Source organism: Punica granatum, chromosome 7 (assembly GCF_007655135.1).
Source record: "Punica granatum isolate Tunisia-2019 chromosome 7, ASM765513v2, whole genome shotgun sequence".
Taxonomy (NCBI): Eukaryota; Viridiplantae; Streptophyta; class Magnoliopsida; order Myrtales; family Lythraceae; genus Punica; species Punica granatum.
In genome coordinates this window covers 25286381-25357766 of record NC_045133.1, presented here as the reverse complement: position 1 = coordinate 25357766, position 71386 = coordinate 25286381, and the positions used below count along the sequence as shown (strand labels likewise).

The 71386-nt window shown below is 38.7% G+C and overlaps 6 protein-coding genes and 2 long non-coding RNA genes across 10 annotated transcripts in view; all 8 read left to right on the top strand.

The window, feature by feature from the left end:
- LOC116214551 (cinnamoyl-CoA reductase 1-like) overlaps positions 1–15366 on the top strand; it is a 36436-nt gene extending 21070 nt beyond the window's left edge. The window contains exons 2-3 of the mRNA XM_031549942.1: positions 14969–15125; positions 15272–15366. Coding sequence (XP_031405802.1) covers positions 14969–15125; positions 15272–15366 — 252 coding nt within the window. The remainder of the gene's footprint in view (positions 1–14968; positions 15126–15271) is intronic.
- Positions 15367–16882: 1516 nt separating this feature from the next.
- On the top strand, positions 16883–18695 carry LOC116213080 (cinnamoyl-CoA reductase 1-like). Its single transcript, XM_031547889.1, has 5 exons — positions 16883–17039; positions 17142–17313; positions 17739–17877; positions 18000–18165; positions 18309–18695. Exons 1-5 carry the CDS (start codon positions 16913–16915, stop codon positions 18380–18382), a joined length of 678 nt encoding a protein of 225 aa, XP_031403749.1. The 5' UTR covers positions 16883–16912; the 3' UTR covers positions 18383–18695.
- Positions 18696–23912: 5217 nt separating this feature from the next.
- Positions 23913–25271, top strand: LOC116213420. The gene is made up of 2 exons (XR_004158087.1): positions 23913–24261; positions 24659–25271. It is a non-coding gene; the product is annotated as an uncharacterized LOC116213420 (long non-coding RNA).
- A 9279-nt stretch (positions 25272–34550) lies between these two features.
- On the top strand, positions 34551–36391 carry LOC116214171 (cinnamoyl-CoA reductase 1-like). The gene is made up of 6 exons (XM_031549501.1): positions 34551–34707; positions 34816–34985; positions 35181–35366; positions 35460–35646; positions 35762–35951; positions 36070–36391. Exons 1-6 carry the CDS (start codon positions 34584–34586, stop codon positions 36200–36202), a joined length of 990 nt encoding a protein of 329 aa, XP_031405361.1. The 5' UTR covers positions 34551–34583; the 3' UTR covers positions 36203–36391.
- A 3005-nt stretch (positions 36392–39396) lies between these two features.
- On the top strand, positions 39397–42560 carry LOC116214172. Its single transcript, XR_004158247.1, has 4 exons — positions 39397–41248; positions 41522–41708; positions 41955–42138; positions 42238–42560. It is a non-coding gene; the product is annotated as an uncharacterized LOC116214172 (long non-coding RNA).
- An 8442-nt stretch (positions 42561–51002) lies between these two features.
- LOC116214169 (cinnamoyl-CoA reductase 2-like) lies at positions 51003–52890 on the top strand. The gene is made up of 6 exons (XM_031549497.1): positions 51003–51170; positions 51279–51448; positions 51645–51830; positions 51925–52111; positions 52227–52416; positions 52535–52890. Exons 1-6 carry the CDS (start codon positions 51047–51049, stop codon positions 52665–52667), a joined length of 990 nt encoding a protein of 329 aa, XP_031405357.1. The 5' UTR covers positions 51003–51046; the 3' UTR covers positions 52668–52890.
- A 4576-nt stretch (positions 52891–57466) lies between these two features.
- Positions 57467–59687, top strand: LOC116214170 (cinnamoyl-CoA reductase 1-like). 2 transcript variants are annotated; one of them, XM_031549499.1, is made up of 6 exons: positions 57579–57777; positions 58010–58139; positions 58305–58487; positions 58593–58779; positions 58936–59125; positions 59225–59687. In XM_031549499.1, the coding sequence occupies exons 1-6, from the start codon at positions 57704–57706 to the stop codon at positions 59355–59357; spliced, it is 897 nt and encodes a 298-aa protein (XP_031405359.1). In that variant the 5' UTR covers positions 57579–57703; the 3' UTR covers positions 59358–59687. The 2 variants fall into 2 exon arrangements, with proteins under 2 accessions (XP_031405358.1, XP_031405359.1); XM_031549498.1 differs by lacking the exon at positions 58010–58139 and having other exon boundaries at positions 57467–57777.
- Positions 59688–63527: 3840 nt separating this feature from the next.
- Positions 63528–67432, top strand: LOC116214913 (cinnamoyl-CoA reductase 2-like). 2 transcript variants are annotated; one of them, XM_031550413.1, is made up of 7 exons: positions 63528–63855; positions 64106–64507; positions 64641–64810; positions 65252–65437; positions 66026–66188; positions 66789–66978; positions 67142–67432. In XM_031550413.1, the coding sequence occupies exons 2-7, from the start codon at positions 64360–64362 to the stop codon at positions 67272–67274; spliced, it is 990 nt and encodes a 329-aa protein (XP_031406273.1). In that variant the 5' UTR covers positions 63528–63855; positions 64106–64359; the 3' UTR covers positions 67275–67432. The 2 variants fall into 2 exon arrangements, with proteins under 2 accessions (XP_031406273.1, XP_031406271.1); XM_031550411.1 differs by having other exon boundaries at positions 63529–63855; positions 66026–66212.
- Positions 67433–71386: the final 3954 nt, after the last annotated feature.

Sequence of the window (71386 nt, the reverse complement as noted above, 5' to 3'; positions counted from 1 at the left end):
AACTCTTGATTAGTTGAGTGAATAACTCCTTATTCAAATCTATCTTATAGATCGATGCCCAACTACATGCCTCTGAATCCTTAATCCTATTAGGCTTGCTCAGTAAGTCCGACCCACTGGTAAACACAACGTCTTACTAGGATAGATAAGGGCATCCTGCGAAGGCAAGGTCTACCACACTCATCGATCTTCTGGTCTTGACGAGCGTTACACGGTGGAAGATATGGACTTAATATTTTGAGGGATTGATAACATTTAATCGATCTCACTATAAACTATATGTAACTATTTACATAATAGTCCACACGTATAACTATTATACTAACACAACTAGGACATAGTCCATGTCTAACAGTCATGCACCGCAAATATCAAACATAATCATACAGTACCAAGCATAAAATCATATTTTATGCTATTATCTACTCAGATTCTAACTAGCTAGCTCTGATACCAATTGCTAGTTTCACGGGGGCGCAACGGAAACGAAAAGGAACAGAAATTCAAAATTTCATACCCGTGAAACTAATTCCAAGACCTACTAGAAGAATAAGAGTAAATAAAAGCGTACCTGGAATATTTAAAGTTGTCGACCGAGCGTTCCACGCGTGACGCCTCTACCGGTGTCCCACACCGATTTTGTCGACGAGTATTCGAGATCGGCGGTGCTAGTGACCAACACTCGAAAGAAACACTGGTGCGACTCTCGAAATTTATTAGACTTAATTGGACTAATGAGTTGAACAATTCAACTCAATTATGCCCATTTATATACATACATGTATATCTTATATAGTTGTGTATGTAAACGTACACAAACACATGCATACATATATATCTCATCTATTTTATATTTGTATGCTCTGTACCCTTTATATAACAAACAGGAAGGAAGAAAAGAAATTCAAATACCACCGATGTGGGATTAGAATTACAATGGGCTCCCTACATGACATGTGTCTAGGTAAATGGCATCATTTAATTAGCCCATGTGTATATATAAATGTAGACATATGTATGGCCCATGTGTCAGTATTAATAGTGCATCAATTTGGTCATTTAATCTAATAAATCGAGTCTAATTAATCGACAAATTTAATCTCATTAAATATCCGATTTAATTAGTCGCACCATAAATCATCTAATCTCTATTAGACGATTTTATTGTTTCAAAATATCTCGTCAATTTAGTCGTAGTGTGTGACCCTGTAGGTTCCCAATTACGTTGATAGTAATATCGAAATCTCTATTTTAATATTAAACAGTGAGCGGCATCTAGCATGCATCACTGTTACTCAAGTAATCGAAAAGTCAATTTCTCGACGAACCTTGTGACCTATATTACCGTGTAATATAATCCATTGTCCTCTATATCTCTATTGAGCCCAAGGCATGGTCGATGACATCCTTGTATGGCTCAATATCTCTCTTTCTGGTTTACTGGGTAAGTCTATCAGAACAAATGAGCTCGATATCGCTATATCGACTCATTTGGGTATGCATACACTTTTAGACTTAACCACCAAGTGGCCGTGAGATATCGCTCCCCGTTTCGTAGGAGGAACAAATTATTTTGATCACTCACATTCCTCTCCATGCTCTGTGGTATACCCAATAACTGTCTTTATAACCATCCTGTTACAGTGGCGTTTGACAGTATCAAAGTATATGACATTACATGTAGGAATCTATGGTGACCTCAAGTCAAAGGACCATTACACTATAGTCACTTTGAGATATGCTAATGACAATCACGTAACAAACCATGTAGCAATCTCATGGTGGGTCAGTCCAATACACATTACTCTTAATTATAATGTGGTGTGATTTGATATCTCCATATCCATGACCTATGAGACTTGGTCATCAATCAACACTCACACTAGTCTAACCGTATTATCGTTGTCCATTAACGATAATACTTTGACTATGGACATTTAGGAATAATGTTCATCAGTAATTATAGGATCTCACAATCAAGTCACAACTTGATGCCTATTGACCTACTATTCCAAGGACATTATTGTGTAAAATCATATTTAGCGCAATCTACACAATAACAATAGCCTCGTATATATAATGAAATATATATCATATTACAGAACTGATTATAGATTGCCTCTAGGGCATACACCAATTCCCAACAATCTCCCACTTGCACTAGAGCCAATCTGGCATCTGTCTAATGCCAATAGATCTAGTGTGAGCCTCGTGCTTGCGCTGCACAAGAGGCTTCGTAAGTGGATCTGCGAGATTCTCATCTGTTGGTATTCTGCATATCTTCACATCTCCTCTGTCGATGATCTCGCGAATGAGATGGAAGAGTCTGAGTATATGTTTGGATCGCTGGTGAGACTTGGGTTCCTTAGCTTGCGCAATGGCTCCATTGTTGTCACAATAGAGATCCACTGGGTCTGCGATGCTAGGAACCACAACAAGTTCTGTCACGAACTTCTTGATCCAAACGGCCTCTTTTGCAGCGTAGAGGCATAAGCAAGCAATATACTCGGCCCTGTGGTAGAATCGGCTACTGTCTCCTGTTGGAACTCTTCCAACTCACAGCACCTCCATTCAGGCAAAACACATACCCTGACTGCGATCTACTGTCGTCCTTATCGGTCTGGAAGCTAGCATCGGTGTAACCTCTTACAACGAGCTCTTCTTCGCTTCCATATACCAAAACATCTCCTTAGTCCTTCGAAGTACTTAAGGATGTTTTTACTGCAATCCAGTGTCTTTCACCTGGATCTGATGGTATCGACTCGTCATACTCAAAGCATACGAGACATCTGATCGAGTGCATAACATAGCATACATGATGGATCCAATAGCTGACGCATATGGAATCCTATTCATGCGGTCCCTCTCCTCTCGAGTAGAAGGACACTGAGCCTTCGAAAGGCTTATGCCATGTAACATAGGCAGCGACCCTTTCTTAGAATCCTGCATGCTAAATCGCCGAAGCACTTTATCTATGTATGCACTCTGACTTAAGCCAAGCAGTCTCCTGGATCTATTTCTATAGATCCTGATACCTAGCACGTAGGTAGCTTCGCCAAGTCCTTCATAGAGAAACACCTTCCCAACCAAGTCTTCACAGACTGTAGGGAAGGAATGTCATTCCAATCAAAAGTATGTCGTCTACATACAACCAGGAAGATTACTACGCTCCCACTAACTTCTTGTAAACACAGGTTCATCTTCATTCTTGATGAAGCCAAAACTCTTTGATTGCATCATCAAAACGAACGAAGATTCCAGCTCCTAGAAGCTTGCTTCAGCCCATAAATAGACCGTTGTAGCTTACAAACTTTTAGGCACAATGTGGATCGACAAAACCCTCAGGTTGTGTCATAAACACATCCTCGAGGAGATTCCCGTTCAGGAAAGCAGTTTTGACATCCATTTGCAGATCTCATAATCATAATAAGCTGCAATTGCAAGCAAGATCCTGATGGATTTAAGCATAGCTACCGGGGAAAAGGTTTCGTCATAGTCAACACCATGAACTTGTCTGAAACCTTTTGCCACAAGTCGGCCCTTAAAGGTAATCACATTACCGTCCATGTCAATCTTCTTCTTGAAGACCCACTTACACCCAATGGGTTTTGCCCCTTCAGGTGGATCAACCAAAGTCCATACTTGGGTTAGTGTACATGGACTCCATCTCAGATCTCATGGCCACCAGCCATTTCTCAGAGTCAGAGCCTATTACGGCTTCCGCATAGGTTGTAGGCTCATCATTATCTATGAGCAATACGTCATTATCTTGAGTCACGAGAAATCCATATCTCTCGGCTCATGACGTATCCTACCAGACCTACGAGGCTCCTGTGTCACTTGTGCAGAAGATTGTGCCACAACAACTTGTGGTACTTGTTCTGCAACATCGCCCGTCGATTGGTCAATGTCATTTTGTGGTAGAACTTCCCCAAGTTCTAATTTCCTCCCACTAGTTCCTTTGGAGAGAAACTCTTTCTCAAGGAATACCGCAGTTCGAGCGACAAACACTTTGCCCTCGATGGGATTATAGAAATAGTATCCTCGAGTTTCTTAGGATACCCCACAAAGTAACATTTGTCCGATTTAGGGCAAACTTATCCGAAGACAATCTCTTCACATAAGCTCGCACCCCATATTTTTAGAAAAAATCTTGGAACGTTTTCCATACCACATCTCATATGGTGTCCTTTCAACTGATTTCGACGGAGCATTGTTTAATATGAGAGCAGCTGTCTGTAGAGCATATCCCCAGAAGGAGAGTCAGATAAGTTTGCATGACTCATCAAAGATCGAACCATATCTAATAAAGTTCGATTCCTCCTCTCAGTTACACCATTCCACTGTGGTGTTCCAGGTGGAGTTAGTTGAGATAAAATCCCACACTGTTTAAGATAGTCAGCAAACTCATAGCTCAAATATTCACCTCCTCGATCTGATCGAAGAACTTTAATGCTCTTACCCAACTGATTCTCCACTTCATTCTTAAATTCTTTGAACTTTTCAAAGGATTCAGATTTGTGTTTCATCAAATACACATATCCAAATCTACTGAAATCATCAGTAAATGTAATGAAGTAGAGATACCCACCTCTAGCAAGCGTTTCACTGGTCCACATACATCAGTATGTATGAGAGCCAGATGATCACTAGCTCGCTCACCTTTTCCAGTAAAAGGGCCTTAGTCATTTTCCCCATTAAGCAAGGTTCGCATGTCTCGATCGATTCTAAATCAAACGAGTCCAGTAATCCATCTTTATGGAGTCTAGAGATGCGATTCTCGCTAATATGGCCTAAACGACAAGCCAGAGGTAAGTCGGGTTCGAATCATTAGATTTGAGCCGTTTGGTTTCCACATTATAAATAGGCGTATCTAGATCAAGAACATACAGACCATTACTTAAATGTGCACTGCCATAATATAACATCATTCATGTACATAGAACAAACATGTTCTTTATGGGAAACAAAATCCCTTCTTGTCCAAACAAGAAACAGATATTATGTTTCTTACTAAAGCAGGTACATAATAACAGTCGTTTAAGATCTAATACAAGCCCAGTAGGTAAAACTAGGTGATAAGTCCCTACAGTTAATGTAGCAACTCTTGCTCCATTTCCAACTCGTAGGTCCACCTCGCCTTTGTCAACGATCTACTGTCCTTTAGGTCCTGCATATTCCACAAATATGAGCACACACATCGGTATCTAATACCCAAGATGTAGAAGTAGTAGATACATTAATCTCTATAACATGGATACCTGAAGTGGAAGTCTCACTTCCCTTCTTCTTCTTCAACTCTTCCAGGTATATCTTACAATTCCGCTTCCAATGTCCAGTGTTGCCACAATGGAAGCAGTAATCATTCTTCGCCACCTTGGCTTTAGGCTTCAACGCACCCAAGTCAAAATTGGATGCACCTTTAGCCTTCTTGCCTTTACTCTTGCTCTTGCCCTTTCTTTGGTCCCTTGGACCATTAGAACGGATGTCCCCTTGCTGATATCATGCTCAGCTGTTCTCAACATGCTAAGCAGTTCAGGCAATGGTTTATTGTAGTCATTCATATTATAGCTCATAATGAACTGACTATAACTGCTGGGCAGCGACTGTAGGACTAAATCTGTGGCCAACTCTTGACCAAGAGGAAATCCCAGTCTTCCAGAGTCTCAACGTACCCAATCATCTTGAGTACATGAAGACCCCCGGGCTACCCTCAGTCAACCTTGCTTGAAAAAGTGCTTTAGAGATCTCGAATCTCTCATGTCGGGCCTGCTCTTGATAGAGCTGCCTGAGATGCACGATCATATCGTACGCCTTCATGTTCTCGTGTTGCTTCTGAAGCTCCGAGTCCATGGTGACTAACATGAGACATCCGACGTTTACGGCATCATCATGATGCTTACTATAAGCATCTTTCTCAGCTTGGGGGGCATCGTCAGGCGGTGGTGCAAGAAGAGGTTGCTCTAAGACATATAGCTTCTTTTCTTGGGTGAGAACATTCTCAAGTTTCGATACCAACCAAGGAAATTATTCCCTGACAGTTTGTCCTTATCAAGGACGGATCGCAAACAGAAAGTACTAGAAGTGCTCCCTGCCATGGTAACTACCATAGAAATATACAAAAAAGTATTATGACACAACAATATTTAATGAGGACTTTATAAATATTGCTCCCACTATTTATATCAAATCAATGACCCTCAACATTGATTCAGAGAATATCATTCTCATAGTAGCTCAAGATCCATATCTCACCAAGCTCTGAGTCAGCGAGGGCTGATTCACCCAGACTGGCTATTTAGGTAGGGAACTCACTTTCCCAATTGCATCACATGCAACTCTTGATTAGTTGAGTGAATAACTCCTTATTCAAATCTATCTTATAGATCGATGCCCAACTACATGCCTCTGAACTCCTAATCCTATTAGGCTTGCTCAGTTAAGTCCGACCCACTGGTAAACACAACGTCTTACTAGGATAGATAAGGGCATCCTGCGAAGGCAAGGTCTACACACTCATCGATCTTGGTCTTGACGAGCGTTACACGGTGGAAGGATATGGACTTAATATTTTGAGGGATTTGATTAACATTTAATCGATCTCACTATACACTATTATGTAACTATTACATAATAGTCCACACGTATAACTATTATACTAACACAACTAGGACATAGTCCATGTCTAACAGTCATGCACCGCAAATATCAAACATAATCATACCAGTACCAAGCATAAAATCATATTTTATGCTATTATCTACTCAGATTCTAACTAGCTAGGCTCTGATACCAATTGCTAGTTTCACGGGGCGCAACGGAAACGAAAAAGGAACAGAAATTCAAAATTTCATACCCGTGAAACTAATTCCAAGACCTACTAGAAGAATAAGAGTAAATAAAAGCGTACCTGGAATATTTAAAGTTGTCGACCGAGCGTCCCACGCGTGACGCCTCTACCGGTATCCACACCGATTTTGTCGACGAGTCTTCGAGATCGGCGGTGCTAGTGACCAACACTCGAAAGAAACACTGTGCGACTCTCGAAATTTATTAGACTTAATGGACCTAATGAGTTGAACAATTCAACTCAATTATGCCCATTTATATACATACATGAATCTTATATATTTGTGTATGTAAACGTACACACAACACATGCATACATATATATCTCATCTATTTTATATTTGTATGCTCTGTACCCTTTATATAACAACAGGAAGGGAAGAAAATTCAAAATCCCACCGATGTGGGATTAGAATTACATGGGCTCCCTACATGACATGTGTCTAGGTAAATGGCATCATTTAATTAGCCATGTGTATATATATGTAGACATATGTATGGCCCATGTGTCACCGTATTAATCGTGCATCAATTTGTCCATTTAATCTAATAAATCGAGTCTAATTAATCGACAAATTAATCTCATTAAATATCCGATTAATTGGTCGCACCATAAATCATCTAATCTCTATTAGACGATTTTTTGTTTCAAAATATCTCGTCAATTTAGTCGTAGTGTGTGACCCTGTAGGTTCCCAATTACGTTGATAGTAATATCGAAATCTCTATTTCAATATTACAAACAGTGAGCGGCATCTAGCAATGCATCAATGTTACTCAAGTAATCGGAAAGTCAATTTCTCGACGAACCTCGTGACCTACGTTACCGTGTAATATAATCCCTTTGTCCTCTATATCTCTATTGAGCCCAAGGCATGGTCGATGACATCCTTGTATGGCTCAATATCTCTCTTTCTTGGTTTACTGGGTAAGTCTATCAGAACAAATGAGCTCGATATCGCTATATCGACTCATTTGGGTATGCATACACTTTTAGACTTAACCACCAAGTGGCCGTGAGATATCGCTCCCGTTTCGTAGGAGGAACAAATTCTATTTTGATCACTCACATTCCTCTCCATGCTCTGTGGTATACCCAATAACTGTCTTTATAACCATCCTGTTACAGTGGCGTTTGACAGTATCAAAGTATATGACATTACATGTAGGAATCTATGGTGACCTCAAGTCAAAGGACCATTACACTATAGTCACTTTGAGATATGCTAATGACAATCACGTAACAAACCATGTAGCAATCTCATGGTGGGTCAGTCCAATACACATTACTCTTAATGTATACATGTGGTGTGTGTGATTGATATCTCCATATCCATGACCTATGAGACTTGGTCATCAATCAACACTCACACTAGTCTAACCGTATTATCGTTGTCCTAATTAACGATAATACTTTGACTATGGACATTTAGGAATAATGTTCATTAATTATAGGATCTCACAATCAAGTCACACTTGATGCCTATTGAACCTACTATTCCAAGGACATTATTGTGTAAAATCATATTTAGCGCAATCTACACAATAACAGATATGCCTCGTAATATAATGAAATAGATATCATATTACAGAACTGATTATAGATTGCCTCTAGGGCATACACCAATTCCCAACAATCTCCCACTTGCACTAGAGCCAATCTGGCATCTGTCTAATGCCAATAGATCTAGTGTGAGCCTCGTGCTTGCGCTGCACAAGAGGCTTCGTAAGTGGATCTGCGAGATTCTCATCTGTTGGTATTCTGCATATCTTCACATCTCCTCTGTCGATGATCTCGCGAATGAGATGGAAGAGTCTGAGTATATGTTTGGATCGCTGGTGAGACCTGGGTTCCTTAGCTTGCGCAATGGCTCCATTGTTGTCACAATAGAGATCCACTGGGTCTGCGATGCTAGGAACCACAACAAGTTCTGTCACGAACTTCTTGATCCAAACGGCCTCTTTTGCAGCGTTAGAGGCAGCAATATACTCGGCCTCTGTGTGGTAGAATCGGCTACTGTCTCCTGTTTGGAACTCTTCCAACTCACAGCACTCCATTCAGGCAAACACATACCCTGACTGCGATCTACTGTCGTCCTTATCGGTCTGGAAGCTAGCATCGGTGTAACCTCTTACAACGAGCTCTTCTTCGCTCCATATACCAAAAACATCTCCTTAGTCCTTCGTAAGTACTTAAGGATGTTCTTTACTGCAATCCAGTGTCTTTCACCTGGATCTGATTGGTATCGACTCGTCATACTCAAAGCATACGAGACATCTGATCGAGTGCATAACATAGCATACATGATGGATCCAATAGCTGACGCATATGGAATCCTATTCATGCGGTCCCTCTCCTCTCGAGTAGAAGGACACTGAGCCTTCGAAAGGCTTATGCCATGTAACATAGGCAGCGACCCTTTCTTAGAATCCTGCATGCTAAATCGCCGAAGCACTTTATCTATGTATGCACTCTGACTTAAGCCAAGTAGTCTCCTGGATCTATCTCTATAGATCCTGATACCTAGCACGTAGGTAGCTTCGCCTAAGTCCTTCATAGAGAAACACCTTCCCAACCAAGTCTTCACAGACTGTAGGGAAGGAATGTCATTCCCAATCAAAAGTATGTCGTCTACATACAACACCAGGAAGATTACTACGCTCCCACTAACCTTCTTGTAAACACAGGGTTCATCTTCATTCTTGATGAAGCCAAACTCTTTGATTGCATCATCAAAACGAAGATTCCAGCTCCTAGAAGCTTGCTTCAGCCCATAAATAGACCGTTGTAGCTTACAAACTTTTCCGGCACAATGTGGATCGACAAAACCCTCAGGTTGTGTCATAAACACATCCTCGAGGAGATTCCCGTTCAGGAAAGCAGTTTTGACATCCATTTGCCAGATCTCATAATCATAATAAGCTGCAATTGCAAGCAAGATCCTGATGGATTTAAGCATAGCTACCGGGGAAAAGGTTTCGTCATAGTCAACACCATGAACTTGTCTGAAACCTTTTGCCACAAGTCGGCCCTTAAAGGTAATCACATTACCGTCCATGTCAATCTTCTTCTTGAAGACCCACTTACACCCAATGGGTTTTGCCCCTTCAGGTGGATCAACCAAAGTCCATACTTGGTTAGTGTACATGGACTCCATCTCAGATCTCATGGCCACCAGCCATTTCTCAGAGTCAGAGCCTATTACGGCTTCCGCATAGGTTGTAGGCTCATCATTATCTATGAGCAATACGTCATTATCTTGAGTCACGAGAAATCCATATCTCTCGGGCTCATGACGTATCCTACCAGACCTACGAGGCTCCTGTGTCACTTGTGCAGAAGATTGTGCCACAACAACTTGTGGTACTTGTTCTGCAACATCGCCCGTCGATTGGTCAATGTCATTTTGTGGTAGAACTTCCCCAAGTTCTAATTTCCTCCCACTAGTTCCTTTGGAGAGAAACTCTTTCTCAAGGAATACCGCAGTTCGAGCGACAAACACTTTGCCCTCGATGGGATTATAGAAATAGTATCCTCGAGTTTCCTTAGGATACCCCACAAAGTAACATTTGTCCGATTTAGGGCCAAACTTATCCGAAGACAATCTCTTCACATAAGCTTCGCAACCCCATATTTTTAGAAAAAACATCTTGGGACGTTTTCCATACCACATCTCATATGGTGTCCTTTCAACTGATTTCGACGGAGCATTGTTTAATATGAGAGCAGCTGTCTGTAGAGCATATCCCCAGAAGGAGTCAGATAAGTTTGCATGACTCATCAAAGATCGAACCATATCTAATAAAGTTCGATTCCTCCTCTCAGTTACACCATTCCATTGTGGTGTTCCAGGTGGAGTTAGTTGAGATAAAATCCCACACTGTTTAAGATAGTCAGCAAACTCATAGCTCAAATATTCACCTCCTCGATCTGATCGAAGAACTTTAATGCTCTTACCCAACTGATTCTCCACTTCATTCTTAAATTCTTTGAACTTTTCAAAGGATTCAGATTTGTGTTTCATCAAATACACATATCCAAATCTACTGAAATCATCAGTAAATGTAATGAAGTAGAGATACCCACCTCTAGCAAGCTTGTTCACTGGTCCACATACATCAGTATGTATGAGAGCCAGATGATCACTAGCTCGCTCACCTTTTCCAGTAAAAGGGGCCTTAGTCATTTTCCCCATTAAGCAAGGTTCGCATGTCTCGATCGATTCTAAATCAAACGAGTCCAGTAATCCATCTTTATGGAGTCTAGAGATGCGATTCTCGCTAATATGGCCTAAACGACAATGCCAGAGGTAAGTCGGGTTCGAATCATTAGATTTGAGCCGTTTGGTTTCCACATTATAAATAGGCGTATCTAGATCAAGAACATACAGACCATTACTTAAATGTGCACTGCCATAATATACATCATTCATGTACATAGAACAACACTTGTTCTTTATGGTGAAACAAAATCCCTTCTTGTCCAAACAAGAAACAGATATTATGTTTCTACTAATAGCAGGTACATAATAACAGTCGTTAAGATCTAATACAAGCCCAGTAGGTAAAACTAGGTGATAAGTCCCTACAGTTAATGTAGCAACTCTTGCTCCATTTCCAACTCGTAGGTCCACCTCGCCCTTTGTCAACGATCTACTGTCCTTTAGGTCCTGCATATTTCCACAAATATGAGCACCACATCCGGTATCTAATACCCAAGATGTAGAAGTAGTAGATACATTAATCTCTATAACATGGATACCTGAAGTGGAAGTCTCACTTCCCTTCTTCTTCTTCAACTCTTCCAGGTATATCTTACAATTCCGCTTCCAATGTCCAGTGTTGCCACAATGGAAGCAGTAATCATTCTTCGCCACCTTGGCTTTAGGCTTCAACGCACCCAAGTCAAAATTGGATGCACCTTTAGCCTTCTTGCCTTTACTCTTGCTCTTGCCCTTTCTTTTGGTCCCTTGGACCATTAGAACGGATGTCCCCTTGCTGATATCATGCTCAGCTGTTCTCAACATGCTAAGCAGTTCAGGCAATGGTTTATTGTAGTCATTCATATTATAGCTCATAATGAACTGACTATAACTGCTGGGCAGCGACTGTAGGACTAAATCTGTGGCCAACTCTTGACCAAGAGGAAATCCCAGTCTTCCCAGAGTCTCAACGTACCCAATCATCTTGAGTACATGAAGACCCACCGGGCTACCCTCAGTCAACCTTGCTTGAAAAAGTGCTTTAGAGATCTCGAATCTCTCATGTCGGGCCTGCTCTTGATAGAGCTGCCTGAGATGCACGATCATATCGTACGCCTTCATGTTCTCGTGTTGCTTCTGAAGCTCCGAGTCCATGGTGACTAACATGAGACATCCGACGTTTACGGCATCATCATGATGCTTACTATAAGCATCTTTCTCAGCTTGGGGGGCATCGTCAGGCGGTGGTGCAAGAAGAGGTTGCTCTAAGACATATAGCTTCTTTTCTTGGGTGAGAACAATTCTCAAGTTTCGATACCAACCAAGGAAATTATTCCCTGATAGTTTGTCCTTATCAAGGACGGATCGCAAACAGAAAGTACTAGAAGTGCTCCCTGCCATGGTAACTACCATAGAAATATACAAAATAAGTATTATGACACAACAATATTTAATGAGGACTTTATAAATATTGCTCCCACTATTTATATCAAATCAATGACCCTCAACATTGATTCAGAGAATATCATTCTCATAGTAGCTCAAGATCCATATCTCACCAAGCTCTGAGTCAGCGAGGGCTGATTCACCCAGAACTGGCTATTTAGGTAGGGAACTCACTTTCCCAATTGCATCACATGCAACTCTTGATTAGTTGAGTGAATAACTCCTTATTCAAATCTATCTTATAGATCGATGCCCAACTACATGCCTCTGAACTCCTAATCCTATTAGGCTTGCTCAGTTAAGTCCGACCCACTGGTAACACAACGTCTTACTAGGATAGATAAGGGCATCCTGCGAAGGCAAGGTCTACACACTCATCGATCTTGGTCTTGACGAGCGTTACACGGTGGAAGGATATGGACTTAATATTTTGAGGGATTTGATTAACATTTAATCGATCTCACTATACACTATTATGTAACTATTACATAATAGTCCACACGTATAACTATTATACTAACACAACTAGGACATAGTCCATGTCTAACAGTCATGCACCGCAAATATCAAACATAATCATACCAGTACCAAGCATAAAATCATATTTTATGCTATTATCTACTCAGATTCTAACTAGCTAGGCTCTGATACCAATTGCTAGTTTCACGGGGCGCAACGGAAACGAAAAAGGAACAGAAATTCAAAATTTCATACCCGTGAAACTAATTCCAAGACCTACTAGAAGAATAAGAGTAAATAAAAGCGTACCTGGAATATTTAAAGTTGTCGACCGAGCGTTCCACGCGTGACGCCTCTACCGGTGTCCACACCGATTTTGTCGACGAGTCTTCGAGATCGGCGGTGCTAGTGACCAACACTCGAAAGAAACACTGGTGCGACTCTCGAAATTTATTAGACTTAATTGGACCTAATGAGTTGAACAATTCAACTCAATTATGCCCATTTATATACATACATGTATATCTTATATATTTGTGTATGTAAACGTACACAAACACATGCATACATATATATCTCATCTATTTTATATTTGTATGCTCTGTACCCTTTATATAACAAACAGGAAGGGAAGAAAATTCAAATCCCACCGATGTGGGATTAGAATTACATGGGCTCCCTACATGACATGTGTCTAGGTAAATGGCATCATTTAATTAGCCCATGTGTATATATAAATGTAGACATATGTATGGCCCATGTGTCACCGTATTAATCGTGCATCAATTTGGTCCATTTAATCTAATAAATCGAGTCTAATTAATCGACAAATTTAATCTCATTAAATATCCGATTAATTGATCGCACCATAAATCATCTAATCTCTATTAGACGATTTTGTTTGTTTCAAAATATCTCATCAATTTAGTCGTCGTGTGTGACCCTGTAGGTTCCCAATTACGTTGATAGTAATATCGAAATCTCTATTTCAATATTACAAACAGTGAGCGGCATCTAGCAATGCATCAATGTTACTCAAGTAATCGGAAAGTCAATTTCTCGACGAACCTCGTGACCTACGTTACCGTGTAATATAATCCCTTTGTCCTCTATATCTCTATTGAGCCCAAGGCATGGTCGATGACATCCTTGTATGGCTCAATATCTCTTTTTCTTGGTTTACCGGTTAAGTCTATCAGAACAAATGAGCTCGATATCGTTATATCGACTCATTTGGGTATGCATACACTTTTAGACTTAACCACCAAGTGGCCGTGAGATATCGCTCCCGTTTCGTAGGAGGGACAAATCCTATCTTGATCACTCACATTCCTCTCCATGCTCTGTGGTATACCCAATAACTGTCTTTATAACCATCCTGTTACAGTGGCGTTTGACAGTATCAAAGTATATGACATTACATGTAGGAATCTATGGTGACCTCAAGTCAAAGGACCATTACACTATAGTCACTTTGAGATATGCTAATGACAGTCACGTAACAACCCATGTAGCAATCTCATGGTGGATCAGTCCAATACACATTACTCTTAATGTATACATGTGGTGTGATTTGATATCTCCATATCCATGACCTATGAGACTTGGTCATCAATCAACACTCACACTAGTCTAACCGTATTATCGTTGTCCTAATTAACGATAATACTTTGACTATGGACATTTTGGAATAATGTTCATTAATTATAGGATCTCACAATCAAGTCACACTTGATGCCTATTGAACCTACTATTCCAAGGACATTATTGTGTAAAATCATATTTAGCGCAATCTACACAATAACAGATATGCCTCGTAATATAATGAAATAGATATCATATTACAGAACTGATTATAGATTGCCTCTAGGGCATACACCAATTCCCAACAGTAAGAACCTGATTAGAGAGTTAAATTTCCATATCTACTTGCGGACTCCTGCAATTGCAAAAACTTCTCATTTGTTTTACTTTTCCATAGAACTAGTACTTACTTGCCAAGACTGAAGCAGGAAAGCACAGCGTTCGAATATGGGAAACAGAATGGGCTGGATGTCATTGCAGTTAATCCTGGGTTTGTATTTGGGCCGGTTATGCAGCCTATATTGAACTTCAGCCCCGTGCTCCTCGTAAAATTTGTGAAGGGCATATATATTCAGATTGAGCAAGGTAGTCTATACAAGAACCAAGCCAATCATGGACATTGATTCATTTTCTTGAACAATTTGTAAAATTCCAGTTTTATAGCCCGGATGGAGGATCTATAGTTTGGTATGGTACTTAAATGGTAAGTCTCGGTATGATATGTAACACAGGTGCTAGGGATTCTGTTCCCAACAAGTTCTGGAATGTAGTGGACGTACGAGACGTCGCCAAGGCCGATACATTTGTGCTGCAGAGAACATCATGACCGAAGATTTGGTGAAAAAACCGAGGAGTATGTATCCAGACTTTAGTTACTTGGAGAAGTAAGTTTCTCTACTCAATAAAAGCGAACTAATCTATCTGTCAAAGAGCCTCGGTCACGTATTTTCTGCAGGTTTTAGCTAGAGATTTCTTGTTTGATAACTCGTCTCTTTTCTTGCAGTTTTGTTGAGAGTCAACACAGCTACATGACAACCTCAGAGAAGCTGCAGAAGCTGGGCTGGACTTATCGGCCACTTGAAAAAACTGTTGTGGACTCTATTGAGAGCTATAAGGAGACGGGGCTACTCGATTACTTAAGGAACTTCTCTAGTCTGCTCCAAAGTTCCAGAATTTCACCTTCCTGTCCTTTGTTGCATGGATAATTTAGACAGTTGTTCTTATGTAAGAAGTCCAACTATAGTCTCTTTTGGTGATTCTTCATCGCTAATGATTCGAGAAATCAACCAAAGACAGTTCAGAATAATGATAAGAGTCCTGGTTTCAAAAGCAAAGTTCTAAGCAAAATGAGGAGATCTGTACCAATTACCAACATAAAGCAAAATCGTCACTTCCAGAATCCACGGTAACAGTAGTCAGTAATTTTAAGAAATGAAAATCGATTTTACAAATATTTGTGCTCTGTCTGGACCATTGATTTGAGAGCATCCGACATGACAACCTTGAACTCTTCACGGTCAATTAGTTGAAACATTGAATATAAACTAATTTGCAGAGCAGTGGCTAGAAACTCGAAAACTGCAGCAACCTAACATTATGGAAAATTCTTTGGCTACTTAAAGTGATCATTTTGTGACCACTTACGTCAATGCAAACGACCACTTTATTGATCATGTAAACTCCTGTGGCCTATAACTTAGCCAGTCAAGTTGAATATATTAGCAGGCTCTTATTTCTTTTTGCAGTTTCTGCTTATTTTCGACATTAAGCAAGGGCCAAAATCGTATGATAGAAATCACATTGAGATGTCTTTATAGTGATGATCTATAGCCCGTTGAAGGCTCAAACATGGAAGGACTCATCTTTTGGTAAAATATGGACTAAAAAAATGGACTGGGGACATGATTGTTCGAGTAACCGTTCATCATAGATTGGAACGAATACACCATAAAGTAGTTCAGGTTTAAAGAGCATGAAGTCCCCTGCAGCCAATCTTTCCCCAGGTCAGCTACAGAGGCTATTTAAACCGGACCTTGCCCGAGAGAGAAATTACTAGTTGGTTGTCAATGTCACTTGCCAAATCATCCCAGTGACTATTGTCAGATGGCGGGGCTCTGTGGACTCCATCGTAATAAATAACACCACATGGTAACTAACAACCTTTTTTCCAATTTCGTGCAAGTATGAATTACTTCTGAGGATGACATGATCAGAATTCAGAATCCATGCGGGAAACAATTTCTGCAATGTGATGGTGAAATGTCATGGGAAGAGAGTGCACCCCGTAGACTTGACAGTCTATATATATATATATATATATATATTTATATGGGATGGCACCATTGATATGTCATACACAGTGATAGGTAGAAATGGAGATGGAGTTGGAGAATAAGAGAGTGTGCGTGACGGGGGCGGGAGGCTTTGTTGCGCCGTGGTGGATTGTCAAGCTTCTTCTGTCTAAGGGCTACATTGTCCGTGGAACCATGCGAGACCCAAGTGAGTCCGAGTAACACTAAACTTCTTCTTTTTCCTCTGTTTCTTTACCATTTGTATGGAAACTGATTCTTCGAAACATTAACTTATCTGCTGTGAGAGCAGAGGATGAGAAGTATGCCGCCTTGAACAAACTTGAGAGAGCATCCGACAACCTTAAACACTTCCAGGCTGATTTGCGGGACTATGATTCTCTGGTCGCTATCATGGGATGCGCTGGAGTCTTCCACGCTGCCTGCCCGGTCCCTACTTCAACTCTCGCCAATCCAGAGGCAAGGTCACACAAAAACAACCAGTATTCTTTTATATATATATATATATATATGGTTTCAGCGAGACAATAGCATCTCATGCTCGTTTAGACGGACGAGATTGAGAAATGGTATCTCATTACATCTAAAAACTTGAACTTGAAAAGAGGCGCATACTTATTTGGTAACCGTGCAGTAAAGACAAGTTTATGGTAATTGATTCTTTCTATGCACTTCTTTTGTTTCTGTGCTTCAATCCATTAGTTGGGGCTACTTTGGTGGACAGGTCATTTGTGAGTCGTTATAAGCATTTTCGATTAAAGTATCCGCACTATAGTGTATATATAGAAAATCTTCTAGTGGAAGCTTCTCTCTGGTTTCTGACATGAGTAACTTGTCACGGATGGCAATGCTTGACCCAGCCGTAAAAGGGGACACTCAATGTTCTCAGAGCAGGCTCCGAAGCGAAAGTTAGGCGGGTTGTCTACATCTCCTTTGTTGCTGCTGTTGGAATGAACCCGAATTGGCCTAAGGACCGTGCAAAGGATGAGACTTGCTGGTCTGACAAGGAATACTGCAATGCCACTCAGGTAAGAACTCGATTAGAGAGAAAAATTTCCATATTTACTTGCCGACTTCTTCGATTGCGAAAAATTTTCATTTGTTAACCCCCCCCCCCCCCCTCAAATGGCACTGGTATTTCCTTGCCAAGACTGAAGCAGAGAGCGTGGCATTCGAATATGGGAAACAGAGCGAGCCGGATGTTGTTGCAGTTAATCCTGGTTATGTATTTGGGGCGGTTATGCAGCCTGTATTAAACTTCAGCACGATGCTCCTCCTCAAGTTTTTGAAGGGCATATATATTCAGATCGAGCAAGGTAGTTAAGCAAGAACAAGCCAATCATGCACATTGACTCATTTTGCTTGAATAATTTATAAAAATTGCAGTTTTATGCACGGACAAAGGAGGATCCATAGTTTGGTATGGTAATGGTAAATCTCGGCATGTTATGTAACACAGGTGCTGAGGATTCTGTTCCCAACAAGTTCTGGAATATAGTGGACGTACAAGATGTTGCTGCAGGTGTTTGCTAAGGATTTCATGTCGTGTGACCCTTAGTCTTGTTCTCGGCAGTTTTGTCGAGAGTCAATACCGCCACTGGCTGAGGTCTGACAAGCTGCAAAAACTGGGGCTGGACTCATATGGAGAGTTCTACGAGGAGGCAGCGCTACTCGATTAGTTAGGGAACTTCTCTAGTCTGCTGCAAAGTTCCGGATCTTCCTTCACTATGTTCTGTCCTAGCTACACGTTTCTTTTATGTTAGAAGTCCGATTCTAGTATCTTTCAGTGCTTCTTTGTATCTTAAGATATGTGAAATAAATGGAAGACAGTCCATAAGAACGCAAAGTCCTGGACCTCCACATTATAATAACAACAATAATGTAGAAAAAGAACCATGATATCGCAACAAATCTTTAAAAAAAAATTATTAAATTGAGGGTTAATTGAACCACAGATGATCATGAGAAGGACATTCTTTTGATAAGTCATTAAAAGGACGTTCTTTTGATAAGTCATGAAAAGGACAATTCATTTGTAATATAATGTGAAAAAGAAACCAGAGACTCTTATCTCATAATGAAGTAAATCTGTTGTTTACCTTGTCAAAGTAGTGCCGAGTAGGGTGGATTTTCTCACCCTGACTCACCTAAAACCAATTCATTTTGACAAAAAGTCCATTTCAACTCGTCACCAATTTAAGTTTCCTTATGTTTTTAGCGAAACACAATGTTAGACTAGCTGAGACTAATTCTTACTTGGGTAAGTAAAATGGATTCGCTGCAACACAATGTTGTCACATGTCCCCCACAAAAAAAGAAGAAGAAAAGATTCCTCCTTTTATTCCTATTGAAAATTGGTTTTTTTGTACTGCTTTAAAAAGATAAACAATTCTTATAAATATATATATATATATATATATATATATGAAGATTATAGAACCTTTAGCTTAGTAATTTGGCACATATCTTTCCTAATGAGGGATAAAAGGTACAATGCCCTTCACAATGTTATATAAATTAATATTTTTAATTTTATTTCAAATTTATTTTTTAAAATTTTATATTTAAAAATAATAATAATAAGGGACCCGCAACGGAGTGCGGGCCCTTACCCTAGTTTTCGAGGTCCAGGTTTATAGAAAAACAACCCCAACCCTTTATATATTTCATTAAAAATATCTCTTGATTGAATGTTCTTTTCAAATTATAAAAGTAAAACTAGACAAAGAAATGGAATGGAAGGATGGGATAATGTTTTCATTCCATTCCATTTTGGCCTACTAGTGTGGCCTGTAATACCCCAACCTGTGTAACATGACGAAGTATCACTATATTATCAAAGGCACTGAACAAAATAGTTTTGATATTGATCTTTTGAATCATTAATGTAACGGAATGTTGCAAAATATATAGGGCCTTGATGTATCTGAATGATTTTCTTTGGAACAAAGACATTTTACTGAGAATGATTGAGGTTAATTATGGTTTTGCAAAATCTATAGGCGGAATATGGAGGAAAAACATTCCATAAATCTTGACCGAAAATGAGATCAAACGGTAGGAAAAGGAGACTGGCTTCTCCACCCCTTTTTTCCTCTTCATAGTACAAAAAAATTGTTTTAAGAACAAAAACTTTTTGCACAATCTTTTTAGAGAGTTTCTTATTATGAGAAATCCGTGTAATATGAAAGTTCGTTCTTATCATACTAATATTTTTCACACTTTTAGTTCCATATGTTTTTATTAAAAAAAATCCATTGAGTACAAAAACTTTGTTCTTGTTTTGCAAAAATTTCAAAAATTTATTGTACTTGCAGTCTTCGAAATTCCGTAAAACTAGAGTACAAACAAAATAACTATTATGCTAAAAGTGCTAAAATTTTTCGCACACTATCTCTATAGAGTTGCTTACTAAGATATTGCCGTGTAGTATGAAGAGTTCGTTCTTATAGTACTAAAAATTTGTAAAATTTTTCAGACTTTCAGTTTAATATCTTCACAGAAATAGAAGTATGTTGAATGCAAAACTTTGTTCTTATTGTGCAAAAAATTCACAAAATTTGTGTACTGATGTCTTAAGATTTTCATGTAAGAGTGAGACCCCAGAGTACTATGAAAAATAACTATATATTGTGCTAAAACTCTCTATAGAGTTTCATTTTCATACTAAGATAAATCTGTGTAGCACAAATTATCTTTTCTATAGCACCAAAAGTTTGACTAACTTTTGCAATTTTAATTCAATATTTTTGTACAAAGAGAAATCCGTTGAGTGTGACGGCTTTGTTCTTTTCGCATTGTCTCTGTAGATTGTCGTAGTAAGAGAAATTTGTGTAGTATGAAAAAGTTCTTATATCTTAATATACAAATCACTTGTTTATAATGGCCAAGTGTCAAACTATCAAATTTTTGGCTTTTTTATTTTATTTTTTACATTAGTTTATAATATAATGTAAGGCTTTTATATATATATATATATATATATATATATATATTATTTTTAATAATTTATTTACCTAAATATAAAAGTTTTATTTCAAGTCACCACCGCAATTTAAGTAGTTTTTATCGTGATATTGAAAATATCCTAATTAATTTTTTCGGTTAAATGAAGGGTTACTCCAGCCTACAATCCTCACTTGGGTTGGTCGTGGTCGCTGCTTTAAATGAATTTCGAGCACCATGTACAAATAATGAGGTTCTCGATGATAATTTTTAAACGTGACATTGGAAATATCCTAATTCATTTTTCGGTTAAATGTAAGGTTACTCCAGCTTATTAATAATCATCGTTTGGGTTGGTCGTGATAGCGAGATGCTTTAAATGGATTTGAAATACCACTTACAATTAATGGGGTTCTCAATGATGATTTTTAAATTGATTCAAATAAGGATTTTTTTTCCAACTAAATTTTTATTTATTTCTGCATTTGTGCCTTTTTATAGTCATTCCATATGCTATTAAGATGATTTTGATCTTTTTCCCACTTTCGCGTATGCTTTTCGAGATAAGATTAACATTGGAATTTTCAATTAAATATCTACTTAGTAAAAAGCGTAAATTGCACCGGTGGTCCAAAATATTTCATGAATGTTTCAAGTTGGTCCAAAATGTTTTTTGGGTAACTTGTTGGTACAAAAAGTTTCAAAACCGTTTCAATGTAGTACATTCTGTCAATTGCCCATGACGCCGTTAACATTTTGCTGACGTGCGCGTCCTATGTGTTACTTTTGTTACGTGAAATCAATCACAGTGCGCCGTGTCATTTAAGAGAAAATAAAATTTGAAAAAAATCAATAAAAATACAAAAAAATACAAAAAATAGTAAAAATTTAGAAAAAAATTAAAAAATTATTTTTAAAAAAATTATTTTTTAAAAATTCAAATTATTTTATGCAATTTCCATCTGGATGAGGTCTCTTGCGTCCTCCTTGACATTGCTTGGGGCAGTGGTCGATGGTGGTAGCTAGAGAGCCAAAACTGCCCTTTTTTCTCTGTTCGAAGCTTTCAAATTCTTTTTAAAAAAAAAATTTATATCTGAAATTTAAGGTCTTAATTTTAAAATAAGAAAGGTATCTTTTATGTAATGTGGTCATATTCAGTTAAGAAATGACTAGTTTTAAAGAGAAAGAAAAATAAAAAATTATGACCCCAATTGTATTTTACCTGAAAACAATGGTTTGGTGAAATAAGTTAGGTGGAGTTTTGTGTATTCTTTCAATAAATGAGTTAAGGGTTATTTCGCCAAATTTTTAGGGGAGGTCATTACATTTCATCCCATATAATAGTAAAATTTAGGAGAAATTTTGCAATTTTAGTTCAAGAATTTCATAAAAAGGGGAATCTGCACAATCCGAAAATTTTGTTCTTTCTGTACAAAAACTTTTGCAATATTTTTAGGATTTTTGTACTGGAACGAGACCCTACATAACTAAAACGAAAGAATTATATGCTAATACTTTTAGCACTGTTTCTAGAGGATTTCGTGCTAAGTGAAATTGATATTGCACAAAGGGTCTGTTTGTTCCCATAACAGTAAAATTTTCAAAAAAAATTGAAATTTGTTTAGTGCATTTATTTTTCTTGAGCGAAGAGGTCCCCCAGTATTTCGTACTCTTGTGTCTAAGACTTCAATAGAATATGTTAGTTTTGCACTTCATGTGAAAAAATTTTGTAAAATTTTCATACTTGCGCTTCTTGTGTTTCATACAATGTGATTTTTTTCATTAATAATTTTTGGATGTGAACTCTAATATCCGACAGTCAAATGGAGTCCGACTAATCCAGTCGAGACAGCTCGGCCCACCAGGAGCTTTCATTCTAATTTTTGTTTTTATATAATCATTGTCTGATACAATTATTGTAATTTTTTTTTCGGTTACGTAATTATCGTAATCTTTATATTTATATTTAAAATAGATTTCCAAAAAACATGGCGTACTGAGAGTTGGATGTTGGCCCCGCTGGACTTCAATTAGATGCTTATAAAGAAGGGAGAGAGGGAGAGAAAGGAATCCTGCAGCTCGTGGCGGAACCCAAAATTTCCCTGAAGAGATCCTTGCCGGAACCAAAAATTTCTCTTTTCTTTTAACCACGGTATTCGGATTTTGCGCAAGTAATCCCTTAGGTTCCAAGAATTCCATGTGACGCTCAGGGTGAGTAAATTGGGCAAATTGGCCTTGCATGTGGCCTGAACAAGTTTCGAATTTGAAATGAGGATGTGGTTACTTATACTCCTTAATTAGTTTATAAAGTAACATTAATTAATTTATAAAATTATACTCGAGTCAGGTGCGGTGTTACACAATATAAATCATTTTCGTCTTTGAAGATATATCTTTGAGGAGTGCGACTACAATGACATCGAGTCACTGTGACACGCGATTTTCCCGAGTCGAATGCGCGTGGGGCTCGTGAGTACTGTTCATTCGACAGTGAGGGGACGCGGTGCCATTCCTGGCCGTTGTCATGTTAGAAAACGCCATCATTGAGATATCAATTATTGATTAATATAATATATTGAAAATGATGTAGATCATAATGCACTCACTTTTAGGCGCAATGTTAAGAGTATGTTTGGATTCACAATAATTTTCAACTCAACTCAACTTATTTTCAATTCAACATTACAATCATAACTTTTTTTTATTTTTTAAATATTTTTAACCATTCAATTCAATTTTTAATATTAAATTCTCTCAACTATTCATTACTTTTTCACAATTCAACAATACAATCATTACTTAATCATTATTTTCTCTCAATTATTTATTATTTTTTCACACTTTTTCTCATAATTCAACAATACAATCATTACAAACCAATTAAAATCAAAAGAGTAAATTGATAAATTGGTCCCTTAGAAATTAGATGTACATCAAATTTACCTTGAGAAATTTTTTACATCAATTTATACCTTCACTTTATAATTTTACATCATATTCAACCTCCCGTCCAATTCCGTTAAAGGACCCATCCGACATTGACTCATTCAAATCCTTGGCTGAATATATCAATCCTCTTTTCTTTCCAAACACATGCACACACACACATATATAAAGGAAGGCAAAAGCAACACCGAGGTTTCTTCGATGCAGCTCCCAACAAAGCTGTAAATGGCTGAAGCAGCCAGACCACCACGGTTTCTTCGATGCAGCTCCCAGCGCCCACCAACTCTCTCTAGCCTGCTGCCTCGCGGCTCCTCTGTTACTCCTTGGTCAGATCTGGACGACTCCTCGCTAATCCTTCCAGATCTGATCTTGATGTAAGCAGGGTCGGATCCGACTCGGTTTATCGAGTTCGGTCAGATTGGACCCATCCTATTCGGGTCGGGTCCAATCAGTTTGTGGGTGTCTGAGGTGCTGAAGTCGTAATGTGTCGACCTCTCTCTCTTTTGTCCCTTTTGTTGCAGGTACCTTCCCCGTCTTGCCGTATTGGTTGGCTCTTGATTTGCTAGTGGCAGAGAGAGAGAGAGAGAGAGAGAAGTTGAGAGGCGTCTCAGTAGAGGCTTCCGTTTCGTTTCCGCAGGGCTGAAGCGGCGGGGTATCCGATTGGCAGAGCCGCAAATATAGTTTTGCATCTTTTTTCACTGTGATTGTGCTGAACATCTTTTGTCTGCCTTTTACATTCCACCCTTGTTTTTTTCCTCCTTTTTTCATTTCTGATAGAGTGATTAGTGGCTTCAGGGATTCCTTTTGATGCAGCTTACATTTCATCTGTGGGTGCTTGCCGTTCCTTTCATACCTGTGCTCTTTCTAGCTGACAAATTCCTCTTCTCCTGGGATCTCTGAAAATTTATTCTTTTACAGGTTGGTTAGATTGCCCAGCATTTGGTCAAGAGATAGACTGCTTCATTCCTTCTAAGGTTCCACTTGGTGAATCCTTTAATGACTGTATTCCTCCTGCAAAAAGATACTCGTTCAAGCAAGTGAATCCGATCTTGCCATTTCGCAGCTCAGCTTCGGCTTTTTTGATGATTTGATTTGAGCATTGAAAGTTTGGCGTTGGATTAATCTATGGGGGAATTGGGGTTTGCCCTTTTGAGTTTGGACTTTTGTGGAGGAATCAAATCTGAGCCATCTTCCGTTTCCAATTTCACGAGCTGTGGTGTGGGCTTTGGGCTCAGTTGCATTTTGCTTTGTTAGCTGGAAATCTTCTGATTAAGATATGCCATTTCCAGTTCTTAGCTCAAACACTACAGCACATGGAATCAGTGCTGCATGACTATTCTGCAGGAGACCTGATTCATTCTCTGGAGGACCAATTCAATAGTTTACAGCTGTAGGAATGTTGGACATGTGTATAGGTACTTTTTTCAGTTGTAATGACAGAATTACTGTCATTTATGTTTCGGTTTCTGTGTAATGCAGTTTTGCAAATCTTTGCAGATGAGTTAATGAAATTAATGTGTTGTTCTCTGAACTTCCTCTGTTCTGTCCGATAATCATTATGTTCCACTGTTCTTTATCAAGTTTATTCCCTCTACCAAATAGCTTATTTGCTATATCCAACTGCCGGAATTTGCAGTACATGGACAAAAGCGCATTGTGAACCATCTGATCAAACAAGTAACGTTTTCATGAACCATCTGATCAGTACTAATCCATGAAATGTATTCATGAACCATCTGATCAGTACTAATCCATGAAACGTTTTCCCCTCAAGGACATTCATTGAATTCCCAAACCCCAAAAGCATGCAACTGATAACAATTCCATCAGGATGAAACTCAGTATACTGCATTTTGTGAAACAAGGAAATGCATTCCCTCATCTTCCCGACCCTTGCATCCCCAATCACTGATGTCCACGTGAATATATTCTGATCTACAACTTCACTGAAAGAACGATATGCCTCATCAGGGAATTAACACTTTGCATACATAGACAAAACTGAAGACCGAACAGCTAGAGAAGACCCATCTCTAATTGTCGCCATTAGACCATGCAAGCAACTACCCTCCACTAAATCTTTTCTCTTGACCTGATAGAAGCTGACATTTGTTCAACAAGATTGCTTCAACAAAATTAAGGAACTCGACAGCTATACACAGTACAATTATAGGAATCAGATAAGAAGTTTACTATGCATTGATGAAACTCAATAAACAATCGCATACGGAGGAACTCAATATACCATTGAAGTTTATATGAGATACATACTAGTCTTTACAAGCCTAAACAAAGAAACAAATCCCTTCCCCTAAATATAACAAATACCAAATCCATATAGGACTTGAATTTGGTACCTATTATACAAAAAATACAGTGCTTTCACAAGCTAACATGCATATCTGTATTTAACTCCCCAATATCGAGAAGCTTAGCGCCTAATATTAACACCTTTAGCTCCTTCCAACTTTACAAAAAGAATCAGAATATATACCTTAGATCACTTCTAACTTTACAAAAAGAACCAGAGTATATGCCTCATATCACTTCCAACTTTACAAAAACAAACACAATATATACCTCAGATCAAAAAGTTCAGATCTAGTCAAAAAATTACAAATGGCATTACCCAACATTTCTTTACTGTGAAGGGGGCTTTTGGTTGAGGTTGAGGTATCTAGCAAATCTTTTTGCAGTTGCAGGACCAGCAGCATGCATGGTTTCCAATGACAGTGATTGTTGTCCCTTGAAAATGAACTGAGTTTGTACTGATTTGTTGATTTGCTGGTTCGGGGGTACAGTCGATGGCCTCGCAGGAGGGGTCCTGAATGCAGGCACTCCCCTCACAACACTTTGTCTATCTAGCATTGCCATAGTTGGTGTTACTCCAAAGCCAAACCTCCACTACAATGTCAAATACTTAACATCAACATACTCAAACGGCTAATACATATTCAATACTTCAAACACATTAATACATACCATAGATGAACTTGATGCAACTTGAGATGGCACTACTGAACTTGAAACAGTTACTCCTGAACTTGAAGCATTCCTCAACTGGATAATAGAAATCTTTCATGCTAATAAACTCATTTGCAAGTTTACTTATAAGAAAAATAATACTACTTAATATATACCTGTGCTGATGGACTTGGCCTTTCAGGTGGAAAATCTCGACCTACCAGAGGAGTCCCCTGCATTGTGAGGAATTTCATTATTAGAAAAATAAAAGCACATCAAGTAAAGCATAATGAAAAATCTTTAAACATGTACCTGTGTTGAATTAGTACCATCAGCCGATGCAACTGTAGAATTAGTTCCAATAGGCACAACATTGGATTTCCTTGAGGAATTTTTCTCTTTTTTCTTTAAACTTGAAGCAATTGAAGGACCTTTGCAAGTCCTAATGTTGTGTTTACTACCTCCACACTTCCCACAAACTATGGGACCTAAGCTTCTTTTCAGCTTGTATGGATCTTTTGGCTCCTCTGCTCCTTTCTTCCTTTGCTTCTTGGGACGACCAGGTGGCCTCTTTAACTTTGGAGGTTGGACAGGGTCCTCATTTGACTTTGTCCAATATTCCTCACCAGCAGTCGGTTTGATGAAAAAACCATAGAGCTGCTCATGTGTGCTCCTTGAATACCATGGATGCACAAAATCTTCAGGCTTCAGATTATTAAAGCCAATGCAAGCAACTGCATGCATACAAGGGATCCCAATAAGGTCCCATTCCCTGCAAGAACATGTATGCATCTGTAGGTCCACAGCACATTTGGAATTTGGAGGGCATGTGACCTCAAATTTAACCATATCAGGATCACCAGCCCAATGTGGAGTCCACGCAGCAGCTCTATTTTTCATGATCTCCAACTTAGTTTGAATTCTAGGACAGAGTGTACCTTTGTATTTGGCCATTTGCAGCTTGCTCCTTGTCATCTTTTTCATAATGTACATTCTGATTCCTTCAACCATGGTGATGATGGGCTTATTCCTAACTTTCATTATTTCAGAATTGAATTGCTCGCACATGTTATTTGTCAGTGAGTCATTCTTTGAGTATGTATCAAATGCTGACCTGGTCCATCTGTCAGGTGGTAATTTGCTCAGCCAAAGCCATCCTTCAAGACTGATTGTCTTCAAGTGATCCATCCTCAGTTGAAATTGCTGCTCAGTTGCTGCTCTAGCACAAGCCCAGAATGCATCCTTCAGCTCTTTACCTGGCCAATTCTTGTTGAAATTGGCCCATATATGTCTAGCACAAAACCTATGTTGTACTCCTGGGCAAATCTCCTTCAGTGCAGCATCTAGGCCCTATAAATATGAAGTAATTGGATTAGCAATAAGCAAAGGTGAATAAATAAGTAATGAATGGAATAAATTAAATTTAAATATACCTTTTGCATATCAGACATGAAGCTAAAACCATTGAGCACAGGATCCCCTAAGTCATCCACAAGATTTATGAGAAACCATCTCCAGTTTTCTTTGTTTTCCACATCAACTATTGCATATGCTATTACATAAAAGGCATTATTTCCATCTTGAGCAACAGCTGATAGAAGTTGGCCCCCAAAATATCCCTTCAGGAAACAACCATCTAGGCCAATAAGTGGCCTACCACAACTCAAAAATCCAGTCTTACAAGCCTCTAAGCATACATACATTCTCTGAAAATGATGTGAGACTGGAGCAACATTCAGTCCCACGCTCGACCCTGGATTGCTTTTTAGAAGTTCATTACAGTAATCTCTTAGCTTAGCATATTGTTCATTCTCTGAACCCTGACATGTCTTATGAGCAATACATAGAGCCCTGTAAATCATAGCATCTCCCACTTTCACTCTATATGAGTGCATCAGGTAATCATAAGCTTCTTGTCCAGTCATGCTTGGTTGGAACCTAACCCTCGGAACCAATTTACTTGCCACCCACTCCCTTGTGGCCAACTTATTCTGTAACTTTCTACAACATGTATGTTCACTCACGAAGGTTTTCACTTGATATGTGTTGTTCTTCTTGTTTAGTGAGCATAATATAACCCACTTACACTCTTTCTCCACACATTTCGCCCTTACCCTTGTGGACTCATTTTTCTTAAATCGAACTTCTCTTCCCCTACTAATATTATAATCCCTCACTGCATTCCTAAACACTTTTAGATTTGGAAATTCCATCCCAAGCTCTATTGTAATATGTTCAAACTCAACTGCTTCATTAAACACTGGTAGCTGCACAATCTCCCCATCATTCTCAATACCTTTAAGAGACTCTAGCTCATCTGTGTCATAAGCATCAGAGATGGCCAAATCCTCCACCACAACATTTATCTCTTGTTCTGCAAATATTCTCTCTTGCTCTACAAACAATCTCTCTCTTTCTTCAGTTGTTCTTTGCTTGAACCTGGTTTTTGTATTTTGCCTTTTTCTTTTAGCTTTCGACTTGTCTTGCATTTGAGCCTCTTCGATGCTATATCCACCAACACCAGCAACTTGCAGTCCAAACCCTCCAGCACCAGCATCATGCGATGTACTCCCTCCAGTAGCAATAAATTTAGGATCATCATCATACCAATCAAGATACAATTCAGGCCCCGCGTTATAGCCATTGTCCTCGACAAACTCCCATGCCATACTACAACAATCCAAAGAACAATAGGCATATTTAACATGAATTGAAGATCATCACCCAAGCATTGTTGAGTAAACATGCTGAGTGAAGAAAAAAATCCACTCAATGACAACAACTAGAATCAAGGATGGAAGCTTCAAATACTCTTATAGCAAAAACACTGAACATAAAACATAAATCTATATGGTCCTTTAAGATTCACATTGGATACTAACAAAACCGGTAGAAGTTATAAAATACAATGAGATTGCTAGGCCTTTTATCTCATTACATTGGGAGACAGCCCTAATATTTTCTTATGGTAAGACAACTCAAAGTAGCCACAATTTTTCAAAGCAGTCTAAAAAACATTATTCAAAAAAACATAAAAGAGTGTTTAATTTCAGCATCTGAAGATTTAATGAGTGGTTTGGTTGATGCCCGCTTCTTATGATCAAATGTCTCCCTTGAGCCATTTATTGCATTGGAAAATTTATTGGTTTCATGTCTACCATTGGCAGGGGAAATTGATCTATGCGGCACTGAAGATCCACCATTGTGCATGTAATTAGATACTTCAGTGCATGTTTTCAAGCCAGAGAGCATGTTTCTTACTATTAGGCAACTGCATAAAAAGATTCCCATTAATATCAAAACAGCAAATAGGTATTTTACCGTATTTCAGAGTTCCACCTGAATGCCAAAAGGGTAAATGAATTCACGCTTGAAGTTTTAACATCACTTTTATAGAACACCACATACCATATGGTTGTCACCCTATGAATCTTCCACACCACCAATCTGCTTCATCAGAGACATTCTTCTAACATTGCAGCAATTTAACAAAGTTTGTTCTTTCAACAATAGTCATGCTACATAACTTACTGATGCAGCTACGCCACTATTCTATAGTAAACATAAAGATCCCATCCCAGCCCCACCCAAACACACACACTAAAAGGCCTCCAATTAGACTGTCAATTGCATCGCTCTTAAATGGGAGAGGCCACTAATGCAAGTCTTGCTCAATAATATCAATGTGTTCAGCTTTTCCCACTTTGTTTATTTGATCCTCAGTCTTTCTTTATTGTTCAATAATCACGATTAGAAATTCCTTGAAAGATCCAGCGTCTAAAGCTTATGCTCAGGATTTTGCTCCTCATGATGGTTGGGCTATTAGGAAAGCTGTAGCTACGGGAATGTATGCCCTCCCTACAAGAGCGCAGCTATCGAGGAAACTCAATGAAGATGGTGAGTCTGTAAAGTCGATGAATGTCTGATTTTCTGTTTATGAACAAGTTGGTTGACATTGGTGGGTGGCTTCCTTACTCTGTTTGCTTATTCCTCTATATATTAGCCTGTAACGTGCTAAACTTTAGACTGCTTTAGCCTTAACGTGCTACAATTTTTCACGCAAAAGATGGAAGCTACAGCTACAGCAAGAACTCCTACTTCCAGGCAATAATTGTTCTTCCGATTTATTCACTCATTTTACCTTAATTTTTCTTTGCTTTAACTTTGTGTTCCTCTGCTGATACTAATTTGTCATTCTTTAAACAGAGAGCAGCCACGCCCTGCCAACGAAAAGATGACGGAGAACAGTAGGGGACCACAGTTGGTTTTAAAAAAGAAAAAAAAACAAACTTTATCATCATCTGGGCATAACAACGCTAAAGAGGAATAGAAGGGGACCACATTCATTACAAATAACAACACATCAGAGCAAGAAGAGAAGTAGGGGACCACAAAATCGACAATGCGAGCAATAAACACCATTGCCTACCTTCAGATTTACGAAGCTAGTAGCACACTGCATACACAGAACCGATTTTCTTCGAAATCCAAAAACCAAAATGCTTAACAACGCAAGACCGATCTTCTTCGAAATGCACGGAGACGATTCCTTTTCGTTTCCCGCCCTTTGCCACAGTTTTCTGAAACAGATGAGAGAGAGGAAGAGCAAGGGAGGAGACAGTAGAGAATAATAAAAAATTTAAAGACACAGTTCAATGAATTGACGAATTAGTCCTCTAGAAATTGACTATACATCACATTTACCTTCAAAAATTTTTTGCATCACTTTAACCCTCCAATATTTGGACGGAATTGGACGGAAGTGGACGGAAGGTTGAATGTAATGTAAAATTATAAAGTGAAGGTATAAATTGATGTAAAAAATTTCTCGAGGTAAATTTGATGTACATCTAATCTGTGAAGGACCCATTTGTGAATTTACTCAAATCAAAACTCAACTCAACTCAACTTTCAATCCAAACACACCCTAAATATTTTATATTTTATTTTGTAAGTACACTTTTAAGATGTTAGTTTTATTATATACATATATGGGAAAATGACACTAGTGATTTTATGTGTTTGACTTTTTTTGATATTGAGTCCTAAAAGTTTTACAATTGGTAACCAAGTCCTATAAGATTTCAAAAAGTATTAGTATTGGTTCTATATCTGACTAACCGTTACCGTCACGCCTACGTGGAGATAATGCCGTTAAAGCCGTCCACGTGATCGTTAAATGCTGATGTGGCGCTTCATGAGTGGTCACGAGTTGGTTCGAGTCTGGATGTCGGGTCCCACCTAGAATCGGGTCGGTTCGGGTCCATATGTCTTCTTCTTCACCCGACTCCCTCCCCATGCCCGAAATCCTAGCGCGGGCTCCCCTCCTCCACGCAACCCAGCACCGCCCCTGCAAACAGCCGATCATGGGCACCGTAGCACCACGCAACCCAGCTCTATTCTCTCCTCTCTGTGTTGTGTTGTGCTTTGTGTTTTCTGAATTTTATGGAATTAGCTCGGTTTTCAGCTTTTACTTGAACACTAGAAGGACTGTGTGTTGCATTTAACAGGCAAGTCTTCGTTCAACGCATCCCGGTGACAAATTCCTCAATTTATGATTTGATAATCCATAGATAGATTTCTCTGCCCTAGTTAATGACTTCAATTTTGATTTTGAATTTAGTCGGTTAGTGACTTCACCGATCTTCAAGATCTGCAAGTTTGATTTTGAATTGCTTGTTATCATTTGGTATGAGAGTGCAGTTCCTTCTCAAAGAACATGAATTTTTTTTTTCATTCTTGAGAAAAGAGAAGTCCTCTTCTTCTTCCCCACCTGCAACCTCCTCCCCTTCTTCCTCTTTCTGTACAGAGTTTCTGTCGCCCTCCTCTTTCTTAGTCGCGCAGGGTGTCTTGGTCTTCGACCATCATCCACAGTCTCTTCCTTCTTCCTTCTTGTTCTTCTTCTTTCCCTCCTTCCCTTCTCTCTCTCTCTCTCTCTCTCCCCTCACCTGTCTCGGAAGCTGCTGACGTTAATGGAGGTGATCCCTCAGATTGAATGATTATATATGCATGATGGATTGAATTAATCGACTGAGTGAGGACTCTAGGAAGGAGGAAGACAAAACTCTTCAAGAACAACGGATCTCTAACATCCCAAATCCCTAGCAATGGCCTTCGATTCGACCCCATTTGTTTATTGTTTGTTCATGGTTTCCAGAAAACTCTAAGATTGTAGATCGCTAGTCGGGTTGAAAGGATGGAAGTCGCCACGGGTTGAAACAAGTACAAATGGAGCAAGTCAGGTTGAAATCTGGCGTCCAATAGCAACGTGCCACGTCATCGTATTAATGCCCAACTTGACGAATTTGACATTGTTAGGTCCACGTAGGCGCGACGGTAATGGTCAGTCAAATTTAGGACCAATGCTGACACTTTTTGAAATCTTGTAGGACTTAGTTACCCCTTGTAAAACTTTTAGGATTCATTGTAAAAAAAAGTCAAATATATAGAATCAATAGTGTCATTTTTCCTATAAATATACCATGCGCTCCACATGGAAATGATGAATTTGGTATTTTTATGAAAATAGAAAGAAGAAAGATAAAGGAGATTGGTGCATCAAAGCGAGAAAATGAGAGAGAGGACGAAGGGGTTGAGGAAAAAATAAAGATTTCTACTAATAACATATATGACAATTACGTGTAATGATTAACACTCATTTCTTCATTTCTTGTAATCTTACTGTTGCTTTTTTACGCCTCATAATGAGATAGGATGACTAAAGGTTTTCTCAAGTTTGGAAGTGAGAGAAAAAAAATGGGGTGATGGGAAGAAATTAGTGGGTAATTATTAGATTAATTTGCTATTGTAACCCAAAATATATGACTCTGATTAAATGAAGCATATCTAATGGCAAATTGGGAAAATGAAAAGTGAGAACAAAGGCAAGACTCTCTCTTTATATAATAGTATAGATATATTTTTCACAATAATGCAGCGATTTCATTCATATTTTCAATTAACCTTTATTTTATATTTTCATATTTTGTTTTTGGTTTTATGTTTTTGTGTAGTTGAGGAGTAAGCAGAGGCTTGGCCGGTTGTCCAATATTCTTGTTTGGCTCAGCTATGATTGTTATATGCTGTCGATGTCATTTATTTGATAAAAAATTCTAGCTAGCTAGCCTCAATAAGTTCTAGTTAAACGGCCAAGCATGTTTTTCAAGTTGCAAATGTTAATTCAGCACGAGTAAGGAGATTTGCTGCAGTGGTCCTATTTTGATTTTCTTTTGTTTTTGTTTTCTTTTCACAAGAAATGCCTATGGTCTAATACAAGAATAGGAAATGATACAAAATAAAGAGGCACATATATAAATCCTATTGGTGAGGATTTTGAACTCAGGGACCTATTGGTTCCGAGTCAGCGACCGTACGACTGCATTAAAACCCATTCCTCTTCCTGATTTGATTTTTATAAGTAAGATTTCTTGTACTTTTTTTATTTCCTCCTATAATTTTTCACTTTCTACGCCCATGGATCTCGTCTAGAAAAAATGAGAAGTTCAAGAGAGATGGCATAATTCCTGCAAAAACAATCATACAGTGAGTAAACCACTGGACTCTACGGACTTGAGAGCCTCCAAATTATAATTTGTAATAAGTTATTTGGATTTTTAGTAAATTATATTAATTGATTTGAAGTAACTGATATAGATTTCAAAGAGTTTTATTTAATTATTATTTTTACGTAAAATACTTGATTTTTACTTGAAATTTTAATAGTTTACTTGATTGTACCCTGTAATCTTTTTATTGATTTGCACCATAAAATCTGCAAAAAGGACGCTTTCCATTCTATATGTACAGTATAGCGCCATTCACCAAAAACACATAACATAGCGCTTGTGACACGCACACACAGACACAGAGGAGGCAATTAATGGAGATGGAGATGGAGGAGAAGAGAGTATGCGTGACGGGTGCCGGAGGCTTCCTGGGGTCGTGGATTGTCAAGCTTCTCCTCTCTAAGGGCTATATTGTCCATGGAACAGTTCGAGAACCCGGTGAGTAACATTAACATTCTCCTTCATCCCTCTATTTCTTTACTTTCCATGCTGCGGTCGTGTTATGTAACTATGTTCTTTGAAACATATAATCTGTTCTGCATGCAGGGGACAAGAAGTACGCTCACTTGAACAAGCTCGAAAGAGCATCTGACAACCTTAAGCTCTTCAAGGCCGATTTGTTGGACTATGACTCTCTTCGTTCAGCCATAGCCGGATGCCCTGGAGTCATCCACGTCGCCTGCCCCGTCCCTACTTCACCTCTCGTCAATCCAGAGGCAAGTTGATGTGGTCAACTCTTTCTACATACTTCTTTTTTCTCCATGGTTCAATCTTTTAGCTCGGCCTATTTGGATGGACTTGCCGCCAGTCATGAGAATTGTCGATCGATAGCAGTATGCTCAGTATGGTGGATTTAAAATCTTTGGTACATGTAGCTCTCTGTCTTAAAACACGGGTAACTTATGTCTCAGGTAGAAATGCTTGAACCAGCCATAAAGGGGACGCACAATGTTCTCAGGGCATGCTTCGAAGCTAAAGTTAAGCGGGTTGTCTACATTTCTTCTATTACTGCTGTGATGTTGAACCCAAAGTGGCCCAAGGATCGCGTGAAGGACGAGACTTGCTGGTCTGACAAAGAATACTGCAGGGCCGCTGGGGTATATAATTAAAAGTCAATGACAAGAGAGTTAAATTTCCTTATTTACTTGCCGACTTGTGTTTCAGTTGTCATTTGTTTTAATTTTCCACAGAACTGGTATATGCTCGCCAAGACAGAAGCAGAAAGCCTCGCTTTCGAATTCGGGAAGAAAAACGGACTGGACATTGTTGCAGTCAATCCGGGCTATGTATTTGGGCCGGTTCTGCAGCCTACATTGAACTTCAGCAGCTTGCTCCTCTTACAGTTTGTGAAGGGCACGTATATCACGTTTGAACAAGGTAGTTATGGAAGAACCAAACATATCACATGCATAATATGGACATCTTACAATGGGAAATCTATAATTCAGTATAGCACTTCACCGGTAACTCTCGGTCTTATATACTCTTATAGGTGAAGGGGATTCTGTTCCCAACAAGATCTGGAATATAGTGGACGTACGAGATGTTGCTGATGCTGTCTTATTGGCATACGAGAAACCCGAGGCAAAAGGCCGATATATATGCGTGTCAGACAACATCACTACCGAAGATTTGGTGAAAAAGCTAAAGAGCCTGTATCCGGATTTCAGTTACTTGCACAAGTAAGCTCCTCTACTCAACAAATACGAATTATTTTAACTGCCAGCTACTGTCAAGAATTCTGCCGGTCTTGGCTAAAGATTTTGCATCTCCTGACTGGTTCTGTCTCTTTGTTCGTAGTTTTGTTGAGAGTCGACACAACTTCTTGATGACCTCCGAGAAGCTGCAGAAGCTGGGCTGGACTTACAGGCCGCTCCAGGAAATGCTCGTGGACTCAATTGAGAACTACCGAGAAGCAGCACTGCTTGATTAGGTATATGGAAGTTCTTTGGTCCACTGCGAAGTTCCACAACTTCTTTTGCTGTTCTGTCATTTGCATTGCACTGACAATAAAGACCGTTCAAATGTTCTTATGTTAGAGTGTCCGATTGTAGTCGATTTTGGCGATTCTTCATCACTTATGTTTCAAAAAATCAATTGAAGACAGTAGGACGATAAAGGTCCAGTTTCAAAAGGCAAACTATTGAGCATCAAAACAGTTACTTCCCGAATCCATGTTAACAATGGTTAGTACTTTTAGGAAACAAGATCGATTTTACATAGATTTGTGCTCTCCCGATGTCTGCTTATTCAATTTATGACCATGGAAGTTGCCATTAATGCAATCCGAGATCCATAGATAAAAGATCTGAGCACAATAAGTCGGCAAAGCCTATCGCATGTCTTCTTAGGTTTTTCGATCACCTTCATTTCCTGGTTCAGGCTAAGTTTTCCAACAATAATCAAGAGGATGCTTTATGTGATTCTTATGGAACTTAGCAGTCCTGAAAACTGTATGTGCGGACCCGAATTTCGTCTCGTCGAGTCCCGCATGCATGCACAAGATCGCACAGTTTGAGAGTATCCACCTTCCCGGGGACGCGTGACGGACGCGCGTGAGAATAAGTCACCACTACCTGTTTAAGACCCGGATGTCAAGGGCCAGCGAGTTGTCCGAGTTTAGGGGTAAGGAATACACCTAGTTGCTAAGGCATATGATTTGCGGAACCGAGGTTCCGAGTTCAGGGGTTCTGTTACTTTCGGACGTACATCCGCACGCCCTATCGGTACTTTGATTTGTCTAGAGTTTGTCATTTTTAGTTTGTTTACCGCTTGGTTAGGTTTCGCTCATCTTGCTCGGTTTGACATTGTAAATGTGTGAAAACAATCGATTCAGGCTAAGAGCCTTGGAGAGAAGCGGATCCCCGTGTCAGGGGATCAGCCCACCGTCCTCACGTCCTGGCTAACCGACCCATGATGGCCAATTCACCGCGTGGACCAGGCTCGTGACTCGTGTGGTCCCGTTCGTCTCAAGGACCCGTAAACCAACTCGACCAATTCCGACTCTCGGACCCTTCGCCCGCCGACCGAGATTGTTACATAAATAAATGTACAAATAAATACCTCTCAATGTACTCTCAATAATAAATACAAATACAATAATCTGATCCCAATCAATTTGCATTCGGCCAATATTTCGCTCGTGCCCACCGTAAGATTAGAAAGATCGGAATTAAAACTAATGCGACGCAGGCTCATGAGAGCCAAAGGTCGGGTCCGACCAAACCAGTGGGTCCCCGAAGGACTAAATAGTCCTCGAGAGGGCCTCGGGATAGGTCGGCTCCCGGATAATTGTCTAACCTCGTTTCGCGCATCGCGAGCCAAGCTATCCTCCACTTGGATGCTACTTGGGTTGGAACGGTGACTCAAGACTAGACCTCATACCGTGTTCGGGTCGCACGCACTCAACATGTGGGGGCATTAGACCCCGTGATCGATAGCTGGGGCATTGGACCCATATTGATCGTGTCCTATGGGTTCGGGCTTGAACCGCAATAAACTAGACTATGACAGATAGAGACAAATAAAACAAAGAATGTGAGTTATTTGTCAAATTTACGTGATTATCAGGTTATGAACCCGGGGTTACTTAACAAACATGTCTCTATCCTAACCAGACAAAAACATAATGGGCATACATGGTGAAAATCAATCGTGGGCCGCTCTGAAAGGGCATGTAGCGTTTGGCTTTGCTTAGAAAGGACTCGACGGACATGATGTCTGTCGTCAAGCCTTGAATGCGTGAGTTTGTTTTAAATTCTTCTGTTTTGTGAAACTGACAGATTACTGTGTTATGAAGAGAGTGTGTTTTCTCAGAATCCTAAAACCTAGGGTTTTGTCCCGCTCGTTCCCCATATTTGATTATGCCGAGTTAGAGATTAAACCGTTTTCGTGTTTTAACCCGCTCTACGTACAAACTTAGGAAAGTGGGGATGCAAAGCACCACGGGAGTGTTAAGGTCTCTGCTCATGTCTTATGAAGAACCGGGCAACCTTTCACGGGCCTTCCCCGCTCGCGTCTCTAGTCCATGTTCCTAAGCGTTCGAATCTACATTAGAATGATAGAAACACTCCAGCTGGATAAAGAGGGCTATGCAAATAGGACTTGCGCATGCACGAGCTGCCCGCCTTTACCTGTGGCTCAGAGTGTTTTGATCACTCTAACCCTGGGTTTATTGGCAAACCATAAACAGATAGTCGTGCTCTCGAGTCGGAAAAATGTGTTTGTATGAAGAGAAAGTTGAGACTATGTGATAAAGACCATCGAGGTCAATAGCCTGTGTCAACTGATCTCTTGGACCCATCAAGGTCGTCTGGACCATGAGGGAGCCAAGACAGTGGTCGATCTGCCCGAAAGTAGTCTAATAAGAGCTCCCGCTTACTAACTCAAGCCGTCTCAAATTGGGCTCAGACTCTAGTCAAAACACGCGAGCCCTCCCTAGATGTCCATGCTACACGTGTCACGTGTCTTGATAATTTGTCAAAAATTATAGGTTTTGGAAAGGGCATAATTACCGGTTCGTGATTTATCGACTCGGTCAAAAATTATTAACTAGTTCATGCAATTTATTAAAGAGTCGAGTGAGTTAATTAGTCGAGTGAATCGTCCCAATTACTATGCGTGCGAGGTTGGTTAAATTGAATGAATTGCCGAATGCTTTTGGATTTGTGGGTTTCGAATCATGGAATTGATCATAGATGGACCGTCCGAATGTGATTCTAATCCTCGATCATTTTAATTATTTGAAAACGACTCGTGACATGAAGACCATAACGGGTCCTCACGGGCCAAGGAGGCTCGGTCAAGGATGGCCGAGAGCCCCTTGGGCCCAGTGGGCCTGCAATGGTCCTCATGACACGAGTCCATGCAAATTTCGTATATAACGTATTAAAAGTGTGGTTAATGTGAAATTAATGTTGGCATGGGAAACAAGAATACACCAAAACTAGGATTCAAGTGTAATGGAGGTAAAGAGACCATCATGGGCCCAAGTTAAGCTCGAGGGGATCCTTCGGCCACCTCCTCAAGGAAATGGTCGAGAAGTCCCTCGAGCTCAACTTGGGCTCGAGAGGTATCTTCAACTCGATTAAGCTAGTTTCTCGCATGTACAATGCATTAAGCACGATAATAAAAAAATATACACGAGGTCAACGCCGCCATGATAACGGACATTAAACATAATCGATAAAATGGCACCGGCATGGAAAACGAGGAAACACAAAATAACAGGAAAGGAGTTAGAATCAAGGGAGAGGAGCCCATCATGGGCCCGAGAGAGCCAAGGAAGCTCTCAGTCACCTCACTTAGGAAGTGGCCGAGAGGCTCTATGGCCCTCCCGGGCCATGATAGCCTCCTCGACCTCTATCCTGATCTTTTTCCGTCATGCTAACATATAATGCATCATAACTCCAAGGGGTTCGACCTAGTAGTTAATGTGCACCCAAGTTTGTACCGAGACTCGGGTTCGAATCCCCTTGGGGCCACCGAAGCGCATTTGGCGTAATTACCCGCTCCGTGTGCCGCCGGGGGTTCACGGAGCCCAGGGGATTAGTCGGGCGAAGCCCGGACACCCCGGGTTAGCAAAAATAAATAAATAAATAAAACATATAATGCATCATCACATGATCACTCTTAAGAGAATCACAATAGAAAGTAAGTAATATGCGTCAAATTGGTCATGAACCACCTTATCACCCCACAAAATTCGAAAAAAACTAAAGCTCCAATTTCTCTAAGGGTTTGAGGAGATTATACCAGCTCCGAGGTAGGTAGAAACAAGTCAAAAAATAGGCTGGAGGAGTGCGGGACAGCACAACACAGTGCTGGACAGAGAGTGAAACCGCAATGGAGCTCTTGGGGTCCTTTCGGGTGGCTGTGAAGCTGCAGCTGGTCAAGGGACTTCCGGGGGCTTCGACCTACAAAATAAGGTAAAAAAAAAAAAAGAGGAAAGAGAGAGAGGAAGGGCGCTGGAACGCTCAAGTGTGTTGGTGACCCGAGTGACTCGATGAGAGGAGCCACGAGTGAGGGAACTGGACGGGTGAGGGGAGACCGCTGCGGTGGCTGTGCTCAGTGGCTCGAGGTAGCTAAGGGACCCACGGTGAGGGCTGGAAGTAGTGCATGGCTGGAGGGATTGCGGGCTGACCCACACAGAGTGTAACTCAAGAGAAAAGGGGAGAGACCCAAGAGGTGGCCTCAGGTGTGGCATGTCAAGGGATGGGAGGTCGGGCCCTTGGTCCATGGCTCTCCTAGCCACGGGAAGGATGTGAACCGCGGGTAGTTCTCCTGCTCATGTGTGCACGACTCAACAAAGTCGTGGAGGAAGGAAACTCATCGAGAAACCAAGAAAACTCGAGGGAGGCGCCACTGATCAGAGCTGGTGTGGGCTGATGGAGACTTTAAGTGGAAAAATGAACGTCGCCAATGGACTTGAGAGGTTGAACACGTGTGGGATATGTGGTTTGTTTGAAGTTCGGGTTGGGTAGGGAGGCGGTTGCTAAAAAACCGGGATGGTTTTCAGTTAAATGGGAGTGGTTTCAGCCATGGAAGGCTGCTGCTGCTGGTGGCCGAATTGAAGAGTTGAGAGAGAGAGAGCTTGAGAGTTTGAGAGAATTGAGAGCAAATGAGAGTTTAGAGAGAGAGTGAAGTCTAGAGAGTGAAAGTGTTCTTGCTTGCAATTTGCTTTTGTATGTTCTTAAGAATGCAAATGAAATCCATTGAAGAGTCGGCCATGGAGGAGCTGCTGCCGAATTCAAAGGGGCAAGATCCACTGGAGTATGATTTGCTGGACTATGATTCTCTCTGGTCGCGATCATGTGATGCACTGGAGTCATCCATGCTGCCTGCCCGGTCCCTACTTCAACTCTCGCCAATCCAGAGGCAAAGTCACACAAAAACAACCAGCATTCTCTTATATATATATATATGGTTTCAGTGAGACAATGGCATCTCATGATCGTTAGGCGAACGAGATGGAGAAATGGTATCTCATTACATCTAAAAACTTTAAATTTGAAAAGAGGCACATACTTATTTGGTAACCGTGCAGTAAAGACAAGTTTAAGTGTAATTGATTCTTTCTATGCACTTCTTTTGTTTCTGTGCTTCAATCCATTAGCTTGGACTACTTTGGTGGACAGGTCATTTGTGAGTCGTTATAACCATTTTCGATTAAATTATCCGCACTATAGTGTATATATAGAAAATCTTCTAGAAGAAGCTTCTCTCTGGTTTCTGACATGAGTAATTGTCGCAGATGGAAATGCTTGACCCAGCCGTAAAAGAGGACACTCAATGTTCTCAGGGCATGCTACGAAGCAAAAGTTAGGCGGGTTATCTACATCTCCTCTGTTTCTGCTGTTGGAATGAACTCGAAATGGCCTAATGGCCGGGCGAAGGATGAGAATTGCTGGTCTGACAACGAATACTGCAATGCCACTGCGGTAAGAACTCGATTAGAGAGTTTAAATTTTCATATTTACTTGCCGACTTCTGCGATTGCGAAAAAATTTTCATTTGTTCCACCCCCCCCCCCCCCCCCAAACCCACCAAAAAAAAAAAAACCCAAATGGAACTGGTATTTCCTTGCCAAGACTGAAGCCGAGAGCATGGCGTTTGAATATGGGAAACAGAACAGGCTGGATGTCGTTGCAGTTAACCCTGGTTATGTGTTTGGCCCGGTTATGCAGCCTATATTGAACTTCAGCACGATGCTCCTCCTCAAGTTTCTGAAGGGCATATATATTCAGATCGAGCAAGGTAGTTATGCAAGAACCAAGTCGATCATGCACATCAAGACCGAAGATTTGGTGAAAAACTGAGGAGTCTGTATCCAAACTTTAGTTACTTGGAGAAGTTTCTCTACTCGATAAGGTTGAGCTAATGTATCTGTCGAAGAGCCTCAGTCGCAAATTTTCTGCAGGTTTTAGCTAGAGATTGATTGTCCTATGACTCTTGTCTCTTTTCCTGCAGTTTTGTTGAGAGTCAACACAACTACTCGACAATCTCAGAGAAGCTGCAGAAGCTGGGCTGGACTTACCGGTCACTCGAGGAAGCTCTCATGGACTCTATCGAGAGCTATAAGGAGGCGGTGCTGCTCGATTAGTTATGGAACTTCTCTAGTCTGCTCTAGTCTGCTCCGAAGTGCCAGAATTTCTTTCACTCTTCTGATTGTGTTGCACTGATAATTAAGACACAGTTCAAATGTTCTTATGAAAGATGTCCGATTATGGTCTCTTTTGATGATTCTTCATCGCTAATGATTTGAAAAATCAGCCAAAGACAGTTCCGAAGTATGATAGAGTCCTGGTTTTGGAAGCAAAGTACTAAGCAAAATGAGGAGATTCGTACCAATTATCAACATAAAGCAAAATCGTCACTTCCAGAATCCACGGTAACAGTAGTCGGTAATTTAAGAAACAAGATCACCTTTACAGATATTTGTGCTCTGTCTAGACCACTTACTCGATTTTTGTTTATGGATGCGACCATTATATGATGTATCCTTCATGAGACCCCACCACCATATGTCGGTTGGGTTTACAGATAAGGTTTGCCCATCAAGTTGTATATTAGTATGTAGCTTGTTTCTTTCTGCGGTTCTGTTTATTTTCAATACGTTGTGAGGGCCAAAAGTCTAGTATTGAAGATTAAACGAACCATACCTACGTCGTTTGCCCGCAAAAGTCACACCAATATGTCCTCATAATGATGAACTAAGCTTAGTCAAGGCTAGATTTCCATTTCAACGGCACAGTCTGTCCATAGATTGCCATAGACAGTTCCTCCACTAATACGGATGGCTAAGAGACCAATGGAATCACTCTTCTTTCAGTGAGATGTGAGGTCACTGAAAAAATCGACCTGCGACAGTGATTGGTCGAGTACATTGTGGAGCATAGATATGACATAAATAAGCAACTCTTTTTCTGTCTATATATATATCCCGTCCGGGTTTTGTGAGTTTAATGTCTAGCTTTAATCTCCCCCGGGTCAATTTATCAGACTAAATATACACCAGACTATCTGCCAAAGAGCCTCGGTTGTGAAATTTCTCAGGACGTGTGCTAAGGATTTCATGTCGTGTGACTCTTAGTCCTGTTCTCGGCAGTTTTGTCGAGAGTCAATACCGCCACTGGCTGAGCTCTGACAAGCTGCAAAAACTGGGGCTGGACTCACATGCCGCTGGCGGAAACTCTCTTGGACTCATATGGAGAGCTCTACAAGGAGGCAGCAGCGCTACGCGATTAGTGTCTTTCAGTGCTTCTTTGTATCATACGATATGCTAAATAAATGAAAGACAGTCCATAAAAACGACAAAGTCCTGGACCTCCACATTATAATAACAGCAATAATGTAGAAAAAGAACCATGATATCGCGACAAATCTAAAAAGAAATTATTAAATTGAGGGTTAATTGAACCACAGATGATCATAAGAAGGACATTCTTTTGGTAAGTCATGAAAAGGACAATTCATTTGTAATATAATGTGAAAAAAGAAACCAGAGACTAATCTCTTAATAAAGTAAATCTGTTGTTTACTTTGTCAAAGGAGTGCCGAGTAGGGTGGAATTTCTCACCCTCAGCCACCCCTCCTTTTTATTTTTATTTTCATTTTCTATATTTTAAAGAATTTAAATATTTTTTAATTTTTCCTTTTTCATTACACGCCACTTGATATTCGGTAGTTCAACGGTTCTAATTAAGTTCAAGCAAGATCGACGCACTGAGAACTAAAACTCAATGGATCATGAATTCTCTCCTATTATAAAACTCACACTCAAGGCCTTACTCTAGGATAACAAACGCCGACTTACCTAAAACCTAACCCTTGCTCGAACCTAACCCAATGGGACTTCCGAATATAAAATGGTACACGCTGAAAAAGAAAATTAAAAATATTAAATTATTTTAAAAATTCATGAATTTTTTCCAATCACAAGAATCAGACTCAAGGCCTTATCTAACGATAACAAGCGCTGACTCACCTAAAACCAATTCATTTTGAAAAAAAAGCCCATTTCAATTCATCACCAATTTAAGTTTCCTTATGTTTTGAGTGAAACACAATGTTAGACTAGTGAGACTAATTCTTACTTAGGTAATTAAAATGGATACATCGCAACACGATGTTGTCACGTGGCCCTAACCCCCCACCAAAATTGGTTTTTTGTACTGCTTTAAAAAGATAAACAATTCTTATAAATATATATATATATGATGATTATTGAATATTTAGCTTAGTAATTTGGCACATATCTTTCCTAATGAGGGATAAAAGGTACAATATCCTTCATAACATTATATAAATTAACATTTTTTATTTTATTTAAAATTTATTTTTAAAAAAATAAAAAAAAAATAGGGGACCCGCAACGGAGTGCGGTCCAGGTTTATAGTAAAACAACCCAACCCTTTATATATTTTGTTAAAAATATCTCTTGATTGAATGTTCTTTTCAAATTATAAAAGTAAAACTAGACAAAGAAATGGAATGGACGGATAGAATAATATTTTCATTCCATTCCATTTTGGCCTACCAGTGCGGCCTGTAATACCCCAAACCTGTGGAACATGACGAATTATAGAAACTTTGTTCTTGTTTTGCAAAAAATTTCAAAAATTTATTGTACTTGCAGTCTTAGAAATTCCGTAAAGCTAGAATACTAAACAAAGTAACTGGAAAAGAAAAAAAAGTACAAAAACCCCTTTATGGTTTGAATTTGAGACAAATTGAACCCTGTAATTTTTCTAGGGACAAATAACACATTATGATTTATTTCGTGAGACATAATGGACATGGCCGTTAATTTTTTCATCACTTTTGGTCCTTAAGCTTTTCTTTTTTTCATTATTACCCTCCAACTTTTTTGTAATTTGGTCCTAAAATTAGGAAAAAAGGGGGAAATGGGCTTGGGTCACCGGTCAGAAACCCCGACCCTACCACCGAGGTTGTCAACACCCACAGAGGATGCAGAAAACCTCGAGAGTAGGGTCGGAATCGCCAATTGATGGTCATAGCTCCCGAATAGACTGGGATCTCGAGTTCGAGATACTAGTCGATTCTGGGGCAGGGACCGCCAATCTGCGGCCCTGACCCCATCTCAATGGTCCTCGGCATCCTCTGTGGGTGCATGTGACCTCGGTGGTGGGGTTGGAGTCGCCGACCGACAGCCCCGGCCCCAGCCCCTCCCCTTTTTTTTCGAATTTTAGGACCAAATTGAAAAAAAAAGTTGAAACTTTGATGCTAATAATAGCAAAAAGAAAAGTTTGAGGATCAAAAGTGACGAAAAAATTAACGGTGAGATCCATTATGTCTCACGAGGTGAACCACATGGTGTTATTTTATCTCTTGTAAAACCATATGGTCTAATTTGTCTTAAGCTCAAATTACAATGGGATTTTTGTACTTTTCCGAAATAACTATTATGCTAAAAGTGCTAAAAATTTTCGCGCACTATCTCTATAGAGTTGCTTACTAAGATATTTCCGTGTAGTATGAAGAGGTCGTTCTTGTAGCATTAAAATTTTGTAAAATTTTTCATACTTTCAATTTAATATTTTCACAGAAATAGAAGTATGTTGAATGCAAAACATTGTTCTTATTGCGCAAAAAGTTCTCAAAATTTGTGTACTAATGTCTTAAGATTTTCATGTAAGAGTGAGAACCTAGAGTACTATGGAAATAAACTATATATTGTGCTAAAACTGTCTCTATAGATTTTCATTTTCATGCTATCTTTTCTATAGCACCAAAAGTTTGACAAGCTTTCGCAATTTTAATTCAATATTTTCGTACAAAGAGAAATCCGTTGAGTGTGACGGCTTTGTTCTTTTCGCCTTGTCTCTATAGACTTTCGTAGTAAGAGAAATTTGTGCAGTATGAAAAAGTTCTTATATCTTAATATACAAATCACTTGTTTATAATGGCCATGTGTCAAACTAATCAAATTTTTAAATTTTTATTTTTATATTAGTTTATAATATCATGTAAGGCTTATATATATATATATATATATAATATTTTTAATAATTTATTTACCTAAATATAAAAGTTTTATTCCAAGTGGCCACCGCAATTTAAATAGTTTTTATCATGATATTGAAAATATCCTAATTAATTTTTTCGGTTAAATGTAGGGTTATTCCAGCCTACAATTCTCGCTTGAGTTGGTCGTGATCGTTGCTTTAAATGAATTTTGAATACCATGTACAAATAATGGGGTTCTCGATGATAATTTTTAAACGTGATGTTGGAAATATCCTAATTCTTTTTTGGTTAAATACAAGGTTACTCTAGCATATTGACAATCATCGGTTGAGTTGGTCATGATAGTGAGATGCTTTAAATGAATTTGGAATACCACTTACAATTAACGGGATTCTCAATGATGATTTTTAAACTGATTCAAACAAGGATTTTTTCCAACTAAATTTTTATTTATTTCTGCATTTGTGCCTTTTTATATTCATTCTATATGCTCTTAAGATGGATTTTGATCTTTTTCTCGCATTCACATATACTTTTCGAGATAGAATTAACATTGGAATTTTCAATTAAATTTCTACTTAGTAAAAATTACAATAATTATGATCTTTTGTATCTATAGATTTATTGTATTATTATAATATGGTGCATCTTTTAAATAGTATAATGCATCCCATATTTTTTTTCTTTTTGTACTATATAAAACAATCCTCATAATATTTGAGTACATCCCAGTATGATATTATATGGCAAAAAAGTATCGGGATCAAATGAAATATATGACATCTACCCAAAAAAAAATATTGAAGTAAGGACAAGCTATAATTGTAACATATAAAAAAATTAGGAGATATTTAATGAAGAGTAATTAGCTAGAATTATATAATAATACATATTATAAATATATATGAATTAATATTATATTTTTTATAAAATTATGTATAATTCTATCCTAATTTCTACGTAGATGTTATTTAATTACTATCTTTAATATTTCACTAAACTTTTGCCTTTTTATACTTTTCTTATCATATCATCTAATTAATTTTCTCATTTTTATCCTCCACGTCTATATGGTTATCAAACTAAGACAAATTTGAATTTAATGTGTTATATAAATTTTAAAATAAGTCTTGCGATATTCATTTGTTAATATTTTATGCTTCTTAATATTACTAATATCATTTCTCGCAATGCTCTCTCTTGAAATTTGAGGCGTTTGTTATAAAATATGCACTTAGCCTCATTTAACTTATTTGATCAAACCGTTATTTTTATTGAAAATACCAATTCGAGTGATAACTTTTAGGTTCTTTAATCCTTAAGTCTATGCATTTACTTTTTATTGAATAAAGACACGACATTACATAAAATATTTGTATAGTCCTTTCTTATTTTTAAAATATGTTCTTTAATTTTAGAATAAATTTTTTTTTATAAAAAAAGCTGCTCAAAGAGAGAGGAGTGAGTTTTCCGTCAACGTTGCTTAGGAAGGTCACCACCGATGGCAAGCCACCATTGCCATGTAACTATTTGACGAGGTTATGCTATTCAAAAAGTTGTGCGGTTATCAGCGAATCTGGTTTTTATATTGTACCCTTGCCATTCTTGATGGTCCGCCTCTAGCCACAACCATCCGGACGAGGTCTCTTGCATCCTCCTTGACATTGCTTGGGGTAGTGGTCGCCGGTGGTAATTAGAGGGCCAAGCTGTCCTTTTCTCTCTATTCGAAGCTTTCAAATTTCTTTTTTTTTTTTTGAAATTTAAGGTCATAATTTTAAAATAAGAAAGGTCTTATACAAATATTTTATGTAATATGGTCATATTCAGTTAAGAAATGATTAGTTTTACTGAGAAAAAAAAATTATGACCCCAATTGTATTTTCCCTGAAAACAATGGTTTGGTAAAGTAAGTTAGGCGGAGTTTATGTGTATTCTTTCAATAAATGAGTTAAGTGTTATTTCGCCTAATTTTTAGGGGAGGTCATTACATTTCATCCCATATAATACTAAAATTTTTGACAAATTTTGCAATTTTAGTTCAAGAATTTCATAAAAAGAGGAATCTGCACAATCCGAAAATTTTGTTCTTTCTGTACAAAAGTTTTTGCAATATTTTTAGGATTTTTGTACTGGAACGAGACCCTACATTACTAAAACGAAAGAATTATATGCTGATATTTTTAGCACTGTTTCTAGAGGATTTCGTGCTAAGTGAAATTGATATTGCACAAAGGGTCTGTTTGTTCCCATAACAGTAAAATTTTCAGAAAATTTTGAAATTTGTTTAGTGCATTTATTTTTCTCGAGCGAAGAGTTCCCCCGGTATTTCGTACTCTTGTGTCTAAGAGTTCAATAGAATATGATAGTTTTGCACTTTATGTGCAAAATTTTTGTAAAATTTCAATACTTGTGCTTCTTGTGTTTTGTACAATGTGATTTTTTTTCATTAATATTTTTTCGATATGAACTCTACTATCTAGAAGTCAAATGGAGTCCGACTAATGCAGTCAAGCCGGCTTAGCCCAGTAAGAGCGTTCGTTCTAATTTTTGTTTTTATATAATCATTGTATGATATAATTATTGTAATCTTTTTTCGGTTACATAATTATTGTAATCTTTTATATTCATATATTTGTATTTAAAATAGATTTCCAAAAAAAATGACATACTGAGATTTGGATGTGTAGTGATTAATACTCATTTTCTCATTTCATGTAATTTTACTGTTGCTTTTTTACACCTTATAACGAGATAGAATTACTAAAGACTTTTTTCTCAAGTTTGGAAGTGAGAGAAGAAATAGGGCGATGGGAAGAAATTAGTGGGTAATTATTAAATTAATTTGGTATTGTAACCAGTGTTATCAGAACCGGACCGGATGATGAACCGGAAGGGGTACGGGGTCATGGGTTTATGGGTCCAACCGGGGGTTCGATGGGTCGGACCACTCGTTTATTTAAAATAAAATAAATATTCATATTATTAAAAAAATTATGATAATTAAGATAAAAGTATGATGATTTTAAAGAAATATAACAATAGTATAAGAAAGTATCTATATTTAATATTTCTTACTTCAAAATAAATATTTTATTTTAATAAGTACTTAAAAGTAGAGTTAAAAGAACAAAAAAGTGGTGGTGGCTTGGTTGGTAGTATGCTAATATGAAAAGTAAGAGGTCATCAGTTCAAATCTTTACACAACCAATCATTTTTTACATTAAATAGGAAACCCATAAAAACCCATAGAACCGGCCGGTTTAATGAAATTTTGCTTAAAACCGGCCGGTTCAATGGGTCCGGCGGTTCAAAGCTGCCATTTCGGTTTTTAGGCGAACCGGACCGGACTTGGTGCCGGTTCCCGGTCCGACCGGTCGAACCGGCCGGTCCGGTCCGGTTCTGATAACAATGATTGTAACCTTAAATATCGCCGCAATATTTGATAAAAATTTCTAGCTTTATTTTATATTTTTATATTTTGTTTTGGTTTTATGTTTTTGTTTAGTTGAGGAGTAAGCAGAGGCTTGCCCGGTTGTCCAATATTCTTGTTTGGCTCAGCTATGATTGTTATGTGCTCTCGATGTCATTTATTTGATAAAAATTTCTAGCTAGCTAGTCTCAATAAGTTCTAATTAAACGGCCAAGCATGTTTTTCAAGTTGCAAATGTAAGGAGATTTTGGGGCAGTGGTCCTGTTTCGATTTTTTTTCTTTTAACCTCATATAACCCATGGTTTACCCATTTTATCAAATATATCATATACTTTTAAAATTGCCAAATATATCTCACGGTTTACATTTTGCTCCAAATCTATCCCAGCATTATATGTTCCGTTAATGAAACGTCAGTAGGCTCCAAATCTATCCTATGGTTTTTATTTTTTCTCAAATCTATCATATGGTTTTAATTTTTTTCTCAAATTTATCCCATTGTTTTAATTTTTTTCTCAAATCTATCCAGGATAAAAAGGCTACAGTGGCAAGACCGTTAAACGTTGACAGAGATATAACGGCAGGATAGATTTGGAAAGAAATGTAAAACATGACATATATTATACATTTTTTAAAGCACATGATAGATTTGACAAAACGGGTAAACCATGAGTTATATGAGGTAAAAAGCCTTTTTTTTATCATAATAACTGCCTATGCTCTAATGCAACAATCGGAAATGATACAAAATAAAGAAGCACATATATATATATATATATATATATATATATATATATTCTATTGGTGAGGATTTTGAACTCAAGAACCTATTGGTTCTGAGTCAGCGCGCCTGTACTACTACATTAAGACCCATTCTGCATCCTGATTCGATATTTATAAGTAACATTTCTTGTACTTTTTTATTTTCTCCTACAATTTTTCACTTCTACGCTCATGGATCTCGTCTAGACAAAATGATAAGTTCAATAGAGATGGCATAATTCCTGCAAAAACAATCATAGAGTGAGTGAACCTCTGGACTCTACAGACTTGAGAGCCTCCAAATTATAATTTGTAATAAGTTATTTGGATTTTTAGTAAATTATATTAATTGATTTAAAGTAACTGACATAGATTTCAAAGTGTTTTATTTAATTATTTTTTTTACGTAAAATACTTGATTTTTACTTAAAATTGTCAATAATTTACTTGATAGTACCGTGCAATCTTTTTATTGATTTGCACCATAAAATCTGCAAAAAGGACACTTTCCATTCTATATATACAGTATAGCACCATTCACCAAAAACACATAACATAGCGCCTGTGACGCACACACAGACACAGAGGAGGCAATTAATGGAGATGGAGATGGAGGAGAAGAGAGTATGCGTGACGGGTGCCGGAGTCTTCCTGGGGTCGTGGATAGTCAAGCTTCTCCTCTCTAAGGGCTATATTGTCCGCGGAACTGTTCGAGAACCCGGTGAGTAACATTAATATTCTCCTTCATCCCTCTATTTCTTTGCTTTCCATGCTGTGGTCGTGTCAGGTAACTATGTTCTTTGAAACGTATAATCTGTTCTGCGTGCAGGGCACAAGAAGTATGCTCACTTGAGCAAGCTCGAAAGAGCATCTGACAACCTTAAGCTCTTCAAGGCCGATTTGTTGGACTATGACTCTCTCTGTTCAGCCATAGCCGGATGTCCTGGCGTCATCCACGTCGCCTGCCCCGTCCCTACTTCACCTCTCGTCAATCCAGAGGCAAGTTGATGCGGTCAACTCTTTCTACGTATTTCTTTTGTTCTCCGTGGTTCAATCTTTTAGCTCGGCCTATTTGGATGGACTTGCCGCCAGTCATGAGAATTGTCGATTGATAGCAGTATGCTCAGTATGGTGGATTTAAAATCTTTGGTACATGTTGCTCTCTGTCTTAAAACATGAGTAACTTATGTCGCAGGTAGAAATGCTTGAACCAGCCATAAAGGGGACGCTCAATGTTCTCAGGGCGTGCTCCGAAGCTAAAGTTAAGCGGGTTGTCTACATTTCTTCTATTGCTGCCGTGATGTTGAACCCAAAGTGGCCCAAGGATCGCGTGAAGGACGAGACTTGCTGGTCTGACAAAGAATACTGCAGGGCCGCTGGGGTACATAATTAAGAAGTCGATGACAAGAGAGTTAAATTTCCTTGTTTACTTGCCGACTTGTGTTTCAGTTGTCATTTGTTTTAATTTTCTGCAGAACTGGTATATGCTCGCCAAGACAGAAGCAGAAAGCCTTGCTTTCGAATTCGGGAAGGAAAACGGACTGGATATTGTTGCAGTTAATCCAGGGTATGTATTTGGGCCGGTTCTGCAACCTACATTGAACTTCAGCAGCTTGCTCCTCTTACAGTTTGTGAAGGGCACGTATATCACGATTGAACAAGGTAGTTATGCAAGTACCAAACATATCACACGCATAGAATGGACATCTTACGATGGGAAATCTATAATTCAGTATAGCACTTCACTGGTTACTCTCGGTCTTATATACTCTTACAGGTGAAGGGGATTCTATTCCCAACAAGATCTGGAATATAGTGGACGTACGAGATGTTGCTGATGCTGTCTTATTGGCATACGAGAAACCCGAGGCAAAAGGCCGATATATATGCGTGTCAGACAACATCACTACCGAAGATTTGGTGAAAAAGCTAAAGAGCCTGTATCCGGATTTCAGTTACTTGCACAAGTAAGCTCCTCTAATCAACAAATATGAATTATTTTAACTGCCAGCTACTGTCAAGAATTCTGCCGGTCTTGGCTAAAGATTTTGCATCTCCTGACTGATTCTGTCTCTTTGTTCGTAGTTTTGTTGAGAGTCGACACAACTTCCTGATGACCTCCGAGAAGCTGCAGAAGCTGGGCTGGACTTACAGGCCGCTCGAGGAAGTGCTCGTGGACTCAATTGAGAACTACCAAGAAGCAGCACTGCTCGATTAGGTATATGGAAGTTCTCTGGTCCACTGCGAAGTTCCACAACTTCTTTTGCTGTTCTGTCATTTGCATTGCACTGACAATAAAGACAGTTCAAATGTTCTTATGTTAGACTGTCCGATTGCAGTCGATTTTGGTGATTCTTCATCAATTATGTTTCAAAAAATCAATTGAAGACAGTAGGACGATAAAGTTTCAGTTTCAAAAGGCAAACTATTGAGCATCAAAACAGTTACTTCCCGAATCCATGTTAACAGTAGTTAGTACTTTTAGGAGACAAGATCGATTTTACATAGATTTGTGCTCTCCCGATGTCTGCTTATTCAATTTATGATCATGGAAGTGGCCATTAATGCAATCCGAGATCCATAGATAAAAGATCTGAGCACGATAAGTCAGCCAAACCTACCGCGTGTCTTCTTAGGTTTTAGGGTTTTAGGGTTGATAATTTTGTTGATAATTTTACAATGGGTTAAATCATAAATGTACTTTGCCTCCCGACTTATGAGGTGAAATTAGATTTCCCCCGACCTATGAAATTTGGCAGAGTGCCCCTCACCTAATCCAAAAATAAGCGATGTGACTCCCAAACCAAATTTCGGCCAACACAAGTTTTCCTTAATCAATTAATGTTGTAGCTTCGACAAATCTCAGCTCCTAATTACGAAAACGAGGAACGGCTACTGAATAAAATAATTCATAATTTTAGATTCCTCAGAAAAAAAATCAATTTTGACTGATAAATCTGTAATTATGACTAATTTTCTTTATCCACTACATAATATATATATTTATTTATTTTTTCTTTTTTTCTTTTTTTTTCTTTTTTGCTGACTCGGATGTCCGAGTTTCACCCGATTAACCATCGGGGCTCCGTGAATCCCGGGCAATCTAATATAATATTGTTTATTCATCTAGTCTAAAATCTAGCTGAACACTTTACTCCTAAGTCCTATGTATTTCTAAAATGTAAAATATGTGATAATCATATTCAAATGAAAATAAGCATATCAACAAATTTATGCTTGCATGATAAATATATATATATATATATTATCCTATATTGCAGAGTGTATCTCATAATTGATTTTCAGGGGCAGAGGTGAATTTTTGGAGTCATAGAGAAAAAGGAAGACCAAGTGATGATCAGATTAATGATAATCAATTTCTGAAAACTTCTTTTGGCCGGAATTTTGACCGAAATTTAGTCCGGGAGTCACATCGCTTATTTTTGGATTAGGTGAGGGGGCACTCTGCCAATTTCATAGGTCGAGGGGAAAATCTAATTTCACCTCATAAGTCAAAAGACAAAGTGCATTTAACCCTTTTATAATTATCATAAGTTTTAAGGACACATTAAAATTAGTATCGTGAGCTCACTGAAGTAGGCTATAACCATGGCTTGCGCAATATATGCACTTCAATCAAGGGCTCCTGAAATATTTCTAACCTTTTTCTTCAGGTAATTAACCTTGCAATTTTATTAAACAGTAACTTTTCTTTTGGGTGTCTTTATTAAGGAATCGTCGATTGTTTTTCTACCACTAAACTCGAAGGTTGTTTGTTTATTCTATTATTTTTTTCACTTTTGATTCTCCAAGCAATTTTTCTTTTTAATTTTTAATTATAATTTGTTTTCAAATTGGTGGAACTATCCCGTGCAACGCACGTGCTTCACAGCTTGGATATATGAAAACAAAGCACGAACCGAATTATTACGCCACCATATCATCAAAAATAAGAAACAAAGTTCTCTCGTTTTGACACGTCAATACTTATATATAAAGGAAATCTTTTATATTCTTTTATCACTAATTATGCAGTATAATATATAGATTACATGCATATAACCCAACATAATATATAGAAGGAAACAAAACATACAGTAGACTATATGCATTATATATACAATGTGCAATAGATAGATTATTTACAACTTAATTAAGTTAAATATAAAATATGTTACATAAACTCATATATCAATGAATGCATATAGACCTTTTCCATATTTAATAATAATTAATACATCCCCAATAATAGTGCGTGTGATAATTCAACGTGTGTGTATAGATATATAGCACGAATGGCATGGGTAAGTAATCTAATGTATAGTGTGTCAATTTTTAGAGGAGAAAAATAATCTGAAGTGCAACGTGAGCAGAAATGATCTTTTCTTCCCATTAACCTTGCTTGGAGATAGCAAAAAGCCGTAAGCAATTACTCCGTTAACAAACTCTTTTGTATTCCTTCAACTTTCATAGATTCGAAGCATATTCAATAACTTTACACTCCATCCAAATTTCCAGTTACCAGTATATACTTCAACAGATGGATGCCTCATTTGATTATTTCAATTACAGCAATGGTTGTCCAATATGTGCTTTAATTTGAACTCAAAAATTGGAAAATCTGGCTTTTCGCTTTCGTGTGTCTACTAATATTTATATAATTTATTGGAAGTATTATGCCATTTAATTGTCATATTTAAGAGTTCACCGAAAAGAATTGTCCATGAACTTTGAATTTAGTAGCTCTATTTATTTATTTTTATTCTTTGGTTGAGTTTTGATTCGTAGAATGAATTTTTTTTATACAAATTTCAAACTAATTGCTTCAATATTTTGATTATTTTAATAATCTTCTCCAATTTTTTCTTTTTCTTGATTGAACTTTGATTTTTTGAATGAATTTTAATGAAAATTCGAGTTTGACAAAGCCAAGAGATCAATTCAAATATAGACAAAACAATCTCAAGTGATAACATATTTCAAATTATGTATTGATTAAATTTATTTTTCAATTACCAGAAAGTATATACTTTAACTATTTATATAACCATACACGGTTTATCATGAATATATTCAACCTAATTTACCCAATTTTCATACGGGTAATGCTACCACGGCTGTTTGCGGAAAAAAACCATCGTGGTTGTTTTATTTTCGGCCGTTGGATTTTTTGACTGTTGGATTGGATTGCATGAGATTCAGGCCATACACGTATCTTAATTTTTTAAAATAAAAGATTCACCCCTCTATCTTTGAGTCCTGATATCTTCGACCACGCAGCTACTCAACGATCCCCGGTCGCGTCCGTGAACAAATCGAAGTCGGTTCGATACTAAACCGAACTAAAATCTACCCATTCATTTAAATAAATAACAACTTCTTCATCATCATTTATTAAAAAGAGAAAAGAAATTTTTTTAAAAAAATAAACAATTACATCAAGTAAAATCCCTAAAGTTTCATCAAAAACGTCTACCTTCGATCCCTTCCCCTCCAATCACCGCACGTTCCCGGCCGAGGTCCTCCCCCTCCGACGCCGACTTATCCCCCTCCCCTCCGAGCTTCCGACCTCACGGCCACTTCCCTCCCGAGCGCTCGCAACTCACGGAATGTCAGCAGCCACAGCAGCCCCTTTCCTTCCCTTTACCTGGCCGGCTCTTCCACCGGAGTAGAGGCCCGTTCAATCACCGATGCCACCTCCTCCGAGGCATTCTTCTCCGGCTGCAAATCGCTTCTGCCATCCCCGTCCATGGCCTCACCTGATATGCTCGAGCCCTCCAGCCCCGAGCCTACCCCTGTAGCCGACGAACAGGTTCGAATCGAGAATTGTTTATGCAAATTTCTTGTTGCGTGTCTGAATTACAAATTGGTATTGATGTGAGTTAAAGCAATTTAAGCACAATCAAGAGGGCTTGTTTTTCTTCCAAAGGTCAGTTGAGTCCTTGTTATGTTCATTGTTTGTCAAAGCCTTGCTTCAAGACACATAGCAATTGAATAAGAGACAGAGATCTCATCGATCAAATTTAGTCAAATTTCGGAGGGAAAGGACTCGGCCAGGAACGTGCAGTGATCGGAGGGAGGGGACCGAAGGCAGACGCGTTTTATGAAACTTTGGATTTTTGATTTTGATTTTTATCTGCTATGTTGTTCTTGACCCTTTGTTCTTGATGCAGGTGGGGCAGTAAGATGCGCGTGTCGATTGACTTGTTTTTTTATTTAATTTTTCCCTTTTTTTAATAAAAAATTGATGAATAAGTTGTTATTTATTTAAGTGAACCGGTAGATTTTGGTTCGGTTTAGTATCAACCGATTTCGACTTGTTCACGGGCGCGACCGAGAATCATCGAGTAGTTGCGTGGTCAAAGGAATCAGGACTCAAAGATAGAGGGGTGAATCTTTTTATCTTAAAAAATCGAGACACGTGTACAGTTTGGATCTCGCAAAATCCGATCCAACGGTTGAAAATAAAACAACCACGGTGGTGGTTGTTTTTCGCAAACAACTGTGGTAGAATGAGTAGTTTATTTCTACCTATACGTACTGATCTTGAGCCGGGTTCATCTTTTGTACTCGAGCGATGGGAGACTTACACGAGACACACTTTTAGCTACACTCGGACATATTAGTTATGAGCGATATGGGCAACCAACCAATAACTTACTTTCATTGATTATGAGTGGTACGAGCAACCAACCAATAACCTACTTTCATTGATTGCCAGTGGTCCAGGCAACCAATCGATAATTTACTTTCATTGATTATGGCAACCAACCAATAACCACAAAATTGACAATTTGGTCCCTAAAAGATACAACTCGATATCAATTGGTCACTGAAAGACATTTCCTCTACAATTTAGTCCCACTGTTTGAAACGTTTGTACAATTTGGTTCTTCCGTTCATGTTTTTAACAAGTCCCTCGCGTTAAGTGATGACATGGTTCCTTTTTTCTTTTTTTTTTTTGGCTGAGTTGGGTCGTTAAATGACACGCTGGTCATTCAAGACCTAATTAAAAAAAAAAAATCAAAAACTCCCGAAATCCCTAATAAATGACTTGCGCGGCCAAACGCGCGAAGAGAAGAGAAATTGACTCCCCAGAACGAATCCCTAGCCCCTTGTTTCCAAGCCCTAATTCCACCATCAGATTCGTCCGACTCGAATCTGCACTCGAATATGCTTCTTTGGTTGTCGTCGATGTGATTCTGAGAAGTTGCATCGGTTGTTGTGGCTCGTTTCATCTGAGTAGCTACAGTGATGATTCTCTCTGTGGGAGCATCCGGGTCGAGGAAAGCTTTCAGCTTTGCGTGGCATATGGGGTCCAAGACCAGGTCTGAACTATGTTTTAACTTTCCCAACTACTGTCTGGAGGAAAGTGAATGAGGCTTTGTGTTTGTTGAAGGTGGTCCCCGAAGACATGCCTTTGTCCGCAGTAGTATGTGTAAATGTGATTTTTTTTTTGGATAATTATGCCATGTAACCTAACGTTTGAAAGAATTTTTAGTTTTAGCTCAAACTTGATTTTTTACGTGAGATATCTAACGTTGTTGATTTCACATCTAGCCCGACGCCAACTTTCCGTACAAAATTAACGTGCTACGTGTGCAATTCCGTCAATTTTGGACGGAAAGTTGGCGTTGGAGTCATCCACGTCGCCTGCCCGGCCACCACTTTGAACCCTGCCAATCCAGAGGCAAGAGTACACTAAATCGTCCAGCATGTTAACTCGTAAAGGGATGAGAAATTATTTTATAATTCGTTCAAATAGAAAAGAAGCAATATGCTCTGTCGGTATGATGGATTTTAGAAACAGGGTTTCTGTCCATTTTTCTAACACGAGCAACGTAACTTTTCACAGGTGGATCTTGAACCAGTTGTAAAGGGGACGCTCAATGTACTCAGGGCATGCACCGTAGAGAAAGTTAAGCGGGTTGTCTACATCTCAGATATTGGTGCTGTGATGCTGAACCCCAACTGGCCCAAGGACCGGGTGAAGGACGAGACTTGCTGGTCCGACCCAGAATACTGCAGGGCCACTGGGGTATATGCTCTCGACTAGAAAGTCAGATTTCTTTGTTTAGTTGCCGACTTGTGATTCCTTTGCTTCTGAATTTCAGTAATTGTCATTTCTTCGGCTTTTCTATAGGACTGGTATTTCCTTTCTAAAACTGAAGCAGAACGGGTTGCTTTCGAATACGGGAAACAAAACGAGCTGGATGTTGTTGCAGTTCTACCCGGCTATGTATTTGGGCCAGTTCTGCAGCCTACAATTAACCTCAGCAGCTTACTGCTCGCAAACTTTGTGAAGGGCATATATATTAAGGTCGAGCAAGGTAGTTCCGCAAGAACCAAGCTTATGCTGAGCATTGATCTATTTTCATGAACCATTCAGGGAAAGTTCCACTTTTATGTATTCAGAATTTACGAGGGAAGCTATATAGTTTGCTTTGGGACTTAACCAGTAAATCTCGGTCTGAGGTGTGACATAGGTGATGGGGATACTGTTCCCAACAAGTACTGGAATATAGTGGATGCACGAGATATTGCAAATGCTATATTATTGGTATACGAGAAACATGAGGCAGAAGGCCGATACATTTGCATGGCAGAGAACATCAAGGGCATAGATTTGGTAGAAAAACTGAAGAGTTTGTATCCTGACCTGACGTACTTGGAGAAGTAAGTTTCTCTACTCGAAGAGCCTCGGTCATAAACTTTCTGCAGATGATTGCTAAAGATTTCGTCCCGTATTAACTCTTAATTCTCGTTTTTTGGCAGCTTTGCTGAGTGTGAATACCCCCACCAGCTGAGCTCCGAGAAGCTGCAGAAGCTGGGTTGGACTTACAGGCCGCTTGAGGAAACTCTTGTGGACTCTATCGAGAACTACCGACAGAGGGGGCTACTCGATTAGTGATGGAACTTCTCTGGTCCGCCGTGAAGTTCCGGAACTTCGTTCACTATTCTGTCCTAGCTACATATATATTATAGTGCCGATAAATAACACCGAAGAGTGAAAATAATTTCCAATAAAAACTAAGTGAGTTCCAGAGCGTTTCGCAGGCGCTCCTGTCAATTTAATATATAATTATATTTAGTGACATGAATGTTTTGAAGAATAAATGCATTATGTTGCATTGTTCTTTACGTGAACATTGAATTATTTATGTTGTAATATGTGACTGAACCTTCCTTTTGATATGTGCATTAATAATAAAACATAAGTGTAATATTGGATGTCTAACGTATTCCAACCTTATATTTGACAAATATTTTATTTTAAAAATTCTAAAAATGAATGTTCATTTTATATTTAAATTGATATGATAATGGATGTTTTTCAATTTTTACAATTCGACAGAGCCGATCCCCAAGCATGTGGCTCTTTTTATTTACGTTATTACATAAATAAAAATATCATATATTATTTTATTTTTTAAATACTTTATTTCTTTTATTTGAAAGTATTCCATATATTAGTTTTTATATCCAATTTAAAACTTAAGATTAACAATGAATTATATATCAAAATAGTAATATGTATAAATAAATATAAAGTGACAGAATATATATTCTTTTTTTCCGTAGGATAGAATATATATTCTTAAAAGGAAGGTTTTCCTGTTGTGAGAGTTTTACCCCTTAGTGAGACGACTCAGCTCGACCGGATTAGTCGGGGTCTATTAGACTTTCGAATACCATAGTTCACATAAAAAAAAAAAAGATTCTTATAAGTAGTAGGGAAAGGATATATTTTTTTTCCCGGTCAAAATGGAAGTTCATAGGCCTAGTACAATGAAAAAAAAATTAATATCTAATAAAGGGGTACACATAGTTCTACAATACGATAGGTGTCACTGTGTTACACATTCTTTCTTTAGGAAAGGATTTTGTATATACAACAGTTGACAAACTCATGTATTAGAAATAAGCAATAGTTCTCTCTTATTTAATTAAAATTGGGATGTTAAAAATGAACTTACGATCTCAGATGAGGACGTATGCCACTACGCTACCCCTATTTTGATTGGTTTTTTTGATATATATTAAGTATTTGTAATTTCTCATTTAATAGTCGCCATACATCGTACTTGTATGAAATATCAACTAACACGATTATCGGAACATGTTCCAATATTCCGTTTTGGGATAGTCCAAGAAGATGCAGAAGCTGGGCAGATGGGCCGCTCGATGAATCTCTCATGGATTCTACTGAAAAAGCTACTGAGAGGCCAGGGCGCTACTCGATCGGACTCGATTAGTCGCGGAACTTCTTAAGTCTGCTTTGAAGTTCCGGAATTTCTTTCGCTGTTCTTATCCTACGTGTTGCACCAATAAGTGAGACAGTTCCGTTGTTCTTATGTCTGATGATAGTCTCTTCAGGTGATTCTTCATCACCAATGATTGATCGAGAAATCAACCAAACTCCGACTAATTATAGCAGTCCCTGGAGTTGTCTGATATGTGAAAATGAATCAGGTAAAATTGACGAGTCCGTCAAAGAAGGCCGCCATAAAAGCCGAATAGATCTCTTGCAGTGAAATTAGCCTATATGAACAAGTAAACTGAATAATCATTGTTTGTCGGACACTTTCGGGAGCTGCAACTATAATGTTATTGTTCCCGTGTATGATCTATATATCTAATCAAGAAAAGGCAGCAATGGGCATGGAGATAGAACTACAACGTAATAATTTGCAGAGCAGTGGCTAGAAAACTCAAAAACAGCATGATACGAAAATTCTGAGGGTACAAGCTAGCTTTTTTTTTTTCAGTGGAATAAAAATTATAGGAGACATTACCCTCGCAATTCCGAAAGATCGAGTATTAAAGGTTATTCTCCTTTCTAATAAGTGTGTTTTTCAGGACTTGAACTTGTATTCTCTTCCTTACGGATAAAAAGTTGTTTACCACTCAACCAATACTTTGTTAGTTACAAGCTAGCTTTAAAGCGATTATCCTCGTGACCAGGGAATCGTTAATTTACTATAGCTCTTACTCGGATTAGACATGGAGCAATTAGTTGCACTTGATCCAATTGCATTCGGTAAATTATTTCAGATTGATATATTTATAGCTACTCAATCGACCGTGTACTTAATGCTTGATAATCAAAAGATTCGAAATTAAATCACTTTTTACTTACTATTTTTATTATTATTATTTCTACAAAGAGAGGCTTACGTATTTAGTACGATGGAATTAAACTCCTGATTACTAATTAAGGGAAACTGAATTTCTCACCAAATATCGAATTTCAAATCTACTACATCCTTTTCTGATTTTCTACTTATTCTTAGCATATGGAGAGAAAAGAAAAGAAAAATCGTACGAGGGGAGCTCCTCTAGCCTAGAAACTTTCCCTCTCATCCAACTTTCCCGATTCTCTGGTATGGTCTGAAGCTAGATAAAGTTTTTCCATCATATAAAAATTATTTATTTTATTTATCTATTTTGTTGAAGGCAAGGACGTACCTAATAATAAATAGAAATTGGCAGTTGAGGTAGCCTTTCACGTGCAAACTACCAAGCAAGGAAGGCTGAGCGCCTGCCCAAATCCAAGCAGTCAAACTCAATCCAAGCAAATTTTTCTGACCTGTAGTTTGCCTATCAATATTAATAAAAAATTTCTTTTTGTGGCTTCTGTTATTCCGAATTAAAGAAGCGAGGGCCAAAAAGTCTATGATTGAAGATAAAGCAAACAATAGCTACGTCGTTTGCCCGTAAAAGTCACATCAACGTGTCCTGATAATGTCCATTTCCATATATTGCCATAGACGACTGTTTCCACGTAATAAAGCGGCAAAGGCACCAATAGAATGACTCTCCTCTTGGTGAAACATGAGGTTGCAGAAATCAACCTGCGACGTGATTGTTCTAGTATCATTTATCATATATATGAATGAATTGACTACTTTTTCTGTTCATATATCGGTGCAGGTTGATGATTTAACATCCAGCTTAATCTCTTCGGGTTAGTTAAGCAGACTATCGATTCACGGCGGGTCTAGCACTTTTATGGAAAAATAGCACAACCTCCCAAGAATGATTTGGAGAAATTATTACTTGGTTGTCAACCGAGTGACTGCTAGCAACAGTTGCTGCATTAATTGTCAAGTCATGGGGTATCGTGAGCTCCACTGTGATAATAAATCATCCTTTGATTGATTATGAGTGATACGTGTTCTAGCTCGCACAACCAACCAATAATTTACTTACACAATGAGCCATCCTTTGATTTATTAGAAAAAGGGTTTTTGTCCGTTTTTCTAACACGAGCAACTTGTCACTGGTGGACGTGCTTGAACCAGTTGAAAAGGGGATGCACAATGTACTCAAGGCATGCACCGAAGAGAAAGTTAAGCGGGTTGTCTACATCTCTTCTATTGCTGTTGTGATGCTGAACCCCAACTGGCCCAAGTTCCGGGTGAAGGACGAGACTTGCTGGTCCGACAAGGAATACTGCAGAGCCACTAAGAGTATAGGCTTCATGTCCTTCAGCTGTCCAAATCTTTATCCGAGGATATAACAATGACAATAAATTTGGTGCAAATCCACTATCTGCGGAAGTTCGAGTCCAGTTTCTATATATGGTTCTTTGTCACCTCTGTTTCAAGAGCTTGACGGTAAACAGTTTAGGTGAATGATCATAAAGATCGTTAGCTTCGTCACCTATGCTTCGGCAGTAGGATTTAATTCAAGCCGGAAACTTTCACTGCTCTGCAATCTGTGCTACGCGTTTCTAGATTACTGGATTAATCATGAACTTCTTTGGCCTGCTGCAAATCAATGAGGCCCGGTGAGGGGCGGATAGATCTCTTGCAGGAACGTTAGCCTTCACATACAAGTGTGCTGATTTGATCATTGTTTGGTATGGACCGCTCGGGCGGTAGAACTATCGCATCATGATTTGCCTTCCCGATTTATATACCCAGTCGAGAAAGTTGCGTAATAGATCTGGTTCCTCCAAACTGCTTCAGTTGCTATCATACTCAGGTTAGGGGAAGAGAACGGAAAACTGATCGACTGTGATTTTCATGTTGGATCTCCTTACACTTTCTATATTAGATCTCTTGCAGGAGCATTAGACTTTACATGCTGAAATGATCATGGTTTGGTATGGACCGCTTCGGGCAGGAAAGATATCGCATCATGTTTTGTCTTCCCGACTTATATAACCAATCTAGAAAGTTGCGTAATAGATCCAGCCTTCAAAACTGATAACCTCGACTCTGATTTTCATTTGCATCTCCTTACATTTTCTACAACAGTTGACGTACGAGGAACTTACAAAGAACCACAGAGAGAGGTGCCCATGTAGATGGAGATGGAGAACAAGAGAAGGCTTTCTGGGATCATCAAGCTTCTTCTCTCTAACGGCCACGTCGTCCATGGAACAGTTCGGGATCTGAGTGAGTGACAATAACCCTCTTCCTTCTATGCTTCTTCGTCTTTTGTGCTGCGGCTGAGCTATGAGTATCTAAGCTGATGGACGACTCTTGCAGGGACTCAATTGAGATCGAACATGTTTAGTGCCTTCATATATTGTTGTGTTAAGAGTCATATTTTGACTCGTTTAATGAACGTTTCATGTTGGAGTTAGACTCATTTAGACACGACCCTTAACACAACAATATGACACCACTGTGCTATCTATGCTAGTGTTTGGCGGAATTTTTCTCTGGAGGACTAAATTGGACATCCCTTTAAAGTTGAGAGACTGGATTTGCCAAAATGGAAATATGAAGGCCTTCATTGCGAAGGTTGGACGATGACCATTCATCCGTGCCATTTGACACGTTGGCAGAGCAAGACTATGCCACGTGGCGGTTGGACTTCAGCTTGTGGCTAGTAGAAGCCCTTCTCTACTTCTCCGGCGCCTGAGGGGGAAGAAGAAGTTTCTACTCTACCCGTTGATGGCGATGGCGATGGCGATGGCGATGGCGATGGAGGTGGAGAGGAAGAGAGTGTGCGTGACGGGGGCGGGAGGCTTTGTGGCGTCGTGGGTCGTCAAGCTTCTCCTCTCTAAGGGCTACGTCGTCCATGGAACCGTGCGAGACCCCAGTGAGTAACACTATCCTCCACCCCCTCCTCCTTCTTCCTCTGTTTCCTTAGCTTTCATGCTTCGGCTGTGCTCTGCTTTACTGAGTTGATGGGAAATTGATTCTTTGGAACATTTGATTTGTTGTGAGGACAGAGGACGAGAAGTACGCCCACTTGAGCAAGCTCGACAGGGCTTCCGACAACCTTAAAATATTCAAGGCCGATTTGTTGGACTACGATTCTCTCCGGACTGCCATCGCGGGGTGCGCGGGAGTCCTTCATGTCGCCTCCCCAGTACCATCCTCCTCTGTTCCCAATCCTGAGGCAAGAAAAGTTCCACCCTTTCTTGTTTTAGCGGTGCTTTCCAGTCTGGTTGATTATTGATTTGAAACCACGCGTTTGCATGTAAAGTCCGGATACTGATTTGAAGCTAAGGATTTGCACTTTCATATAGTGAATAATTCGGAGGAGGGTAGGTACGATGATTGAAAATCTGAACTTGCTCAGCGGGTCGTTATCATTTGAGCTAAATAGTCAATTCATAGACGAAGGCCGACTTTGTATTACTAGCCTGATTGTGAATGAAAGGAGCTGCAGGTAGAGAAACTTGAATAAGTACGCCTGCTTTTATGATCACACCTCCTCTATTTGTTAGCTCGGGTTTTGAGGTGGACTAGCAGGTAGCTGTGCCTGTGATGCTTATTCAATTGGGCTGTGCTTAATTTGGTGAATATGGAGATCTTTGACACCAGGTACTTATCACAGGTAGAAGTGCTTGAACCAGCTGTAAAAGGCACGCTTAATGTTCTTAAGGCATGCAAAGAAGTAAAAATTAGACGGGTCGTCTACGTCTCATCTACCGCGGCTGTGGTGATGAACCCAAACTGGCCGAAGGACCAAGTTATGGACGAAAGTTGCTGGTCAAGCAAGGAATACTGCAAAGCTACTGAGGTAAACCTCAACTAGAGAATTAAATTTCCATAATTGAATGAAAGGATGTGCTTCCTAAACTTTCATTCAGAGGAATATGCTGTTGGTAGCTCTTTCCTTTGCCATTAATCACTGCTTTCTCTCTTTCCTGCTGAAAAAATGGTGAGTATTTAGTTGAGGTTCATAATTTTATAATTTGATTTATTTTGCCTCTACACCTCAGACCTTAGCAATGGCTAGGCTACCAGTTTTTCACTGTGATAAAGCTGATTCTGAGAACTCAGTCGATATTCATGTAAGAGATGCAACTATGCCAAAATTTTACTTATTTTGGAAGTCCAGTAGAAGTTCCCAATAGAACTTGAACCTTTTTTCCACCGAAAGGAAATACTCGGGACCTTTTCATCTCACCAGATTAAAACTCTGGTACCCGTTTGACTTGCAATAACTGAGCGATCTTATTAGAATACTATTGCTTCTGAAAAGTAAATAAATAAATAAATAAAAATATGCAAGTTTTGATTATAAATTTAACTCCCAAGTATTCTTTATTGCTTCTCTAACTGTGGTAACTTGCTTCTTTTTTCTTCTACTTTCCATCACCAATAGAACTGGTATTGCCTTTCAAAGACTGAAGCAGAAAGTGCTGCTTTCGAGTATGCCAAACAGAACGGGCTTGATGTTGTAGCAGTTTGCCCTGGCCTTATATTTGGGCCTGTTCTGCAGCTCACATTGAACTCGAGCACCTTGGTCCTCGTAAAGCTCGTGCAAGGTACATATATGCAGCTAGTGCAAGGTAACTATGCATGAGCCACTCACATTGCACGTATTGATCTACGTATATTACACCATATGCCAATATGCTTATAAAACCTTTACAGCATTGTCAAGGCATGTGTTTTGGAAAGAAATTTCCAGTTGCAAGTAATTCCTTATGGTCGGACAATATGAAGTGAAAGCTAATTCTTTTTGTTTTCATATTATAAAAATTGAAGAAAATGAAAATAAAGTATGTTGAATTGCACTCTGGAAGAACTGTTGGGTCATAATTAAGGGATGCAATCTGTCATTTCTTTCCCTGAATTTCCTTGGTTCTTCAAGGCAATAGAAATGCAGATTCGAAAGCTATAAAGACCTAATCGGTCTCCATATGAAGCATATATTTATATTATATCATAGATGCTCCACATTTTTCCTCCTTTTCCATGGTAATCTTGTCTTTGGACATCAGTGCGAGTCAATCCCAGGTTTGGATTGAAACGGATATACAGATACTGATGCAAGTCCTTTTTTCCTTGTAAAGATAAACATTTGGCAAGGGAGGTTTATGGTTTGGCTCCATTGTTGACTGGTAAATTTTGATCTGACATAGGTGGTGAGGATTCTGTTCCGAACAGGCTCCGTCCTCTAGTTGACGTGCGAGATGTTGCTGAGGCTGTAATAATGGCGTATGAAAAACCCGAGGCTGAAGGTAGATACATATGTGTAGCGCATGCTATCAAGACCCGAGATTTGGCGGAAAAGCTTCGTAGACTATATCCTGACTTCACTTACCCAAAGAAGTAAGCTCTTTCATCTATTTGTTTATTTTTTTCCTTTGCTTGATAATACAAACTAATTTATCTAGCCTACAGGTGTTCTATGTTGATGTCCTTGGTAGTGAATTCGCAATTTTTTGGCTAAGAATTCTGTGTTCTGAGAGCCTGGTTTTTGGTCTTTCCACAGTTACAGTGAGACTCAACATGACAACAAGCTGAACTCCGAGAAGCTGCAGAAGCTGGGATGGACTTATCGGCCACTGGAAGAAACTCTCATAGACTCCATCGAAAGCTACCGAGAGGCTGGGCTGCTTAAGTAGTTATGGCTTGTGATGAAACTCGGAAAATTCGTTTGCTGTTATTGTTGATACTTTGGACTGTACAGGAAAGCTGTTGTCCTTCATTTCTATTGATAATGAAATTGTTCCCAGATGTACTTATATTTGCCAATTTGACTACAATTTCTGTTTCTTTGTCATTTGTGTTTCCAGAAGTGAATTGAAGAATAGTCGGGGCGAATCGATTAGGCTCCAGAACAAATGAGAACATCCCGAGCAAAATTAGGATATTTGTTTATTCAGCATGCCCAACTACCTTCTGAACGAGCTATAGGCAAATCCAGTGCTTGCGGAAGTTCGATTCCTCTTTTCTATTCATGGTTCTTCGTAACCTATGTTTCAAGAGCTGGACGTTAAACAGCCTAGATGAATAATCATAAAGATCATTGTGTTTGGTAACGAAATTAAGTTGGATTTAATTTGATTTAGTGTTGATTTGAGGACATGAAGACAAAAGTAGTTAGGAAAAATATGTGAGAGAATTTGAAGAAGAAAAAAAAAGTAATGATTGTGTTATTAAAATTGAGAAAAAAATATTGAATAATTGAGAGAATTTAGTATTAAAAAATTTATTGTCATAATAGATAAGATAAAATATGAGAAAGAATTTAAAGAAAAAGATACAAAAAAAAGTGACGATTTTGTTATTGAATTGAGGAAAAAGTAAGGTAAAATTAAGTTAAGAAGTTAAGTTTGATTTGAGGAGATAAAATACAAAAGTAATTGGAAAAAAAGTAATGATTGTGTTGTTAAATTGAGGGAAAATGTTGAATAGTTAAGAGAATTTAATATTAAAAAATTTATTGTAATAATAAATAAGAGAGAATATGAGAGAGAATCTGAAGAAAAAGATAGAAAAGTAATAATTATGTTATTGAATTAACTGGAAAAGTAAAGTTAAATTAATTTAAGTTCGGTTAAGTTTTATGTTGTAAACAAACATAAAAAAAGTAATAATTATGTTGTTGTAAATAAACGTAGCAGCTTTGTCACCTATGGTTCGAGATAGAAGGATTTAATTCAAGCCGGAAACTTTCAGGTATGCTGAAATGACCATGGTTTGGTATTAGACCGCTTCGGGCGGGAGAACTAATAACTATCGCATCACGGTTTGTGATTTTCATTCTGATCTCCTTAAATTTTCTATGATAGTTGATGTGCGGGGAAACATGCAAAGAACCAGAGAGAGACACACAGCTGGCCATGGAGATAGAGAAGAAGAGAGTGTCTGTGACGGGTTTGTCAGGCTTCTTCTCTCTAATGGCTACGTCATCCATGGAACTGTTTGAGTCCCGAGTGAGTTACGGTGACCTTCTTCTTCTTCTCCTTCTCCTTCTTCTCCTCCTCCTCCTCCTTCTCCTTCTCCTTCTCCTTCTCCTTCCTCCTCTGTTTCTTTCAAAACTTTCATGCTGCGGCTGAGCTCTGTTCTCTGAGCTGATGAACCATTTCTTGCCAGTATTCGATTGATCGAACATATGAACATATAGTTTGCAAATTGATTCTTTGAGATATATGAATGGTGCGAACAGACAACCAGAAGTAATCTCACTTGAACACGACAACAAAGCTGTGCCCGGAGTGGCCGCAGAAGCTATGGTGGACTTACCGGCCGCTCAAGGAATCGCTCATAGACTCCATCGAGAGCTATTGATCCATTAACAATCAACGCCACTGAAGATACTGTCCTTGTTGCTTTACGATAAATACTTTTTAAACGGTCGATACCTATCAACGACGTACAATCCATAGTAATGAGACTCAATCACTGGGAGTATCCTTTGTATCATAGGATGAGGGTGTCTTCGTTAAATCGATGCTGACATATCCACAACCAAAGTCTGAACAGGTCTTACGCGGTTGTGAACCTGTGTGATCATGGGCATTTCCTGCAAGGCTAGATGGGTTACTAATGATGTACCGAGGTCTAACATGTGCTTTGTACTTGGCGGACTGTCCAAAGGAGGGACTAAATTAGAAACCTTTTGAAATTTCAGATACATTGCACCGCTACCTACCCGTGCTATGCATGGAAAAATTAATTAAAAATTAAGTAATATATACATATTGCATGAAACAAAGTAAAATTTTTAAATAATTTCTAATATTTCAAACTCGAGAAATTTTCGGTTCCATCAATTTTTTAATGGAAGTCTAACTAAATATATTGTGGGAAAAATATAAAATTCAAAACAAAATGAAAGAAAAATAAAAGGGAGGATATCGTTTCTTGTGGATAGATTTTTTTGCTGAATAATGTAATTCCATTAATGATAATAAGCGAATATAGATGCCGTTGGATCTAGATTCGGATACCCTTCGAAAATACAAATTGGGGAAAAATTTGACATTGAGCCGTATTGACCCAAGTCGTGAGCCAGGGTATTTTCCGACCTTGGAATCCAAGAGCATAACTAGTCGGGAAAGAGATTGAGAATTGAACTAATATCAGCTACTATGTTTCTAATCTCCCACGGAGAGTTATATGGGTTCAAAATGGCATCCACTAGTAGCAGGGCATCACTACGTAGCCAAATCTTCGTTGATCCTTTCTCTACAGCAATGGATAGTGCAAGGAGGGCTACTCTGGCTTCCGCTTGGAGTGGCTTTTCTTCGTTTGAGGCCTGGAACCATGATAAAATTGGTGGGCAGTTTGGATGTTGTAAAACTCCGGAGAGGCATGTTCTGTTGTTGTTCCATGATGCATCTGTACTTATGATATCCCATTCTGGCCCTATAGGTACTTGTGATGCAGTGAGTTGCAGTGGGTGTGCATGTGGGTTTCCTTCTTTCTGTTCTGTAATGCTTCCACTTCCGTTGTGCTCTATGTACGACCTTTTGATGATTTTGTGTAGGTTTGTTGGTCTTCCTGCATGCAAGATATCATTTTGTGAGTTCCATAAGTAATAAAGAGTGATAGCTGTATATAGAGAAAAATTAGTTTTATCAGAAGCACTAGATAGAAAAGTATATGGAGGGAAAGCTACGAAATTGATTAGATCATTTGCATTAGTGTTCGAGATAATGCTAGATTGCAAGTCCTAGGGTGATTCCCTCCAAGTAACACGATAGAAGATACAATCTCAGTAGAGATTATCTATCTTATCAGAGCCGGTTTGACAAAGAGGACAATGGGGGACTTCTTTGCTAAACCATGGAAGGCTTTCACATCCTATTCTCCAAAGGTGAAATTAGTGGAGAGATGAAAATGAGAATGAGAGAGAGAGAGAGAGAGAGAGAGAGAGAGAGAGAGAGAGAGAGAGAGAGAGAGAGAGTGGAGAAAAAAACAAGTGTAGAGATGAAAGAGAAAGAGGGAGTGTGGAGTGTGGAGAAAAAATAAGGGTAATTCACATGAAACCCAATAAATGCTCCTATACTAATAATTGGACTCTCCTTAGTAGGAGGAAATTATTAAAGTAATTTATTAAAAAATTAAAAGAATTGATTTAATCAAGTCGAGCCCAATTAAATCCAATATCTTCTCAGCTTATTAAAAAATGTCTAGTTTAAAATATAAGTGACAATTAAATATACTAACAAATAAATATTTAATTGGATATTAATCTAATTTCTATTATTATATGGGTAAAATTATTGTAATATATAAAATTATCGTAATATTAAAAAAAATAAAAAATAAATATTTGAAATAAGAGTTTCATCAAATTTTGTATTTAAAAAGTATGTAATCAGTTTTGTGTGAATATCTATAAAAATATGTATATTATATAATGCAGAAGCTGGGATGGACTTACCGACCACTCGAGGAAACTCTTGTAGACTCCATCGAAAGCTACCGAGCGGGTGGGCTGCTTAAGTAGTTACGCGACCCGGAAGATTCTCTGAAGATGAAAAGTGCCTAGATTTATACTAATAATAAAATTGGTCCAAATGTAATTACTCTGGAAATGCAAATTGCACTTACAATATCCATCTTTGTGGTATCTTTATCATTTTATTTCTCGCGGGGTTACGGTCCGACCACGGTATGATCGGATTCCATATCAATATCTACATTGCCACCGGGGATGCACTATCAATGTTTCTTTGCGAGAAACATCTCATTTGTGCAATAAATATGCACAAGTTAATAGATG

Coding starts and splice junctions, on each gene's coding strand:
- LOC116213080 (XM_031547889.1), top strand. CDS start 16,913: ATGGAGATGGAGTTGGAGAATAAGAGAGTGTGCGTGACGGGGGCGGGA. Junction 17,040..17,141: donor TGGAACCATGCGAGACCCAA/GTGAGTCCGAGT, acceptor CTGTGAGAGCAG/AGGATGAGAAGTATGCCGCC. Junction 17,878..17,999: donor AATACTGCAATGCCACTCAG/GTAAGAACTCGA, acceptor TTCCTTGCCAAG/ACTGAAGCAGAGAGCGTGGC.
- LOC116214171 (XM_031549501.1), top strand. CDS start 34,584: ATGGAGATGGAGATGGAGGAGAAGAGAGTATGCGTGACGGGTGCCGGA. Junction 35,367..35,459: donor AATACTGCAGGGCCGCTGGG/GTATATAATTAA, acceptor AATTTTCCACAG/AACTGGTATATGCTCGCCAA. Junction 35,647..35,761: donor GTATATCACGTTTGAACAAG/GTAGTTATGGAA, acceptor ATACTCTTATAG/GTGAAGGGGATTCTGTTCCC.
- LOC116214169 (XM_031549497.1), top strand. CDS start 51,047: ATGGAGATGGAGATGGAGGAGAAGAGAGTATGCGTGACGGGTGCCGGA. Junction 51,449..51,644: donor CACCTCTCGTCAATCCAGAG/GCAAGTTGATGC, acceptor CTTATGTCGCAG/GTAGAAATGCTTGAACCAGC. Junction 52,417..52,534: donor GATTTCAGTTACTTGCACAA/GTAAGCTCCTCT, acceptor CTTTGTTCGTAG/TTTTGTTGAGAGTCGACACA.
- LOC116214170 (XM_031549498.1), top strand. CDS start 57,499: ATGACTTGCGCGGCCAAACGCGCGAAGAGAAGAGAAATTGACTCCCCA. Junction 57,778..58,304: donor CATATGGGGTCCAAGACCAG/GTCTGAACTATG, acceptor AACTTTTCACAG/GTGGATCTTGAACCAGTTGT. Junction 58,488..58,592: donor AATACTGCAGGGCCACTGGG/GTATATGCTCTC, acceptor GCTTTTCTATAG/GACTGGTATTTCCTTTCTAA.
- LOC116214913 (XM_031550411.1), top strand. CDS start 64,360: ATGGCGATGGCGATGGCGATGGCGATGGCGATGGAGGTGGAGAGGAAG. Junction 64,508..64,640: donor TGGAACCGTGCGAGACCCCA/GTGAGTAACACT, acceptor TTGTGAGGACAG/AGGACGAGAAGTACGCCCAC. Junction 65,438..66,025: donor AATACTGCAAAGCTACTGAG/GTAAACCTCAAC, acceptor CATCACCAATAG/AACTGGTATTGCCTTTCAAA.